The sequence below is a fragment of the Panthera pardus genome, unplaced genomic scaffold, assembly GCF_024362965.1.
Source record: "Panthera pardus isolate Hobbes unplaced genomic scaffold, ASM2436296v1 HiC_scaffold_17, whole genome shotgun sequence".
NCBI lineage: Eukaryota > Metazoa > Chordata > Mammalia > Carnivora > Felidae > Panthera > Panthera pardus.
Window position 1 is genome coordinate 107,861,593 of NW_026526732.1, and position 61,699 is coordinate 107,923,291.

The 61,699-nt window shown below is 49.2% G+C and overlaps 2 protein-coding genes and 3 non-coding genes across 6 annotated transcripts; 2 read left to right on the forward strand and 3 right to left on the reverse strand.

Annotated features, from left to right (window-relative positions):
- Window positions 1-3,336: 3,336 nt before the first annotated feature.
- Window positions 3,337-3,429, reverse strand: TRNAI-UAU (transfer RNA isoleucine (anticodon UAU)). The gene is given in 2 exon segments: window positions 3,337-3,372; window positions 3,392-3,429. It is a non-coding gene; the product is annotated as a tRNA-Ile (tRNA).
- Window positions 3,430-8,908: 5,479 nt separating this feature from the next.
- On the reverse strand, window positions 8,909-18,446 carry GPX5 (glutathione peroxidase 5). The gene is made up of 5 exons (XM_019437127.2): window positions 17,658-18,446; window positions 14,796-14,949; window positions 11,904-12,021; window positions 11,119-11,218; window positions 8,909-9,891 (listed from the first exon to the last, which is right to left on the reverse strand). The coding sequence occupies exons 1-5, from the start codon at window positions 17,745-17,747 to the stop codon at window positions 9,685-9,687; spliced, it is 669 nt and encodes a 222-aa protein (XP_019292672.1). The 5' UTR covers window positions 17,748-18,446; the 3' UTR covers window positions 8,909-9,684.
- A 10,963-nt stretch (window positions 18,447-29,409) lies between these two features.
- Window positions 29,410-46,537, forward strand: GPX6 (glutathione peroxidase 6). Of its 2 annotated transcripts, none has more exons than XM_053904838.1 (5): window positions 29,410-30,244; window positions 38,105-38,258; window positions 43,764-43,881; window positions 44,369-44,468; window positions 45,605-46,537. In XM_053904838.1, exons 1-5 carry the CDS (start codon window positions 30,209-30,211, stop codon window positions 45,800-45,802), a joined length of 606 nt encoding a protein of 201 aa, XP_053760813.1. In that variant the 5' UTR covers window positions 29,410-30,208; the 3' UTR covers window positions 45,803-46,537. The 2 variants fall into 2 exon arrangements, with proteins under 2 accessions (XP_053760813.1, XP_019292665.1); XM_019437120.2 differs by lacking the exon at window positions 29,410-30,244 and adding an exon at window positions 34,468-34,637.
- A 9,814-nt stretch (window positions 46,538-56,351) lies between these two features.
- On the forward strand, window positions 56,352-56,425 carry TRNAT-CGU (transfer RNA threonine (anticodon CGU)). The gene has a single exon. It is a non-coding gene; the product is annotated as a tRNA-Thr (tRNA).
- A 3,587-nt stretch (window positions 56,426-60,012) lies between these two features.
- Window positions 60,013-60,085, reverse strand: TRNAM-CAU (transfer RNA methionine (anticodon CAU)). Its single transcript has one exon. It is a non-coding gene; the product is annotated as a tRNA-Met (tRNA).
- Between the last annotated feature and the right edge of the window lie 1,614 nt (window positions 60,086-61,699).

Consider the following 61,699-nt stretch of genomic DNA (forward strand, 5'->3'; position numbering starts at 1 on the left):
GAAAAAGCTATGAAAATTTAGTGAGAGAGTTTAAGACCCAAATAAATAGAGATACATACCAAGTCTATGGAATGAAATAGCCAGCACTATAGAGATGTCACGTCTCCCAAATTGATCCATAGATTCAAAGCAGTTCCAAAATCCTAACTAATTTATATTTAGAAACTGACGAACTCAGTTCTAAAATTATGTAGAAGTGTAAATGGGCAATTAACTAAGATACGAGTGAGATAAGGAACAAAATGAGAGGATTCATCCATCTGATATTAAGACTCATTCAAAGTTTCAACAGTAATTAGAAGAAGGATGGCATTGGCCGGGATCAGTAAAAAGAGAAATCAAACGTAACAACTTGTGCTCATGTGGACACCGGATAGAGAAAAGTGGATAGTCTACCGATGGGGGGTGGAATGAATTTTAGATAAATAATTCTAGAAAAAATGAACACACATGTATTGACCTGTACTTCATCATATAGAAAAAAAAAAAACCTGTTTAAGACTTACACGTAAAAAACAAATATATACAGGTTTTATAAAATTATAAAAAAGAATATATTTGTAAACTTGGGGTAGGGAAGAATTTCATAAACATGCACAACATGACAACAATGAGGAAAAAGATTGGCAAATTTGTCAACATTAATTTTTTCAAGTTTATTTATTTATTTTTAAAGAGAGAGTTGGGGCGCCTGGGTGGCTCAGTTAGTTAAGCGTCCCACTTCAGCTAAGGTCATGATCTCATGGTCTGTGGGTTCCGAGCCCCGCATCAGGCTCTGTGCTGACAGCTCAGAGCCTGGAGCCTGCTTCGGATTCTGTCTCCCTCTCTCTTTGCCCCTCACTCACACTCTGTCTCTCTCCTTCTCTCAAAAAATAAATAAACATTTAAAAAAGAGTGAGGGGCGTCTGGGTGGCTCAATCAGTTGGGTGTCCGACTTCAGCTCGGGTCATGATCTCGAGGTTTGTGAGTTCGAGCCCTGCATCGGGCTCTGTGCTGACAGCGCAGAGCCTGCTTGGAATTCTCTCCCTCCATCCCTCTCCCACTCATTCTCGCTTTCCCTCTCTCTCAAAGATAAAATAAACATTTTTAAAAAGCTAGCATGAAGGTTAAAAGACAAAAGTAGTAAAAAAAAAATTTTTAACTACAATAATTATTTAAAAAAAAAAGAAAGAGTGTGAAGAAGCGGGGGAGGGGCAGAGAGATAAGAGAGAATCTCAGGCAGGCTCCGCACTGTCAGCTCAGAGCCGGATGCAGGGCTCCATCCCACGAACTGAACCATGAGATTATGACCTGAGCTGATATCAAGAGTCAGATGCTTAACCGACTGAGCCACCCCGGTGCCCCAGATCTTTGTTTTTAATCCAGTATGACAATCTCTGCCATCTGATTGGGTTGTTTAATCCCTTCACAATTAGTGTTATTTTTGATATGGTGGTATTTATATCTGCCCTTTTACTTTTGTTTTCTCTGTGTTGTTCTTGGCAAATACATTACATTTCTCTATGTTATAGAGGTCCAACAATACATTATATATATATATATATATATATATATATATATATATATATATGTATATGTATATATATAATGTTCTTGGTATCCAGAGTTCTTGGTATCTCGGAACTACTTCAATATGCAAATATGTCTCAATGTGGACATCAGCCCCTTGTCTCCTTATCATGGGTGATAAAGCAAACCAGTACACTTATGAGACGGACAGGCAACACTGGCAAGAATACGGCTAGTCTGTTTGCAAAAGCAGGCAAGGAATGTGGACATTGCCTACTCATTCATACGTCTCCTCACTCTTGACGTTCAGAAATTCTGACTTGCAACTCTCAGTTCGGTGCAAGGACCCAAGGAGACAGCTTACTCATGGAATAAACGTAAATAGCCCGGGGTCCCCAACGATTTTGGAGTCTCTCACCTGCGGCAAGAGCAGAGAGGACCCGACGCTTAGGACAATGAGAAGATCCCCCAAAGTAATAATCTAATTTATCTCAGGTTCTTATTCTGTGTTAAATGCTTTTATCGGTCATCTACATCTTTGTAACAAACCTCGCCCAAATGTATTGGCTTAAAACAATAATTGTTTTTGGTTTTGATTTCGCAACTCTGCAGGCCCACGGTCTGGACTTTGCTTGTGGCCATTGCCGTGCCTGCAGTCATCGGACAGCGTGACTAGGACCAGATGGTCCAAAATGTTCCCACCCACATGTCTGGGGAGTCCACTGGACTGGCTGGGATCCAGCGGCCCTCTCTCCATGTGACCGTGCACCCTCTAGGAGGCGAGCTGGAAGTTCTTCACAAGGTGGGCCTCGGGGTCCCGAGAGTGGCAAAACCTGTTGAGGCCTCATCTTGGGGCCCCTGCAAAATCATTCCCACAGCATTGTACTGGTCAGTGTCAATCACAAGATCAGCTCACAACCAGGAGGGAGAGAAACAGACCCCACCTCCTGATGGAAGTAGCTGCAAAATCACATTGCGAAGGGACATGCCTGGAGATGGGAGGAATTTGTGGCCGTTTTTAATGGATAATGTATTATGTCCTTTTAACACTGAAAACAACTCTGTGAACAACCTCTATGCTACGACCGTTGTCCGTGTTGGTAACTAAACTATCTGCTATCCCTTCGTTGCCCAGCGTCCGTCTAAGCTGCTGTGAGCCTGGTTGTGAACCTACACGTGCAGGGAGGGCCGCTCAGTGTGGGCCGCCGCTGTGGACACTCCAAACCGTCGCGGCGCCGGGAGAACTGACGCATGTGCACGGGGACCGTCACACACACCCCAGGAAGCTGGGGACTCTGTGTCCAGGATGCCTCCGGTAAAGTTTCAGACCCGGACGGTGAGGTGGGGCCGCACGCGGGTTTCCCGCGCAGCTCGGAGGCGGTGATGGGTCTGTTGGTTTTCTGGGGCTGAGCACCTGCGTCGTCGGCGCCAGCCGCAGGGCCCGCGGGCCCGCGTGGCGAGCGTCCCACCCAAGCCCAGAGCCGCGGAGAAACTAAGGTCAGGGAACGGGTGCAAAGACAGATTTTCCACGGAAATACTTACTAAAAAAAACAACCTGATTTCCTGCAGTTAACAAATCAGACATAGGAGTACTTTTCAGTGGTTTTATAATTTCTGTGCGCACGTGGAGCCTGGGCCTGAGTCTGGCGACGGTGAGCAGCTGTCCTGGCGACCGCCGGGAGGAGGTGGCTGCAAAAACGCGGGCGCTGGCCCTGCAGGAGGCTGTCGGGGGATGAGGTCACAGCGGCTCGACAGCACCCCCCCCCCAAGGGTCTCCCCACCGCTCCCCAGAATTCGCAGGGGCCGCCGCAGCGGGCGCGGTAAAAGTGCTCCAGGTGAGGCTCGAACTCACAACCTCGGCATCGCCCACCGGCCACTGTCTTATAAGTACCGCGCGCTAACCGATTGCGCCACTGGAGCCGTGCGGGAGTGGGGCCGCGGAGGTGGCGTTAATATATGCTTCCGGCCAAAGGCGGCGCCCGCTGCGGAAGCGGGTCGTGCGAGCGAGGCCTCCAGCCGCGGGCGGAAGCCCGGTCCCGGATCCCCGGGGCCGCCGTCGCCGCGGAAGCTGGAGGCTGAGGGTCGCGGTTCCCCGCTCTCGTCCCCGCGGCTTCCCTACACCCAAGCTGGGACTGGAAAGCACTTGAACGACAGGTCACATCGGTCCAAACGGCCACGTGCGACGCAGACTCCGTACCCTCGGAGGAGTCCCCCCCCTCCCCCCCGCTCCGCCCCCAGGAGCGAATTCCACCTGCGTTTCCAGCTGGGGGTTCCCGCGGGCCTTCCTCCCGCGCCCGGACACCTGTCCTCCCGACCCCTCGCCCCTGTGCTCTAACCCCACGATGTTAAGACACTTTCCTACCCCGAAACCTTCGAGAGCTAATATTTCCTTCAGGAAAAACACTGTTTTGCAAATGCACAGCTGCAACCCGGGCTAAGGAGATGCAGGAAACAATGTGATAATTCCGCGAGAATTTTTCTAAGGTCTCACACACAAACCCATTGTTTCCATGTGTTGTAGCTCATTTCAGACTTTGTTCTCTGAAGGTTTTCCTTGGAGTATTTTTGGAGTGGGCAAGGCTGTAACTACACACACACACACACACACACACACACACACTCATACATACCCACATACATACTATATAATATATGCATTTATGTATTTTTTAATTGGTAAAATTATTTCTGCACTTCTCGTACATAGTATTGTGCAGGAAACAGTCTTGCATACATATCTGCAGTAACTGTCACACACTCTGTTTAGAGGCAAAGCACCATGGGTAAAGCTGACCATCCGTCCAGAGCTCTCTACTTATGGGATCTCGCTTTCCAATTTTACATTAATTTTTAAAAGTCAGAAGTGTTATCTCCAAAAAATGTGAAAAGAACTGTAAAAAAGTAATCACTTTATTCAATATGACAGTTGTAGAAATGAGTATATTTTCTTTAAGAAATGAAAAACAGGAGAACCTGGCTGGCTCAGGTCACGATCTCAGGGTTTGTAAGTTCGAGCCCCAACATCAGCTCTGTGCTGACAGCTCAGAGTCTGCAGCCTGCTTCAGATTCTGTGTCTCCCTCTCTCTGCCCCTCCCCTGCTCCCACTCTGTCTCTCTCTCAAAAATAAATAAATGTTAAAAAAAATTATAAGTGAAAAACTAAAAAGGGGATGCCACTTAACCTGGTTGGGACATCAGTATGGTCCAGCAGGAAGAAGGACTGTGATGAGTTTGGTCTCTCTGACACCAAGAGGACATTCCAGCTCAGGCTTGAACATGCTCCTGTATTCTCAGTGGATGAAGGGTTCACTTCACTGCTGCTTTCCATTCTTTTCCACATTTCACACCAGAAGGTTGGAACAGCCTTTAAAACTTTAACAGGAGCCAATCCAATGTCCACTGATTTCTTCTCAAAAGGCATTTTAACTCATCAGATAGCCCAGCAGTTTCTTTCTCATGAACACTCTAGCCATGACAAAACTCAATAGGACACAGACGAATCCAATGAGTTAGAAGAAGACATCTACTGAGTGTGGGAATGTTTGGTGCCTTTGATCCGTCCAGGATTGTGAAACCTGAGTCCGTCATTCTAAACAGGAATCTGGATGCGAGTCCTTCCACAACATATTGTCCATTAACCCCGTAGGCCAGGAAAGCTACTGGTCTCTGACACCCATGTTCATCTGTCACACAGCCAACACTTGGAGGTTCAGCAATAACACCATAAATTATTCTTCCGGTGATGAGGAAGTAAGACAGAACCACCAGAGCGTACACAGTCATGGCCAACAGCACGTGCACCCAGGGTGGTGTCTTCAGCTTCACCGGTGCAGCGGTGGGGGGCGGGGGGGGGGGGTGGGGAATGCAGATTTGAGCTCTAAGAACAGGACTCAGTACAAAGTCTCCATGTTGGTGGTGGCAGGGGCGGCTCCTGACCTGCTGTATTATTTTATTTTTATTTAGCACTATAACGTAAACTATTTCCAGCGATGGGCAAGCTAAAGGAAGCACTTATATAGCCCTTGCTATTGGGTTGGACCTGTTACTCCACGTTATTACGCACTTGCACAATGTTCAGTCCATCCACTGATATACCACAGTTTAATCAATGCTGCCGGATGTCTTTCCCTGTTTTCTGATGAAGAGAATATTTGGTGCTGAGGTACATTTTACAGTGTAAGGACCAGCGCTCCAGAACAGAGACTGTCTTTCCTTCTGATCCCTTGTCTTCTCTTCCTGGGAGTAGCCCAGCCTGAGCTAAAGAGCTAGCTCAGGACTTGGTCCTGGGGAAGGGCCAAACGTCTGACCAACCCATTGTCCGCCTCTTGTCTCTGACCCCAAAACCATAAACACTGTCTTCTGAGTAGGAATGTGGCCTTCCTAGCTGAAAAGTCAGTCTCTGACCCTTCCCAAAGGATCGATGTCCTTAACTCTAAACAAATGTAGATGTTCTCTGAGCCAGGTTTGGGGATAAGATGATAGTGTTGGGATGTATAGAAAGTGTAATGAGTCAAGGGTAAGATTTTATTATGGTGTTCAGATGATTTTTTTAAACTAATGATTCCAAAAAAGGTCATACTAAATCTCATTTCCACATATTTCTTTAAAGAATCACAGGGTGTAAATTAATGTTTTCTAACAAAGATACCACATTAGGTGCAATGGTTTCAATTAGGGCTATTCCTCGGTGTAGATCGTGGTAGGCAGTCCACTGTCATTTTCCAGACTCTTTCTTTTACTCTTTGTAGGGAACAAACTGGTGCATTAAGTGGAGATACTATAGGGATCCTGAATATATAGTAGGGATCCCCTACTATAGGGATCCATTATGGTCCATCTGTCACGGTCCCTGGGAGGATGGTTTCCATTCACCTGAATGGCTTCATTTCCTGGCCCAGCTGGGAACTGGGGAGTCAGCCTCAGGCCTTCCTCTCGGCTTCTCCTACTGTGATAGTTCCTTAGACCACATGCCAAGAAGTCAATGTAGTGGTTACGCCAACTCCCACAAATACCATTCTAATTGTACATTTGGGGACAGGAGAAATTTCCGCCCCATGGATCCATGGCCTTAGTGGATGAACCAGCCCTGGGCCAGGACTCCATTTGCTGCCTGGACCCTGTAGCCTCCATTCTAACCAGGGGCCATGATGACACAGTGGGCCTTCTAGTATCAATGTCAAGTTGGACCTTATTTAAAACAGTCCTTGAAATGTAAGGGTGTTTCTCTTTCTTGAGTTTATGGCTACTGAGTGAATGGTCACAAGTCCCTTTAGGGAAGGAATGGGGAAATTATATTCTCTATATTCGTGGTGCTGTTGCAGGGTCCTACTTCCTCAGGACTTGGCTTTTCCTCTGGTTCAAGATCAGAGCTGAGCAAGGTATGCTGGTTTTGTTTTTAATTGGGGCTGCTGCCCTCAGTCTACTGGTTATGTATTCTAGGTTCTTCTGATTATGCAGACAATGATACCTTGTTGACTGTTCATCTCCCTTGCTTCTAGGGATGCCGTGTTCTATTAATCATCTCCGACACTCTACAGAGTTGCCTGCCCCCACCCCCACCACCCCCCACACAGATTCTGATGTATGAGTGCCGCCATCTCTGGCCCGAGTCATTTCAGGACCCTATAATCCGCATCGTTAACAGCGAGGACACTTCTGTAGCAGAATCTCTCATCAACCACACTCACCACACACTTCTCTGTGATCCTGCACATTCTTTTTTGTTTTCAAACTCCTGCAATACTTTGTCTTCAGTGACTTTCCAGCATTACTTTTCAGAGCTTTTGATCCCTCCTTTCTGTCATTGGACACAATAGTCCTGGCATTTCTACCACAGTTGATGAGGGCCATTTCTTTGTCCAAACAGGAGAATCCTAACGGTGTGTTGGTTCTTGCCAATGTGTAAAACCTCTGCGCTTGGTGAAAATGCTCCAATATCCATGAACTCTCTTTCAGCTAACTTTGTGTTTCATGCCCCTTGATCAGGAACCCTTGGAATCTAATTCTTTTTGGGCGGATATTGAATGGGTGTTTGGCAGAGCACCAGCCTCTGCATTATCACCAAGCAAGAAGGATGTGCTTACCCTTAGTAAGGAGGGCTAGGAGTCTTGGGAAATCTGGGGATTTAGATGTTCTAATGCATCCAACCAGATGTATCCATCCAATGCCTCAAGGTTCTATTCTTTTCCAATCCAGGCCATGTGACTTGAGCATAGGAGATAATCTGGTTTGAGGATTTAACCTTCTTTGGAGTCCTCCTATTCCTACGATTAAGTCTTGAACCTGAACCTTTGCCTTTTGTGCTCTTGAGTTGCAGGATATGAGAAGTTCTTTATCTCCTCTTGGGGAGGCACTCTGGTTTTCACAGTTAGCCTTTATCTGGTGAGAGGTCACCCTCAGCCTTTAAGCATCTCCCTCCGAAGCATCAATTTCTTCTCAGAACAACCTTAAAATTGCCTTAAAATACTATCACCTCAAAAGTACCACTCTCTCACATTTCTCAAGTGCCTGATCCGTCACATTCACCAGCGCGTGGAGCTACCAGTGTGACCGCCTTGTGCATGTTTGGTGAGAGTTGTAAAAACTGCACCTGCTGGTCTGTATTCTGGCTGTTTGTGCTCCCCCCACCCCCCACACTGCCAGCCAGATAGCAGACAGTTCAGCTTCAAAACTCTCATCTATCATCTATCTATCTATCTATCTATACATATATATATATCTATATATGTATATATATGGGGCACCTAGGTGACTCAGTCTGTTGAGCATCCAACTTCGGCTCAGGTCATGATCTCATGGTTTGTGAGTTTGAGCCCTGCATCGGGCTCAGAGCCTGGAGCCTGCTTCGGCTTCTGTGTCTCCCTCTCTCTGCACCTCCCCTGCTCATGCTCTGTCTTGCTCTGTCTCAAAAGCAAGTAAAGACTAGAAAAAAAATTTATTAACTCTCATTTTAGCATCTTATGTCTCAGATCCCCTTTGGTTACCTGTAGGGACTCAAAGATGGAGATCTGCATTCAGAGTTTACTGGAACACTACTTCAGGGTCAACACAAAGGCATCAGACCCTTGGGGGTCTCCGCAGCTAGGACGGGCCCTTCAGAGCTGTCCCAAGTTGGGAAGTCAGGTCTTGCCTTTTATACCCTCCGCTGACTGTAATTGGATACAAGCTGCCCCTGGAAAGGGGACATGGCTTTGACCTGAGACAACTCCTAATCAGGGGTGACAGTTCAGAGCCACCAGGTGGCAACCTTCCAAGGATCTGGGAGGACAGTTCCTTCTAGGCAAGGGGTTAAGGTAATTTGGGAAACACACCATCTCTGGTAGTTACAGTGAGAAAGAACAGAGAAAGGAGACAAGTTTGAGCACAGGACAAGGTATAAAAACCACCACAGTGATGCCAGGTGCTGCAGAAAACATTTTATTGGGACAGGACAGGGCTGGCTGTGATGCTGAGGAACGTAGGGTGGAGAGAGGAAAGCCCATCCTTCCAAGGGTGCCTGGCCCGGGTGTCGTAGCCTGAGTCACTAGAGGTCAGACCCTAGGAAAGTTTCTGTAGGATCTAAGTGAGAGGGAGGCTCTGGAGATGCCCCTCCCTTCATGCGAGGCAGTCCCCTGCTCCCACTCCACCCCAGGGCTCCTAAACCAGAATGACAGGTCGGTGTGCATGTGGGACGGTGGGTGTCACGGGTGAACGATGATCTGAAAAGACTTGGGAACTGACAATGCGTGTTTGTCCTTAGGGGAGGGAAAACGTTATGAGGTGGAACCCAGACTGTGTGGCTACCACCCCACTGTTCTTTCTACACCTGTCGGGTGGAGAGAGCAGGGGCAACGTGGTGTCTAGGAACGCACTTCTCCAGGATATTGTGGCAGACTGACCCATCCTCACGGAAGGCTGATTTTCCCTTGACGGATAGGAGTGATGCCATCTGTAACAGGCGTCTGAGGATGTAGGGTTTCCAGTGTTTTGTGCTTCTCCCACGTCCGTACTCTTACAAGGAGAAACAGCAGCAGCCTTCTGAGCATCAACCTACTTGGTAGGGAGGGGGAACTTCGGCAGGATAGAGTGATTGAGTCGAGTGGAGGCCATTTAGGAAGACAGCGTAGTGAAACACGGAATTTTCTAAAAACGTCTTCAGGTAAGAAGCAGGATGGCTCCCGCCCCACACACGGGATTCCTATTTCGTTTTTAGCTGCTTCAGGTACTCCAGGATGTCCGATCTGACGGTGCTGATGGGAGCCTGGTGGAACCAGCGCATGACAGGGACCCCGTTGGGCCCCACCAGGAACTTCTCAAAGTTCCAGCGGATGTCGTGGACCTTTACCGGCTCCCAGGATATGTGTCTGGAAGAGCCCAGCACCTCAGAGGGGTGAGGGCAGGAGAGCTGGAGCAGAGAAGGAACAGAGAAACAGCATCATTCCTGCTACTTTCCCCCACGGGGAATCCGCCCCTCCCATGCCTAGATACTCTGATTTCCTGTGATTCTCAACAACTCTGATTGCCACCATGGCAACCATCAAGAGAGCTGTCGGGGGGCGCTTGGGTGGCTCAGTGGGTTAAGCGTCCAACTTCAGCTCAGGTCATGATCTCACAGTCTGTGGGTTCAAGCCCCGCATCAGGCTCTGTGCTGACAGCTCAGAACCTGGAGCCTGTTTCGGATTCTGTGTCTCCCTCTTTCTCTGACCCTCCCCTGTTCATGCTCTCTCTCTCTCTGTCTCAAAAATAAATAAATGTTTAAAAAAAAAATTTTTTTTAAAGATGGCTGTCGGTATTACAGGAACAGTCTGTTCCCTCCTCCTGCCCCCCGGTGACCCTGTGATCACACAGCCATGCTGCTGTGGGTAAGACACGTCACCTCTGTGGCTGTCAGTTTCCTGTTCTGCAAAGTGAATGGCTTAGATTAGAATGTGCTTCTCCAGGTCTCAGGGTTCCTGGACCAGAAGCATCTCACAAATATCTTTGGGACCAACATGGAGTTCCACATTTTGTTTCATCAAATAACAAAACCTTTCAGAAACATCATCACTTCATCATTTAATTTAAAAAAGGTTACCGTAAGAATAAATTCTATATACGTCCTGATCTGAGACTAACGGGAAACGCTGTAAGTCAGTTGAGTTTCCGAAACCATCCTTACACTGTCTTGTTTTCTTCCATTTGCTGAGAGCGTATAAAAATCGCGACGTGAGCCGGCGCTGCCTAAAAGTGGCCTCCAGTTCTCTGTACCTAAAAGTCAGCGTTTTACCAAAGGCACTTATTAACCTGTTGATTTCTACGTCTCCCTCTCCAATACTAACCCATCAAGGAGTAGGGACTGTGTCTTCTTTTTATCCGTATTGTTTAGGAAACTGCCTGAGACTCCGCAAATGTACCTTGAATGAATGAATTCACCACGCAGGCTGGTCCTCGGAAACACTGTCGTTCTACACAGCGCTCTCCGTCACCAAAGCCAGAGCTTCATAAATGGACAAACGAAACCCCGATCCCTCTGCTGAGCTGGAGATCTCTTGCAAACATCTCATCCCGTTTGCGGGCATGAGACCCTTTTCCACCACATCGGTTGTAAGGAAGGGAAGAGGGAAGAAGAGGTTTGGGTCAGTAACTCACTCACCTTCAAGAAGCTGAAGACTTTCTGTTCTGTTTTGCCATTCACATCCCCTTTCTCAAAAAGCTGGAAGTTCGGTACATATCCTCTCCCTGGACGCACATACCTGCAATGACTCACAGTTGCCAGAGAGCTCCAGAGTGTAGGAGAGAAGGCTGTGGGGGGCCCCGGGGCTGGGGGTCATGGGAAGGGCAGGAAGAAGGGCAGATACAGAAAACAGGGCCCGGGGAAATAAGGCCATTCTTTTTTTTTTTATTATTATTATTTTTCAATATATGAAATTTATTGTCAAATTGGTTTCCATACAACACCCAGTACTCATCCCAAAAGGTGCCCTCCTCAATACCTATCACCCACCCTCCCCTCCCTCCCACCCCCCATCAGCCCTCAGTTTGTTCTCAGTTTCTAAGAGTTTCTTATGCTTTGGCTCTCTCCCACTCTAACCTCTTTTTTTTTTTTTTTTTTTTTTTTTTTTTTTTTTTTAATAAGGCCATTCTTTATTTACATCAGGCTCCCTGATTCATGTCACTTGTCTCTGTTCCACAACCTGAGCCTGTGCCCCTGCACTGCTTCCGTTCCGGCTCCTTCTGCGGTCCTGCTCCTCTGCGGTCCGTCCAGACCTCACTCCCAGGGAGAAGGAGAGTGTCCAGATACCGCCAGACCCACGTCAGGGGAGGACAAAGTTGATGTCGGTGTGACCCACCCCCGACCCAGGAAGCCTCGTGTGAACATGCCCCGCAGACTGAAGAAAGGTGGGCAGAGGCCTCCTGGGGGCCCAAGCAGGCACTCACTTCAGCCCCGGAAGGATCTCCGAGTTCTCTCCTGGTTCCTGGTTCCCAAACTGGTTGCAGGGAAAGCCCAGCACGACCAGGCCCCAGGGCTTCAGCTCGTCCTGAAGTGCGTTCAGTTCTGTGGGAAGAGAAGAGACCGTCTGGTGGCCTGGCCGGAGACTCTGCCTTGTGTAGAGAAACATCTATGGAGCCACCCATTTTACAGAGAAGGAGACAGAGGCTCAGGGAAGGAAAAGTCTCTAGCTGGAAAGACCTTTAGTGACAGGGCTGGAGTCACGTGCTGGAGCTCCAGACACGCATTCAAAAGCCCTTTATTGGGCTTTTATTATAGGGTAATATTTTATTATATTATAATAATTTTATTATTTATAATAAATATTTTATTATTTGTAATAATTTTATTATAGGGTAATATTTCCCCAATCTGTGGCACATCAGGATCAGCAGAGGGCCCTTCCTGAAAAGCAGGGATGCCCAGGTCCCATCCCAGAGAATTCTCTGGCCCTCCTTCTGAGTTGGCCCCCAGTCATCTTCACTCTTCAAAACCTCACCAGGCTACTATGGACTGTGACAGGTGTGACTGCTTATGGACAGTGCATGCAGGGGTTACTTAATGGGTTCGGTTTCAGTCTGGCAGGATGAAAAAGTTCTGGAGGTTTGTCTCCAGATCTGTGAGTGTGAACACGCTTAACACTACTGGTCAGTACAACTTGGAAATGGTTACAAGTGTAAATTTTATGTTATATCTTTTGTTAACCACAACTAAAAAAAGTGTTTGCCTTCCCTGGTTGGTTAATTGCAGGACTGAATCTTTCTTTCTTTCTTTCTTTTTTAATTTTAATGTTTATTTTTGAGAGACAGAGAGACATAGAGTATGAGCAGGGGAGGGGCAGAGAGAGAGGGAGACACAGAATCCGAAGCAGGCTCCGGGCTCTGAGCTGGCAGCACAGAGCCCGATGCAGAGCTTGAGCCCACGAGCCAAGAGATCATGACCTGAGCCAAAGTCAAGAGGCTCACCCAGGTGCCCCAATCTTTCCTTCTTTCTCTCTTTCTTTCTTTTTCTTTCTTTTTTTAAGAAAAAGACACAGACGACGATAATGGGCTTCTCTCCTCTGTACAGACTGGGTCCCCTGGGTGGAGCAGGAAATAGACCTGATGGGCAGAGAGAGCCAGAGAAACTCCAAGCCCAGCTTCCCGGTGTTCTTCAACATCCTCAGGATGTTCTACGTCAGTCCTCACCAACATGCCGGAACACACAAGCCTGCACCTGCCTCCTTCCACTGTCTTCCCATCCTTTGCTCAGATTTTTGTCATCAGCTTCTTTGTTAACCCTTTCTGGGCTAGATGGTTTCAGTGCCCTGACAGACACTAGCCGGTCCCACGAAGATTCTCCACAACCAACTGGTCAACAGGAGCCTCCTCTTAGTCCTTTTCTTTCCTCCCTCCCTCCTTCCTTTCTTCTTTCCTTTCCTTTTCTTTTCTTTCTTCTTTCCTTTTTCTTTACGAACTAGAGATTGGCTTCCTGATTCCATACGGTTCCCCAGTACCTCTCCCCGCATCCTTCCTACCTGTCTTCAGTCATCGTACATGATCACTTGCTCTGGGAAAGAGACAATAAATTAGGAATCCCATCTTTCAGTCCTTGGGAAACTATTCCTCAGTTTCCTTGTCTGTTCTGTACAGAGTGGGAACTGAATACATGAATTTTTAAAGTCACCGTAAACTGGTAAAATGAATTATGGTCCAATAGAGTGTCTTTAAAAAGTCTTTAAAAAGAATGAGGAGGTGGTCTGAACTCTGAAGTACTTTAGTGGGATGCCTGGTTGGCTCAGTCAGTAGAGTGGGTGACTCTCAATCTCAGGCTTGTGAGTTCAAGCCCCACATTGGACATGGGGCCTACTTAAAATAAATAAATAAATAAAGTACTTCATTAAAACAAAAAGCAAAGTGACAAGCAGTATTTACATTATGTTACAATGGGGGGGGCAGAAAAAAGAATTTGCGAATTCTGTAAACATAACACCGGTCATCTAGAGAGAGGGGGACAAGGAGCTGGAAAGACTTCTTCTCAGTCTAGACTTGGTTCCTATAATTTGTGAGCCTTGTGAACATGTTACCTATTCAAAACACAACATAATCAAAAACAACAAAAAAATGAAACTCTTATTACTTCAAACATAAGAAGTGCCTCTCCTGTTCATTATTCACCGGCTTCGAAACCACATGGCCGAAGATACGAGAAAGATGAAATCGCTCCCCGAGTAACGCACAGAGACGGGGAAACCACGTCCAGGAGACCCTGAGGTGCAGCCGGACGACTCGCCTCTATCCCCACCTGCTGGGCCAGCTCTCCGGACAGACACAGCTGCAGCCCGTCCCCGCCGCCTCTGCCTTCGCAAGTTACCCTGGAAAAGTCTCAAAAACATCAATGCTGTCTCGTATTTACCAAGACTTCTGGAATCTGCACCGAGGCCCCGAGTCCTCAGATATACGCTATTCTCCCGGAAATCTCAGGAGCAAAGCAGAGGCAGGACGTAGGGAAGGGCTCAGCAAACTTTGTATAAAGACAGTGGACACCTTAGACTCTGCAAGCCGGATGGTCTCCATCCCTATTATCATCAACTACTCAACTCGGCCTTGAGGCGTAAATCAGCCACGGACAGTATGGACGCACATGGGCATGGCTGTGTCCCAATAAAACTTTGTTCACAGAAGCAGGCTGACCACATTTGACCCGTGGGCCATTGCTTGCTGGCTCCTGACATGAGGGAATGAAATCACTGGGTCGTGAGGATTTACTTCAAGGCGTAATTAGAACGTAATTCTACTTATGATTCAGAATATGCTGAGCAGGAAACTGTGATCCCAAGGACAGTGGCTCTGAATTCTTACCAGGATACTGAGCCGTCAGACCGCAGTAGGTGGCCACGTTGACGAAAAGGACGTGCTTGCCCGCGTACTGCTTGAAGTGAACGTGTTCCTTTCCGTTAAGAGTGAGGGCGTCATATTCGTAGATGGTGCCTTTCACATCTTTGTAGCAATCCATCTGGAAGATTTTTAAAAGGATAATATTAGTAACGGTTCCCAACACCTGTGAAATCTGTCAGCGCCCTCAAACGGTAACGGCTGCATTAACCGAAAACAAACCAGCAAACAAACAGGGCTTGTCTGAGGCGTCCACGACACGATGGAAACTTCTGTCTTGTGACTGGACAGCCAATGGTGTTTGAGCAGCAGGCAGTCATGTCCCCTCCCGTCATCCTGGCAGAGGTAGGGCGCCGGGAAACGTGCCAGGATGAGATGAAAAGAGCAGAGATTCACCAAGTAAGGGAGGCCAGAGAGAAAAGCTCACTGCCCTTTGTGCTTCTGTGGAAATGAGGCTTCTTGCTGGTTCTGGACTGAAGGTGTCCCGCCTAGACTCTCCCACAAAGGGCAGGTGTGGGATGGCTTATGTATCTGAGGACGGCCTGGTCACTTCTGTAACTTTCCCGAGGCCTCCCGACTGCTTGCTCCACGCATCAGCGTGGTGTGGAAGGAACTCCGGCCTGGGGATCCAAAGCCAGCTCTGCTCCCCAGTTCCCTGTGAACCTGGGCCGTTCTCATCCTTGACCCTCAGTTCCCCTGCGGGTAAGACGAAGACATTCATCTAGATTCCCACCAGCTCTTCAAGCGGCCTTCCAGGTTTTACCTTCTAGAAGCTAACATCAGCCCTGCTTGGGATACTTCTGTCCCTCACGTCTCTCTTACTCGTGTGATGGTTTCACAAGCCACCACCGTGATGCTCCTTCTGTAGCTCCCAGTAGAGGACAGCGAGAGCCCAAGACCACCCGCTGGTGCCGCGAACATCTGTCCAGCAGCAGCTGCTCTCACATAATCAGCCCCCCACCGCATGGTGCTCTAGGAATCGAATTCTCGCCTTCATCACTGGCTCCGTCTGTCCTGTTCCTCCCCGGATCTTCTGAGCATACTTGAGCAGGATTCTATGTGACACAAATAAGTTCCATATGACAGAAATACTTTGTACATGACATTCTCGCTGCCTGATTTTAGGTTCAATTCCTCTACAAGGCAGATCTCGCCTTATTCTTCCCCCACTCTATTCTTGTAGAGTCCACGAGGGACCCAAAGGGTCTGGACTCCACAGTGCTCATCAGCACAGCCTCACAGAATCCAGGGAGTGTGAAAAGGAAGCTACCAAGCCTCATGGTGAGACAAAGGCAGAGAGGAACCGGTCAGAGAAAGGGGAGAAGGACGAAATGCGATAAGGAAGGTCCAGATTTAAAGTAGGATTAACCCAGACTCCCTGGAAATCCAAGGGACTAGAAAGGATTTTAACCAGCCAGCCAGCCAGCCAGCACCGGTCCTGATGCCACACAAACAAAACCGGACTTTCTCCAACCTTCTTGGCCGGCTGCTGCTCTCGCTAGCACACCGGGCTGCGGGCCTCAGTCCCTGCCCCTGGTCAGAAGGCTGCCTCCTCTAAGCAGGCCTCTGCGCTTTCCCCTAAGTGCACAGAGACACGCAGGCCAGCAAAACTGAGAATGTTGTGTGAAAGCATCGATCTCCATGTCCATGGTGCCGGTGCTTAGCTGAACATTTTTCATGATTTGTCTTCTTCCCCCTTTGCTACCGCAGTGAAAATCAATGACAATCATGTTGGGTACCAGGGTGTGGGGATTGAGAGACTCTGGGCCTGGAGAGCCCTTTGCGGTACTTACTGCTGAAGCTCAGTGCTGCTTCCAACGTATCTAAGTCCACATGACAGGTCTCCTCTACCTCCAGACTCAGCTTTTCATTGAGCAAATTCTACAGCCCGGGGTCCAGGGCCTTCATACCCAACCAGGCAGCACGCAGTGACAGAAAAGCACATCAAGTCTCAAAAGTAGAGCGTTCTCTGGTCAATTTCAGAGCAGTAGGAAGATCTTTCCAGAGCTGCCTTTTACTGAGCACATCGCACGTGTCATAATTACTGTTCACCCACCCACAAGGTAGACACTGTCACCCACGACTTCATAATGAGATGGCAGAGGCTGCCAGAGGTGAAGGGTGACCAAAAGTGATCCCCCCGCTAAGGACGAGAGTTTGCTCGCCTCTCACTTCATGATCCCATTCTGCCTCCAAGTCACCTAGATCCCAGCTATCATCCCTGAGCTGTCCTCCCACTGCCACACACACACACACACACACACACACACACACGTCTCAATAAGGCAACGGAGCCATGAAATGGGACTAGACTGAGGCCAGAATCCAAGACTTGATTCCAAATTCAGTTGCTTCAGTCCTCCAGTTATTTCTGTACGTGACTTATGCTTCTCTGGTAGCTCTGTGACTTTATCCATCTGTAAAACTTCCACACTGATTCTTTCCTCCTCTTCGTGGGCATCCCACTGAGAGGACTTAGCCCACGGTCTCCCCCAAACCCTGCCGCCCACTGTGATGCCCGCGCCAGCCTTGCCTGGGGCCCAGCTGAGGCCTTTCCTGACGTGGCTGGAAGGGTATCCAGGCGACCCTAAAGGGGGATGGAGAGGAGCAAGGACCACAGTAAGGAGCCTCTTCCCTACCTAGATTCGGCTCAAGGAACACCGTTTATAGGACTGAAGAAGAGGCAAGAAGAAAAGAAAGGTTAATGGAAAGCACAAGAAGAAAGCAAGCGGAGGTGGGAGTCTTGCAAGAATGACTGACGCAGGACAGAAGGACAGAAGGGTGACTCTACCTTGGAGCCCCGCCCCACCCCCTCTGGAGTTCACTCACCTTCACCTTCTCTGGGGGCTTGGGATTCATGCACGTGACGCCGACTAGCAGAAGAGGGAAGAGGGAGGAGGCCGGTAACTGTGCCATCATGCCTCGTGTGTGAGGTTCTGGTCTTGGAAGCTGGGATCTCCCGCACTCTGGCAGCCTTTTGACACACTGGCCAAGCCCGTGCAGGCCAGTCGCAAGACGGCAAGGGTTTCTGGAGCATTAAGCGGGGATGTAGAATTTAAACCACATCCTCACCCACACACACCCCCACGTGCACTCAGTGCTCACCAGTGCGATGAGGGTCTGGGACTCATATAAATTCTGGCAGAATTATGAAAAGGTGAGGGCAAGGGCCCATGGTCCTTGAAGATTACTGTCTGCTTTAGCTGAGTGGAGGGTAGTGTCCAGATGCAGAGAGAGCCTCCCCAGCCTTGCAGTAAAGTCACTGGAAACAGGACCACACAGACCCCCACATACCATTCGGGGTATCATGATTTGTGGACCACCGAGGGCCTCTCTAAGAGAGGTGGAAGGAAACCGGCCCTGAGGGAGGAAAAATATTTGCAATAAATGTGAAGGAAGCACATTAATATCTCATGATACACCTGCCTTCAAGCGCTCCCAAATCAGTAAGAAAAAACAAGCAGCCCAACAGACACATGGGCGCCAGGCAGTAAACCAAATGGCGTCTGTGCTGGGATACAACGTTCTCCTTCACCAATAATCAAAGACGTATAAATAAGAACAGATGCATTCTGTGTTTATCAGATTGGCCACAGTTAAAAGGCGCGGAGGCACCCGCCTGGCTGTCGTCGGTCTGGTATGTGGGGGCGGGGGGGGGGGGGTTGCACACCAGACGGGGGAGGGAACCGCCAGCGGCTGCCAGTTTTCTGGAGGAGAACCTACCATTCTGAATGCGCTTCTTTTAAAAGTGCTCTTGGGGCGCCTGGGTGGCGCAGTCGGTTAAACGTCCGACTTCAGCCAGGTCACGATCTCGCGGTCTGTGAGTTCGAGCCCCGCGTCAGGCTCTGGGTTGATGGCTCCGAGCCTGGAGCCTGTTTCCGATTCTGTGTCTCCCTCTCTCTCTGCCCCTCCCCCGTTCATGCTCTGTCTCTCTCTGTCCCAAAAATAAATTAAAAAAAAAAAAAAAAAGTGCTCTTAATCTCCTGGAAGCCCCAGGGCCTGAGAAGGAAAATGGTAATAAGGCACGAATAAAACCGCTTTGCCTCTCAGCCAGCAGCTCTTGGTTTATCGAGTTCCCAACTGCTCAATAGTCTCTGCTAAAATCGGGACTGGGTGAGGGATACAGGCCTGGATATTGCTGGACACCCCGCTTCAGTAACATATTTAACCGCACCCCATTTAACCGCACCCCACCTCCCCGGAGGCCTCCCAGCCTCCTTGTCCCTCTCGTGTACAGTACGGTGCACTTCTGGATCCCAGGTGCTGAGGCCTGAGTGAGTCACACTCCTCAATTCACAGCTGCTTGTCCTTGCAAAGCCCCCTCTTGTTCTGTAGATTATTTACAGCCTCGATTTCCAAACCACATTCTCCAACCCCCCATCCCCATGGCTAAAATAGGTTTCCTATTCCTATGGTTTGTAATCCTGGAAAAAACTTGCACATTCCTCATCAGATTACTAGCCCCTTAAAGCTTAAAAAAACCCACTCACTTCCCCCCACCCCCCCCACCCCCCGCCTTTGGACAGCAGAATCAAGTGGTTGAGTTCATCAAACTCTTACATTCATGGCACTTTATCATCAGGCTGTGCACTGATTGTCTTATTATATTAATTTAAAATGTTTTTTTTCTTGTCTCCAATCCACCCCTATTTTCCGGCTCTCGGGAGGATGGGCAAGGAAAAAATCGATCGTGCAGACTGGCAGGTCGGGGCCCCAGACGACAGGAAGCCAAATGACTGAGACAAGGTGAAGGTTCGTGCAGGTTGGCTTTGAATTCCAAGGGCGAGCGTCTGGGCTGGCCCTCCAGGACTAACAGGGAGACGTCGGGCCCTCCGGATTCTCCCCACACCTCTCTTCCCACAGCCTTCCCCACAGAGGGTCTATGGGCAGCTCTCTCTTCTACCCGCCCCCGCCTCCAGTGGGAAGTCCTCTCTGCCAGCCTGTCACCACCCCCCCTCCAGGTCCACACAAAGGGCAGCCTCCGCCTCCAAGTCTGATGGGGCTCAGTTCTTTGAGTCTGGGCATTCCTGAGCTCTCTTGGAAAACAGACGCTTTTGTTATCCCAGATTCCTCATCTCTCCTCCAAGGCCTCTAATCTGCTGGGGGATGGTGGGGGGGAGCCCAAAACAATGACCTCTGACCCAGCCCCAAAGCTCCCACAGCCCGGTTTCCTGCCGTGTGAACCTCCGGACAGCTGACCTGACACCTGCCCCCCGCGGCCTCTGTCTCAGCTCAAGAACGATGGACATTAAAATATAAAGCCTCAAAAATAACGTTTTTGTTACTTACCAATGTTTTCCATTCCTTTATCCTTCCCAAGCTGTGTGACTTTGGGCAAGTTGCCCTGTGTGCCTCTGCTCTTTGTTTATGAAGTTGGGAGAATAATACAAAGTTTACAGAGCTAATTTGAAAAAAAAAGTAGAGGAGATGATTCATTCAAAGTCTAAACATGACCTGGCCAAGGTAAACATCCAGTGTTGACTCAACTGAGTAAGAAACCGATGCGCAAGTAGAAAATTCAGTTTCCCCAAAGTCATGGGAAATTGTGCACTGCTCCTCCATTGCTGTTATCAATTCCTTGCTCTCTTCACTATTTTCTCCTTGCTCAATGACTCGAGAGCAGAAGACATTTCATCATAAACTCTGACTCAGTGGTGGGACTAAGCGGCCTAAAATCTCCACTGTTTGAGAATTCTGTCCGGGAGAAGAGAAATTTCCAGGGCTTGGGCTCCACGGTGGGAGGGCACTTCCTGTCACCATGGCGTCCCGGTCCACCTGCCCGTTCCAGCACCGCTGCCTCCTCCTCTTCCATCCACTGGAGCCGCTTATCCAGTCCCTGTTGTTGCCTTTCCGGAAGGTGCAAATAACCCCCCTCTTGTCTTCTCTCTTCCAGGTTCTTCACTTCCTGCGGACCCCCGCCTGGCGACCCCCCTCCCCCGATAGGGCCAGTAGGGCCAGTTGAGCACAGCATCAAACCCAGCCTCTCCAGCGTGCACCACGCCTATCTGGACAGGCTCCCAGCCTCCTTCCCAGCACCCCTTCCTGCGATCCCCTGACTTCGCACCAGCCGAATCCATCCAGTCTCTAAAACACACCTCTTTGCACTTATATTCTTGAACTCTAAAACACACCTCTTTGCACTTATATTCTTGAACTTGGAGGTCAATTATTCCGAGTACTTTGGGATTCCACCCCCCCCCCCCAAATTATCTCTGTTTCTTCCCACCTAGAGGACAAGGATGCAATTTTATCAGATTTTACCAAACAAGATTTTAGGTGGAAACGTTTGTAACCTGAGCCATAGAGTTAAGGCTGGAAACCTGTCCAGACCTAAACTGAACCATAAACTCTTCTCACTTTCTGACTTTAAAAATCCTACACCTTGCCCGTAATCCATGATATTTAATACACAATGATGAAGTTTTAAGGTGATGGTGGGGTGGTCCAGAGCCAACGGCCAAGAAAGAATTCTTGAAGACATCTTTGGTGCAAAAAGGTGATTTTATTAAAGCACAGGGACAGGACCTGTGGGCAGGAAGAGCTGTCCTGACAGATAACTGATTATGTACCCTCAGGTTGGGAGGGGGTCAGGGGTAGAGTAAGTCTGCCAGGAATTTTGGAAGCAGGGTTTCCAGGACCTTGAGGGGCTGGTGTTGCTAGGGAAATGCCACTTATCACCGTTTAGTAAAACCTCAGTCATGAGACCCTTCAGATGTAGGGTGGGGTTGCATATGCTTGGAGTATGTTTGCCAGCATGTATCTCAGGGCGGTTAAGACAAAGGAAGTAGACTTGCAGGATCCTGGGGGGGTCAGGGTAATGTTAAGCCAGGGTTCCCTTTGCCCCCAGCGACGTGTCATCATTGAGGCAGCTGACCCCGTAGAGGGAGGTCATTCTATCAGTTTTGAGGATTTGTCGATGGGCTGTAGGCAGTAAGGGAATTTAATTTTTCATTTGCCTTAGTTTCCCACATCATCATGGCAAGCACTTAAACCCCTTTCTTTTGTTCTTGGACAGCCAGGAGTGTTCAAGGAAACACATGTCCCACCTGGGTGGGGGGGGGGGGGGGAGGCTATAACCTGTACTTTGCCCTCAGCTCATCCCACACAGGGTGGCAGAAATCACTATGTCTCAACCACTGCCTACTTTTCCCATTCAGACTCCAACTTTTCCTTGAGCTAGGACTCCTTGGAGGAGAACTTTCTTGCCCAAGGTGACACAGCTAATGAGCGGCAGTTAAATAAAACCTCCAGACTCCCCATCCTCACTTCTGTTACTGACTTGATCCTGCCTGAAAATCGACAGCAAGTTTCTTGTGTTTTAATTAAAAGTAACAGAAGTTTGGTTCCTTTGGTTATAAAGGAAACAGGTTCAGCTTTTGCTGAGATGCTGTCCACCTCTTCATCCCAGATTCAAACCCAGCCTCTGCAACGCAGACCTCACATAGAGATTTTGGTCCCCATTTAGTTTTACTTGAATATTTTCCCTGAATTCGATCATCTCCATTGGCATCTGGGATCCCCGTTCAGACCTCCAGGATTTTCTTTACTCTGGGTGCAAGTGTGAGGCATACGACTTATCCCTAAATCTGCAACTTTAAAATAATATTGCATATGTTTATGTAATATTTGTAGTTCACAAATGTCCTTCACATCAGTGATTCCATTTAGCCCTCCCAGCAAGCCGGTTACGCAGATAGGACACGCATTCCTTGCTCGAATTTGCAATGGAAAAGTGAGGTTCAGACAGGGGACATGACTTGGGCAGTGTCAGAATAGTGTAGACCTAGACCAAAAGTTTGAGTTTTTATTTCAAATCCATTTGTCTCTCCACTCTTAGCTCAATTCCCCATAAAACATGTTTGAGAATGGAGGAAAGTCCCAGAGAGACCACAGGCCTTTTGCATTTAATTTTCATCCACACGTGTTCTTAACCTGCTGACTTCCTTTCCCAAACTTGCTGAGGTCTGGGACTCTCCCCTGGTCTGGGCTGACTGTGGCCCCGAGAATTCCCCAGAGCCAGGCGGCCTGGCACACGGCCGTGTCACTGACCCCAGCTTTCTGCTCCAGGGAGAGCTCTGCTGCTTGGAGGTGAGGGTGGGAGGCAGTGAGAGGAAGGGTGTGTGCTCCCCAAGGCGGTGTTCTTGTCTCTTACTCCAGCTCTAATGGGCTGGGGGAGGGCGTGGGAGAGAGCTCCGTGTCCTGGCACAACTACCGGAACCGAGGAACCTACACGGTTGGAAACCAGGCCCTCCCACCTGCAGATTCTGCAGTCTGTGCCTCAGGCCCTTGCTCCCAGGGAAAGAATAAATATGCTAAATAAAAGATGCCCTTTGTCAACAATCATGCCCTGCGGCCATCACCAATGACGTCCCAGGTCTGTAAGGCTTTGAGAAAATACCTCCCTAGACCTCAGTTTACCCATTTATAAATCAAAAAATCACCTAAATCCTTTCTAAGGCGACATTCTCAGTTTTTTTGTCTCAGCTTTTGAGAGAGATTCTGAGCTCCTCCGAAGCTGAATTGATCAGTTGTTACCCCTAGGCGATTGGGAAGCAAAAGTAAGAATCAAGAAATTCTGTGGATTTTGAGTTCTCCTGTGGCATATAGGTTTTCCAGGCCACAGCTGTATATGTGAGAGCCAGATGCTCAGTAAAGTAGAAAGACTGGCCGGTCCAAGCCACCAGGCCAGGGCCAGACACAGCTACAACCGTACCCCCACAACTGTCTATCCACGTTGCAATCAGATCGGATGCAGAACAGATTCGCTGTTGAGACCACTTGGCTTCTCTATCACCCCTTCGCCTCTGGCACCCTATGAAGGGTCTGAGGGCACCAGAATAACACCAGGACTTGACCTAGAAAACCCCTGCAGTCACCCCAGGACTTGACCTAGAAAACCCCTGCAGTCACACCCAGGGACAAGGTTGGCTCTCTTTCTGCCTAAGATCAAGAGAGGCAGGACGTATTTACATATGCAGTGATATGATGTTTGGAGTTTGCATCAAAATCATTCCGTGTGTCTGTGCAAGGGGGGAGGGCTGGGGGCACATGTGGATGTCGATGAAATTGGCCGGGAAATGTGCTGATCACGGCTGAAGCAAGTAGGAGGTATATGAGATCAATGATACTCTTCGCCCTGCTGCCTGCGTGTGTTTGAGAGTTTCCATAGAAAATATTTAATCAAAGGTAACAAGCTGGGAAGGGGGCTTCTTAAAATTAATGGATAGAAAAGGAATAGCACAGTTAGAGGGTAAATAAAAGAGATGAATGGAGAGGCAAGGGGAAGGAAGAAAGAAGACAGACAAATAGTGGGATTTTTGTGAGTAGTCACTAAGTCCTTACTCTGTGCCAGGCATTTCTAGGTATAAATTCTCACTAACGTTTATTTTAAAAGTCATCGTTATTATGTTCTTTTACAAAGAAGAAACTAATACACATACAAATTAAAATTGCTCAAAATTGCATAGCTAGAAAGAACTCAAAGCCAGTTCTGTTTAAGCCCTAAATCCCAACTTTTGTCCCTGGACACAACAGGCAGGGAGAGAAAGAGACAGCAGCCATAGACAGCGAAGGGTATAGAGTGTAGAAATGGAAACAAATGGGAGACAGAACAAGGCTCAGTGAGTTAGGCATCAGGGACCAGGTTGACAAGAAGCCCTTTCGAAGCCATTCCCAGATCGGTGGGCAGTCGGGGCTGATCCCTCTCCCCCGCCCCAGACTCTGAGGAGGAGGGTTAATCTTGCATCAGGATAAGTTAATAGAAATCTGTGATGCCATCTGGAGCTTGCTGTGAAGGAAACATGAATTCCATAGTTCCATCTCCTACTGGTGCAGGCACCCAGGAGAATCCACGACCTCCCAGACATTTGTGACTAGCCTTGCCACGAACTTCCTGTGTGTGTGTGTGTGTGTGTGTGTGTGTGTGTGTTCAAGCTAAATTATAGCAGAAAGGGAACAGGTGGGGAGGGATGTCTGATTGGCTGTCAGGTTAAGCATCCACTTTGGCTCACCTGGTGATCTCCTGGTCTGGGAGTTCGAGCCCCGTGTTGGGCTCTGTGCTGACAACTCAGAGCCTGGAGCCTGCTTTGCATCCTGTGTCTCCCTGTCTCTGCCCCTCCACCACTCACACTCTATCAAAAATAAATAAGCATTAAAAAATATTTTTTAAAGTTCAATTGCCTGGGTGGGTAAACTAAAATGGGCACCAATCTCAAAATGGCAATTCATATAAACTTAGACTGACTTTTGGTTGACATTAAGGCCAAAGTGAATAATAAAAAATAAAAATGAGTGAACTGATAGTGTTCCAAGGATATTATTAGAGAAAAGAATGCTACCTTGGACTATATTGATTAGTGCACAGTATTCCAAAAAATGTGCTTTATATTGATCGAATCAGACCTGAAATAGCGTTTCTACCTGCGGGCAGACCAAATAAAAATGTAAATTAATACATCAGAGCATGTTCTAAGGAAGAGCGTCAGGATGTAAGCTGGCTTCCAGTAGGTATTTGTTGAATTATGACGCAGGTAGTTAGACGTGCGTGAGGAGGGATAAAGCAGGTGCGGGCCACAACCTCTGAGCCACCTCCAAGGAATAACAGGACAGGAAAGGCCTAACCGCAGAGCCGGCTCAGAAGCCACAGCGGGGGCGGGGCGTGGGGGGGGGGGGGGCGAGCTCCAAGAGCTGAGCATGCGCACAAAAGGTACAACTTGCCCTTCCGGTCACAGCAAAAGCTCGTTAGAAACCCATAAATACGCACTGCGTGAATAAATACAATTAGAACAATGCATCAGGGGCAGGCGCATGCTCCAAGCCAAAGTGTGATGGACCCACCAGCTGCCGGTCAAACAAGTCAATCCAAGCCCAATCTGCTCGTACACAAAGCAAATTTAAGAGGATGCGGCCAGAGCTTCCGGGGCCGGTCCCACTGTCGCTCCGCAGTGGCCCGCTCTCTCTGTTGCGTGAACGGTACGTAGCAGCCCTATGAACTATGCCCCCACTCTGGTGTCGGGTCTCCATCCTTCCACGCGTCTGAGTCAAGAACCGAGCGAGCCGGTAACGCAGAGAAACTAGATGAACTCATGAAGGGAGGCAGAAATGATCTGTCATCTGTCTGCCTCGATTCGGGCCCCCACAGGCCCTTTACGATGCAGCAGGCAGAGTGAACGTTGTAAAAATATTCGGTTAAATCTGACACGGTGTTTTCCCGCTTGCAGGTCCCAAGGCTGCTCAGAGAACGTCCAGAATCCAAATGACCACGAGGCGCCCCGGAGTCGGAGCCCTCGCATCCTCCAGCCGCTCCGGTCTGTTCTGGGTCTTGCCAGCCACCTCCACCCGGCGCTGCCTCTCACTAAGTCTTGCCGTGTCCCAGGTCTCACCTCCCGGGTCCCCTGGATGGAGGGACCCCCTCTGACTCCTCCCGGTTACGCTGTGTGATCTCATCTGTGGTCTTCTTTCCAGGGCTTCTCAAATTCTGCAGCTTTCTTGTTTATTCCATGAAACGAGCATGCATCGATTTATGGTCTACCTACCCATGAGGTGTAAACGGCCTGAGTGCAGCTTACTCTGTCCAGCTTGTCTAAAAGTCACCTGCTTTGATTCATTCGGAGCTTAATAAACACTGGTCGGATGAATAGGCAGACCTCTAGATGTCTTAGAGTAATAGCTCATAGATCTGGTTGGACGCACATAAGCCATTTTACAGATCTGTTGAAAACTATGGACTCCTCACTCTCTAGAAAAATGACGCTGCGCACTACGGTTATAACACCAAGGGGTTCCCGACCCCTCAATACTCTTGCTGTCTATAGCGATGTTAGGTTTGCCTAAAATAGCAGGAACAGAAAATCTTTTCCTCTAAGGACATGAGTTTCATCCAGAAACTGAGAGTGGATGTTCTGGCCAAATATTTTTTCCAGTTCCCAATGTATTCAGAGCCTTTGAAACAAATACAGCTACCCCTAGAAGCTCAGAGTGTCTCTCTGGTCCTGAGCTAGTGGTTCAGGCTACAGCTTGAAAAACTGTAAGTCTGCGGCTGTGCCTGTGGGAGGCCCTACCTGCCCCCACTGAAGGAGACACACACACACATAGGCCTTCTGAGCTCTGAGAGCTAGTGCACAGAAGTAACATTCCGTGCTTGTACGTGTGCTGTGGCATCGAAGTGTGGTGCCCAGGACAGTTCCGTAACTGGTGACTTCGTACAAGCAAAGCTTGTGTAAAAAGCCTCTGTACGCTCCTCTATGCATATGCTAGGGCTTCCTGGGGACCTAGACCAATCAAGGCTCAGCATGCTAAGAACAAGGAGACAATAGTTCGAAAGCATGTCTTTGCTAGAAATCTAAGAAGTAGAATCACACGCACAGCAGATGCGTGGAAATATCTTGTAGGTCAGCAGGAATGCACGAGCAGGCTTTTCTGGTTGATCCTGTTACTCCGCTCTACGAGATCTGTATACTTTCAAATTTCAAATTTCATTTCATTTCAAATTTATAGTTGGTTTATAGCCCAGCATATGGTCAATTTTTGTAAATATTCCATGTGTGCTTTAAAATAATATGTATTCTGCAGTTGTTAGGTGTTCTATATATGTCTGCTAGGTCTAATTTGATAACTGTGCTGATTAAATCTCATATGCCATTATTCATGTTTTTCCTGCTTTTTCTCTTACTAAAAGAAGTATGTTAGAGTTTTCCACTATATGCAGATTTGTATATTTCTCTGTAGAGTTCTGTCAATTTTTAATAACTTTTTTTTTTTCTAGTAGGCTTCACACCCAGCACAGAGCCCAGTTCAGGGCTTGAACTCATAACACTGAGATCAAGACCAGGGCTGAGATTGAGAGTTAGATGCTTAACCAACTGAGCCACGCAGGTGACCCAGTTTCTGTCAATTTTTAATTTATATATTGTTAGTTATGCTATTAGGTGCTTACAAACTTACAGTAATTATATCTTCCTGGTGAATTATATGCTTAATCAGTACGAAAAATTTTTCTAAATCCTTTGTTATCCATTTTGCCTTAAAGTCTACCTTGTCTGTAAACAACATAGCAAATTTTATTTTGGTTTATTTATGCTTAGTAACTTCTACCCTTTACTTTCAAGCATTATTTATCTTTCTGTGTTAGGTGTCTATTTTGTCTCTTCTGTTCTATATCCCATATTCTCTCATTCTAGTTTTCTTTTGAACTATTTGGTATATGTTTATTCCCCCTCCCCCACTCCCATAAGGTTGATGATTATATACACTTTGAACACTCTTTGAGATTACAAAATGCATCCGGGATATATGCATCCAGGATATATATCTGAATATATCATTCAGATTCTATTCATAAATAGTTAATCTGCCTCATTTTACCCTCTTTCTCGGCAATGTAAAGACCTTAGAATTTTATAACACTATATCCAATCTCTTGAATTATATAATTATATGGTATATTACTGTTGTGATTAAACATAGGCATTACCTATCTAAATATATAAAGAAAAAGATGTTGTCCACATTGTCAATCTTCATAATACATTCACCATGATGGTTAATTTTTTGTGTCAACTTGATTGGGCCATGGGGTGCCCATATATTTTGGGTGAACATTATTTCTGAGTGTGTCTGTGAGGGTGTTTCCAGATGAGAGTAACATATATACGTATTTTTTAATTTTTTAAATTTCATTTAAATCCAAGTTAGTTGACATATAGTGTAATAATGGTTCATGAGTAAAATTTAGTGATTCATCACTCAGATGAAAGTAACATTTATTTATTTATTTTGAGAGACAGAGATAGCGTGAGTGGGGGAGGGGCAGAGAGAGGGAGAGAGAGAATCCCAAGCAGGCTCTACACTGTCAGCACAGAGCCCAACGCGGGGCTCGAACCCACAAAACCGTGAGATCATGACCTGAGCCAAAACCAACAGCCAGACGTTCAACCGACTGAGCCACCCAGGTGCTCTGGGAGTAACACTTAAATTGGCAGCATGAGGAAAACAGATTGCTCTCCACAACGTGGGTGGGCCTCATCCTATCTGTTGAAAGTCTAAACATTAAAAAAAAAAAAAAAAAATGGCTGAGTAAGAAAGAATTCTTTCTCTCTGCCTGTCTTCGAGCTGGAGCACCAGTCTTCTGCCTTCAGACTCAGACTAGAACTACATCAGCTGTCCCGGTTCTCAGCCGGCTGATAGCCGATCTTGGGACTTCCCAGCCTCCACAGTCACATGAGCCGATTCCTTATAATAAATCGCCCTCCCTCCCTCTCTGTCTCTCTACCTATACATATATACACAAACATAAATACACCTACATTGATACAGATATCTATATATTTATTTTTTAGATATCTACATATTTAATAGGAGATAAATGTAGATATAAAGAGGGATATATCTATATATTTATCTATATATTTATATTTATTTATATTTATCTCAAAGTGGCTTTGGAATTGGACAATGTGTGGAGACTCGAAGAATCTTGAGGTTCATGATAGAAAAAGCCCAAAATGCCTTACCTCACTGTTGCAGAAACAGAGATATGAAAGGCTGCTTGTGGTAAGGGCTCAGAAGGAGGAACACGTCAAGAGCAACTGGAAGAAGGTTCGTGACCCCTTCCTGGCGCTGCTCCAACCTCTGCTCCCGTTGTCGTATCTGTCCTGTCTTCTTAGCAAAATCTCCCTGCTTCCCTCCCCTAAGAATGTGTGTGATTGTATTTAGTGCCCACTCAGACCATCCGGGGTAATCCCTTTATCCCAAGATCCTTAACTTGATCACATCTGCAAAATCTGCCAGATAAGATAACGTCTGGGTTCCGGGGATTAACACCTGAAATCTTTGGGGGCCATTACTTCAGTTACCACAGGGTCCGGATTTGGGATCAGAACATACTTGAGTGTGAGTCCCAGCTCGACATATTACTCGGCCTGGAACTCGGGGAGCTATTTGTTTTTACTCTGTATTTATATCCTTACTTATAACACGGAGAAAGTATTAACCTTATGGTTATTCTGGTGATGCTTTCATAAGAAAATCTACCTAAATATTCCTGCTACTCAGTAAACAGGGAGTTGATGCAGACTGATGCTCCTCCCTTTCTGTTCCTCGTACTCTGTTCGCTCCTTCCCCTACCCCCCTGATGTCCCCTCTCCCCTCACCACTGCTCTATTTCTTCTATCTTCTCCCCTTCTGGTTCTGCCGCCCCTTCTGAAGCCTGTGTTTCTACTCTGCTCCTGCAGGTCGTGTCCAGAGAGAGGACAAGTTGCCCCAACATAGGCTGGGAGCTGCAGGGACCTCCCAGGCCAGAACTTGGCGTGAACCATTGGTGGAGAGTCCCCTGGAAGAGGTGACACTTCCCAGCTTCCCTTTGTGGCCCCTGACTTGACCTGATGGCACAGGGACAGAGACCAGTGCTTGCTTTTCAGGTAAGGCCACCCGAGGCCAGAGGGGCAATCGCTCCACTTTCTGGGCCTCTGAAAGCCCATATATGAATTCAAGAAGCTAAAATATTCAAGCATTAAAATTTTAGAGGTTTCCGAGTCAATACTTTCTCTTTCCAGTCTTCCCAAGGTGAAATCTGGTCAAATTAAATCACCAAGAGGTCTGGTGGCCTCCTCTTAAAAGATGTGGAAATATGGGGGCACCTGAGTGTCTCAGTCGGCTGAGCATCCTACTCTTGATTTAGGCTCAGGTCATAATCTCACGGTTTGTGGGTTCGAACCACGCGATGGGCTCTGTGCTGACAGCTCAGAGCCTGCTTGGGATTCTCTCTCTCTCTCTCTCTCTCTCTCTCCCTCCCTCTGCCCCTCCCCTGCTTTCTCTCTTCCTCAAAATAAACAAACAAGGAAACAACCCAAAAGATGTGGAGAAATGAAAAGATACAAAGTGTCAAAGGCAGTGAAGATGTTCATCTCATAGTCCCAGATCCCTGCCCAGGTGACAGGCTTTGGCTTGCAGTGTCCCTTCCTTCCCAGGGAGGAGGAAGGCCAGACTCACAGAGGCTCTGGGACATCGCCTTGCTGGGGGGCGGTGGGTCTATGGAGGACGAGTCGGTTAACTCTTGTGGCTGCCACGGGGTCTCCAGCGCCCACAGTTGTGCGTGGACACGGGGGTGCTCCCTGGAACATGAGGGTGGGAATAGTGGACGTCGGCTTCACCTGGGAAAGGGCACGTTCCCCTGCACATGTTGTTTCCTTTGTCTCACTGAACACAAGAATGATCTCTCGGAGCAGATGAGGGTGGGATCTCTGGCAATGGTGGCAGGGCCCCCGAGGACACAGTTTCAGGACCAGCGGCCCTCCTGAAGGCCACAGCCAGCCTGGATCTGAGGCATCCTCAAGGGTAAGGCTGTAGTAGTCATGAACTTGGACAGAAATGTACCAGCAAAATCATCACTCTTCTCAAAATCCAAATACGTGTTGTTAGTGCATTTAAAGAAGTCAAAGAAGTTTTTTTTTTTTTTTTTCTCAACGTTTTTTTTTTTTTATTTATTTTTGGGACAGAGAGAGACAGAGCATGAACGGGGGAGGGGCAGAGAGAGAGGGAGACACAGAATCGGAAACAGGCTCCAGGCTCTGAGCCATCAGCCCAGAGCCTGACGCGGGGCTCGAACTCACGGACCGCGAGATCGTGACCTGGCTGAAGTCGGACGCTTAACCTACTGCGCCACCCAGGCGCCCCTCAAAGAAGTTTTAAAATCAAACAAAAAGTTAGATTTGAAGCCAAGTAACATTTCTTTTTTTTTGAGAGAGAGCAGGAGTGAGTGGGGGAGGGGCAGAGAGAGAGGAAGAGAGAGAGAATCCCAAGCAGGCTCCATGATATCAGCGAGCAGCCCAATGTGGGACTTGATCCCACGAACCGTGCAATCATGACCTGAACCGAAATCAAGAGTCTGACACTTAACCGACTGAGCCACCCAGACGCCCCATGGCCATCCTTTTATAAAAAACGCCAGTCACATTGGATTAGGGGCCCACCTTACTCTAGTATGACCTCAACTTGTTACACTGGCAGCAATCCTATCTTCAAATAAGGCCACATTCTGAGGTCCAGGGGGTTAGGGCTTCAATATATCTTTTGGGGGAACATGATTCAGCCCATAACACCCTATGATCTGGGGCAGATCACTGATCTGCCTTAGGACCCCTCCCTATCATCTGGAGCAGATCATTGCCCCCCACCCCCACCCCAGGACCCCTCCCGATGTCCTGTAAACTGCTCAGTCCTGACTGGGTCACAGAAACAGCGATTGAGACAAACTGATCTGAGTCTCACCCTTTTCTGCCCTAGGCTTTAGCAGACCTGATCTTGGGTCCAGTTCAAGGCCTGGTCAAGCTCTTTAGGACCTGATTAGTATCTCAGGCCTCAGAGAGTTACCTCTGAAGTCTTATTTGATAGAACTGTGTCCCATTATTTTTGATAAAAATATGTAACTAATCTATCAAGAAACCTTTCAGGAACGATCCCAAAGTACTGGCCCAGGTTTTACCTAAGAGGTCAAGAATCAACACCCTGATAGGTGGACTTGGGGTTATGGAGCAAGTTCAATCTGCCAGAAACGTAGTATTTACAGAGTGAAGGATAGGCCCGGAAATTGGGCCGATGTCAAATCTGGAGTGCTCCATAGAATTTCAAATTAAAGGTGTAGGAATTAGGGAGGAACCAAAGCATTTTCAACATAAGAGTGGTGTCAACAAAGTTGATCTCCAGCAGATCATACAACAGAGGCAGAGCGTGGAGGAAGACGGACACAGAAGACTCTGGAAGGAAGGAGACAAGGGATGGACCAAAGCAAAATTCCTGGAAGCAGGTCAGGATGCAGGCTCCGAAGGAGGAGAGAAGGGAAATGGAGCCCTGACATTCATTCCGGTGGACCGGAGACAGGTGCATCCTGGTGTGCGCCCCACACCTTCACTTCTGGTTGCTGGAGGCCCCAACCCAAGGCGCTCGAAAGTTCACGAGGAATGTTGGAACGAGACCTGGGGAGCTGGGGTTTGGGGCCATCGGCCCTACTGATGATCTGTGATGAAGGGTCCTCACCACTCAAGGGAGGGTTACTGTATGATGAGCAAATGTCCCCATGAGAGATGGTGGGGATTTAGTCACAACTGATGAGCCATATGGGAGAAGACCAAGGGGCCTACAACAGGAACCCCGGGTTTGCTCTCATCTCACCATGACCCGCTGGTGACCTCCCTCCAGCCTCAGGTTCCTCGAGCACAAAGAGGAGTGTGTGAATGACTGCTTGCCCGTGTCAGGCGCTGGGCTCAGTCCTGTATCGTTATCAGCACTGCTGAAGCCTAGCAGGTAGACACTATTAATTATGCCCATATTACAGATGAGAAAACTAAGGTTCAGAGACCTGAGCCTTTTCTGCGTCAAGGAGCTGGTCAGTGGTGCACAGGGGTCTTGAACTCAATGGTCTCCGGCACCTCATAGTCACCTCATAGTCTGCGGTTGGGCCATTATTTGGGGGCTGAGAGCGGGGAGAGGCCGGAGAGCCTGGGAGTGCATGTAGGCCTGCGCACCCACCCACCCCCCACCCCCCGGAGGGAGCCTTCTGCTCAGTTGCTGCAAATGTCCTGGGGACCTGCAGGCTGGAACAGGGATCAGCGACCAGGCCAGTTTACAGGCCCCTGAGAAGAGCCGGGAGATCTGAGCCGACGGGAAGCGTGTCTTTCCAGAGAGTTCGCCAGCCTCGGGGTCAGGCGCAGAGGCGCGCGCGGGTGATCCTGGCAGAGGCGGGGCGGAAAGGGCTTATAGCTGAGAAGGAAGGACTTAGCACCTCCGTTCACAGGGGTCTTTAGCCGAGCCGAGCCGAGCCGGCGGGCAAACCGGCGGGAGCAGGTGGGAGAGCGGGTGGGGGCGCCTCTCCACCCAGTCACACGCCTTGCAGCGCCCCCGCCCGGTGTCCGTTAGGGCCTCGCAATGACAGGTGTTTCGGAGGAAGCGGGCAGGTGCTTAACAGAGGGAGACCCCAGCCCAGGGCCGCTCGGGACTCACAGTGTAGGTCGTTCTCTCCCGCGACCGCCCTGCAGGTGTGACCCCACCGACCCCGGCTGCGCCACCTACGCGAACGAGGTCCTCTCCGGGGGACACTCGGGCCCCGCGGCCAGACTGCGTCATTAGGAAACACAGTGTGCCGTGACTACCGATGGAGGTTTGGGACACAGGACCGAGAGGTACCGTCCTCCAGGACTGCGCTTCTCAAACTTTACTCCGCACACGAACCACGTGACGCTCGTTTTTGAAAAAACAGATTCTGATTCAGTGGCGGCAGCTTCACTTCCAGAATGCGGGGAGCACCTAGGGGCGGCCGGTCACTTGGAGAGGGTGGGGACGGCACTTCCCGGTCCCAGAGAGTGGCCTCCGCCGCCACCCGCCCGGACACGTGCGCCAGAACAGGTGCAAGACGTCTCCCGGATGCACCCGGGCTAGCGGAGGGCGGTAGGCGCGAGGGAGGGGCGAGCGGGCAGGGGGAGCGGGGAAGGGGAGGGGAGGAGGATCGTGCAGGGGCAGCGGGGAGGGGACAGGGAGAGTGAGGAGGGGAGGGGGCAGGTGCGTGCGCGTGCGTGCGTGTGTGTGTGTGTGTGTGTGTGTGTGTGTGTGTGCGCGCGCGTGCACGCCGCCCTGCGATTGGAGGGCGCGCCTTCGCCCCGCTCCCGCCGGGCGCTCAAAAGGGGCCGACGCTCCGCGGCAGCGCAGAGCCTCCTGGGCGAGCGCGCACCGGCCATGGCCCCGCAGCTCTGGGCTTCGTGCCTCATCCCCCTGTTCCTGGGAGGCCTCGCTCAGCCGGCCCCGAAACCGCAGACCATGAGGGTGAGTGTCCCGTTGGGGACCCAGCGGACCGCAGCGCCCGACGACTCACCTGGCCTGCGGGGCCTCGTCCGAGGCCGAGGTGTCCGGAGCCCTGCTGAGCGGCCCCCTGCCGGGCGGTGGTGCCACCGCAGGTGGGACCCAGGCTGCCTGGGCGCCGCGCCCCTGGTCTGGAGCTCGTGGGAAAAGAGCTAGCTGATGCCGGGATGCACTCTGGGGCGTCAGGGTCAGGGAACAGGGGCTTCTTTTTCCCGGGGAATAATAAAACACACAAGGCCAGTATTTGTTGGCCCAATGTAATTTTAGGGGACGTGGGCTGGTGAGCAGCGTTTGGGGGTGGGGTGGGGGTCCAAAGCTTGTACCAGAGGAGGAGGATTTGCTCTCAGGTCGCAAAGCTCCTGATGCCCGGAAGTCCCCATACTGGAGGTCACCAGCCACCCTGTAAAACATGTGTGTACGAGCCTTAGGACACAGGGTGGGGACTCCGTAGGTGCCTTGAGGTACCAGCAGATTTGAACTTTAAAACCAGACAAATTCATTCAAAAACAGCCTCACTTGTGGCCTTACACCAGTTACATCCCTTTTTCTTGGCCTCCCCCTCGTCTGTAGAAGGTGGAGAATACCGTGGTAAAGTGCAGAGACCCCCAGAAAACAACCAGAGGGGAGGCCCCCCATGAACAGTCAAGAAAGAAGTCTTGAGACGTTTTCAGTGCAGAAAGGTGGTTTTATTATAGCACAGGGACAGGACCCGGGGACAGGAAGAGCTGCACTGGGGTTGTGAGGAGGGACTGATCACAGGAGGTTGGGGGACAGCATAAGGGTCAGGAATTTGGAAGCAAGGCTTCCAAGACCTTGAGGGGCGAGCTGCTGTTACGATAAGGTTAGTTATTACTGTTTAGTAAGACCTCAGTCCTGAGACCCTCCAGATGTGTATTGATCCGTATGTCTGGTGACGATTGCTAACGTATATGTAGGGGGGTGTTTGTGGTTCGTGAAGTCACACTGACCAGAGCAAAGCTGCAGTGGTAAAACGTGAGAGGAAGTCTCGCAGGAGCTGTAGGAGTGTTACGGTCTACATGCCTCGGGAGCCCTGCCTGGAGACTGCGAGCCACAGCAAAATTCGGCCTTTGTTCGTTCTTCTCCCATCACCTGCAGAGTTTCCGATTCCGCAGGTCTCGGGAGAACCCAGGAACTTCCGTTGCTAATATGTCCCCAGGTGATACTTGTCTAGGTCCGCAAACCACTTTGAGCGCTCTGCCATTGGTCCCTGTGATGTGTAAGATGATGCATATAAAATGCCCAAAGACTGGTAGCTGTTGTAAGACCGTTTCCCCTCTCTGAGAGGACAAGACGCAACCTGTGGGAGGCATCCGGTCTGTGCCAGCCACTACCACCTGGTTGGGTTGGACTCGCAGCGGTAGAAAGCCATCCTCTGAATAAACGGCTGCATTTTAGAGTATCCTGATCCCTTCAGACTGGAGCAGAACTCACCTTGGAGTTGGGAAGGCCCACCCTTCAAGTGTACGGCTTTCTTGGGGTTCTGTATCCCACTTACGGGGTGATATCCACGTGAGAGACAAAAGCCGGGAGTTGTTGAGCCCAGAGGTAAGGTCGCATGAAGGCAAGAGGTGCACGCATCACAGCTCTTAGAATGATTTCAGTGTGTGTGTGTGTGTGTGTGTGTGTGTGTGTGTGTGTGTTACTGTTTATTTTTGAGAGACGGAGAGCATGAGCAGGGGAAGAGCAGAGAGAGAGGGAGACAGATTCCGAAGCAGGCTCCAGGCGCTGAGCTGTCAGCACAGAGCCCGACGTGGGGCTGGAACCCACCAATTGTGAGATCATGACCTGAGCTGAAGTTGGTCACTTAACCCACTGAGCCACCCAGGCACCCCTCCATGTGATGTTTTAAGTTAAGTAGCGAAAAAGGCAACTAGTAGGAAGGGTTTGCGTGGAGCCAAGGCAGAGGCACAGGAACACAGGCGCACGGATGACAGCATCTTAGGGGCTTTCGGAGGCCAGCGTTCCCAGACGTTTGGATCAACGTGTGTGCTCCGGTGTGGACGAACGGGCGGACACCTAGAGAAGGCGCCTGCCCAGGGTCACCTCCTCCTCTAGGACAGTGAGGAAGCAGCTACAGACTCGAGAAGTGGACAGCATGTGGCCTTTCCTTGCGGAAGCTCGTCCATAGGCGGTCCCCTTACTGCTCCAGGCCGTCCTTTATGGACCAGATCCCTGGAGGCTCCCGCTCCATCGTTCTAGAATCCTCTGACTTCTGTGCAGTCTCCGGGGGTCTGACATCTCCTCAGACAAGAGCAGTCCAGCCTGTCACCCGGCCCGGTCTGCCTGGAACACGGCTGCTTGTGGGTGGGCAGCTCCTTCCCCTGTGTCCCATTTCATCCAGGAGCAGTCACGGCTGTCCACAACAGGGGGCAAGAAAGATGAGTTCTGCAGCAGTGGGCACCGCACTGGCAAGGCTCTGGGCACGGCCTCCATGGGACCCAGACGGAGAACACGTTATTGGCCCAGCTCTGGGGGAAGGAAATCACAGTTTAAGAACGTATAGATGAAAAATGGATGTAAAACCGCAGAGGTCTCTTAAGCAAACTCTAGAAGGGCTGGGATGACTGGAGCATGGTGTTGGCGTGCAGTGTCAGAGCACAGGGGACACTCGTACTGATCTTCCAGGGACGGCCAGAGCGTCACACGTGCACACACACACATACACACATGTTCGTGTGCACATACATACATGTGTGCATGCATGCAGACATATACACACGTGCATTCACATGCATGCACACACGTGCACATAAATGCACATGTGTGTGCCTACACATATGTGCATGCGCATATATACACATGCACACACGTACAAACATACACACATGCACATACAGGCACTTTTTTTTTTAAAGATTTTATTTTCAAATAATCTCTACACCTGAGGCACCTGGGTGACTCAGTCGGTTAAGCCTCTAACTTCAGCTCAGGTCCTGATCTCATGGCTCATGAGTTCAAGCCCCATGTCGGGCTCTGTGGTGACAGCTCAGAGCCTGGAGCCTGCTTCAGATTCTATTTCTCCCTCTCTCTCTGCCCCTCCCCCACTCATGCTCTGTCTCTCTTTCTCTCTCTCTCCTTCAAAAGTAAGTAAACATTTTTTAAAAATTAAATAATCTCTACACCAAATGTGGGGCTCAAACTCACACCCCCAAGATCAAGAGTCACGTGCTCTACCGACAAAGCCAGACAGCCCCCCCACACACACACAAAAAGGAATGTCACTTACAAGACACACATTCTACTGGTGGCCTCGCCATAACTAAAAATATTGCTGGAAAAAGTGTCCTCAGTTCTTAGACTTCCACGGTACTACATGAAAGACCATCAAGCACTTTGCAAAAGTCCACGGGTGTTGGGGATCATTGTTTGTGTCAATATCATCTCATTATGGTGTTTTTGTTACATTCCAGATGGATTGCTATACGGGGGTGACAGGCACCATCTACGAGTACGGTGCCCTCACGCTCAGTGACGGGGACTACATCCAGTTCAAGCAGTACGCGGGCAAGGTCGTCCTCTTCGTCAACGTGGCCTCCTACTGTGGCTTGACAGCTCAGTATCCTGGTAAGAACTCGTGTTTCAATTCTTTTGGAACCAGCTTTGTCAGATGGCCACATCCTAATTCCAGAGGTTTTCCCAATTTGCCGTTGGGGGAGGGGGTGGTGATCACATGCGTCCGTCCCCCTCAGTCCTGCCACCACTCTACTCCTTGGGGGCCAACAGAATTATCTCCAGATCTGAGAAATAAGATTCTCCCGAAGATGCAGTCAGAGGCCAGGAACGTACCTGTCACCAAACGAGGTGGTTTGTTCCTCGACGCCCTGAGGTAGAACATTTACTGTGGGGAACCATGGGGCTCCTCAGTAAGAAGGTGCTGGAAAGAACTTATTTGAGAATCTGGGCTTGTGTTAGGTGCTCTGGGGCAGAATTCAAGGGGTGGAAGCTTTGCCCTGAACTGGATGCTGTCAGGAAGTGAAGAAGTGGGGACAGTTCTGTGACAATGATTAAGATACACCTTCATAGGGGCGCCTGAGGGGCTCAGTCGGTTAAGCGTCCAACTTCGGCTCAGGTCATGATCTCGCGGTCCGTGAGTTCAAGCCCCGCATCGGGCTCTGTGCTGACAGCTCAGAGCCTGGAGCCCGTTTCAGATTCTGTGTCTCCCTCTCTCTCTGCCTCTCCCCCACTCATGCTCTGTCTCTCTCTGTCTCAAAAATAAAATAAAACATTTAAAAAAATTTAAAAAAAAGATACGCCTTCATAGGGGCACCTGGGGGGCTCAGTCGGTTAAGTGTCCGACTTCAGCTCAGGTCATGATCTCACTGTTCACGAGTTCGAGCCCTGTGTCGGGCTCTGTACTGACAGCTCAGGGCCTGGAGCCTGCTTCAGATTGTGTGTGTGTGTGTCTCTCTCTCTCTGCCCCTCCCCCACTCATGCTCTGTCCTTCTCTCTCAAAAATATACAAACATTAAAAAAAAAAAAATTGTGGGGCGCCTGGGTGGCTCAGTCGGTTAAGCGTCCGACTTCGGCTCAGGTCATGATCTCACGGTCCGTGAGTTCAAGCCCCGCGTCGGGCTCTGTGCTGACAGCTCAGAGCCTGGAGCCTGTTTCAGATTCTGTGTCTCCCTCTCTCTCTGCCCCTCCCTCGTTCATGCTGTGTCTCTCTCTGTCTCAAAAATAAATAAACATTAAATAAATAAATTAATTAATTAATTAATTAATTTAAAAAAATTGTCTCAGTAGATCCTATCTATGAGGTAGGAGGATAAAATAAGGCTAAAACTGTAGCCAGTGAAGAAGCAGAAGTCCCTTACATTGACAAGAATAGGGAAATTTGGGGCATTTTTGCGATTTGGACAGGGTTCATGTTTTGTCTGTGTGACAATGTGATTATGGAGCGGTCTTGTTTTGTCTTAAGTCCTCGTGGTCCCGTGTTGTGCGACACTGATGTCCTGTGTAACTGTACCAGGGAAACGCCAAGCCGTGGCTGGACTCCCAGGCCAGAGCCTGGCTTTCAGGGGCCGCCTCTGTCTTTCTTGCCCGCTGGTGACAACAGCAGAGAGGACTGATCTCTGATCTTTTGGAAAACACTCGTGTTCCACGGCACTGCCACAGAAGAGGGAGATGTGGTTTTCTAAGCGATGATCTTTGGTGTGGTGGCCGTTTGGGAAGATGCTGTATCTCTCCAAACCTGGCCCGACCTTCTGCCACGCCTGAGGTGGATTCTTTCTTTCCGTGAGCTCCTGGGGAAGACTCTGGGTTCCCTGTTGGTCCAGACGTGGTTATTTAAAGTTTTAGATGGATTGCAGTAGAGATAAATGCAGTTTCTGACACACCAAGAATTTTTCTGCCTTTTTAAAATGCTTGTTTTCAAGGTTAATTCAAAAGGTTAAGTGCACCAAACGCTACAAAGAACGGAATCAAAATAATACACGAACAGCTTTTAAGAAGAATGTCCCACATGTTGACATGTCCACATTGGTATCTATTCAACTGATCAAAAACAAATTTCCTGGGCGCCCAGCCTGGGCGGCTTAGTCGGTTGGTTAAGCGTCCGACTCTTGATTTCGGCTCAGGTCGCAATCCCGTGGTGTGTGAGATCGAGCCCCATGCTGTCAGTGTGGAGCCTGCTTGGGATTCTCTCTCTTTCCCTCTCTCTGCCCCTTCCCTGCTCCCTCTCTCTCTCTCTCTCTCTGTCTCTCAAAATAAATAAATTTTTAAAAATTTTTAAATAGAAAGTCCCATCGATTTGTCCTTTTTTCTTTTTATTCCCATCAATTTGTCTTAATGAAACTTCAATAATAAGAAATCCAAGAACTTTCTCTTTTTTTTTTTTTAAGTTTTAATTTAAGTAATCTCTATACCCCATGTGGGGCTTGAACTCACAACCCCAAGATCAAGAGTCTCACACACTTCTGACTGAGCCAGCCAGGCGCCCCCAGGAATTTTCTCTTTTAACACCACTTAAATTTAAGTACATTTTGCAACCTCATCTCTAAGATACGTGGTTCACTATATTTTGATATTTTATTTTATTTTATTTTATTTTATTTTATTGTTTAATGTTTATTTTGAGAAAGAGAGAGAGAGAGTGCAAGTGGGGAGGGGCAGAGAGAGGGAGACACAGAATCCAAAGCAGGCTCCAGGCTCTGAGCTGTCGGCACAGAGCCCGACTCAGGGCTTGAACTCACAAAGCATGAGATCATGACCTGAGCTGAAGGCAGATTCTTAACTGACTGAGCCACCAGGTGCCCCTAAATTTTGATATTTTAAAATTAATACTTAGCAGGTGCTATGGTCTGAATGTTTGTGTCCCCCCAAAATTATATGTTGAAATCCTAATGCCCAATATGATGCTGATAGGAGATGGGGCCTTCAGGAGGTACTGAGGTCATGAGAGTGGAGCCCCCATGGAGGGATTAGACCCCACAGAACACCCAACCCTTGCACCGTGGGGGGACACAGGGAAAAGGTCACAAGGGTGGGACCCCCATGGAGGGATTAGACCCCACGGAACGCCCAGCCCTTGCACCGTGGGGGGACACAGGGAGAAGGTCACGAGGGTGGGGCCCCCATGGAGGGATTAGACCCCACGGAACGCCCAACTCTTGCACCGTGGGGGACACAGGGAGAAGGTCACGAGGGTGGAGCCCCCATGGAGGGATTAGACCCCACGGAACGCCCAGCCCTTGCACCGTGGGGGGACACAGGGAGAAGGTCATGAGGGTGAGGCCCCCATGGAGGGATTAGACCCCACGGAACACCCAACCCTTGCACCGTGGGGGGACACAGGGAGAAGGTCACGAGGGTGGAGCCCCCATGGAGGGATTAGACCCCACAGAACGCCCAGCCCTTGCACTGTGGGGGGGACACAGGGAGAAGCCGGGCAGTGTGCAGTCTGTAGAGTAGAGAGTCTTTGCCAGAAACCACCACAACGGCACCATGACCTCCGGCTTCCAGTTTTCAGTTCTGTGAGCAATACACCGTTATTGTTCATCAGCTTCTAGGTCTATGGTATTTTGTTACAGCAGCCTACAAGGGCTAACACGGACGGGGCTGCTTGATTTAGGCAAAATTATATGAATTTTATAATTATATCTAATATATATTATAATTATATGTATATAATTATATAATGTACATAATTTAATTAAATATAATATTTAAAATAAATTATATAGTTATATGTAACATAAAAGTATATTATATATATTATAATTAGTTAATTTTCAAAGAACCACAAAAAAAAATGGTTCACATTCACCAAGGGACTCTAAAGACTTTTTAAATTTAGTGGTGAAATTGTGTATAAAAAGATACTCTCAAAAGCACAGATTATGGAAAGATCTTACATTTAAAATAGTTTGGGGGGGGTCACTTTATATTTATTATTTTTTTATGTACAATTGGCCCTAGGAAAAACCCTGAAAAGCTACAGACTAAATTTTTACTTAATTTTTACAACACCTCAGGATCTAATTATAAGAGCCTAAATAACAGTTTAATATCACTTAGCAAGTAGCAATTTTCTCCCTTCAAACAGTTAAATTGGAAACAATATAGTAAGTTTAAAAGTTATGACGTTTAGGGGTGCCTGGCTGGCTCAGTTGGTAGAGCCTGTGACCTTGATCTCAGGGTCATGAGTTCAAGCCCCACACTGGGCATGAAGCCTACTTAAATTAAAAAAGCAAAAACAAAGTTGTGATGTATAAACAGCAATTCCGTGGAATGAGAATCTGCTTTTAAATGTTCAGTTTTAATTTAAATTTGTTCTGAAAAGGGACTGTATTCACAACATTTAAAATGTAAAAGATACAAAAGGCTTTAACAGTGCAAACATCCACATTTCTTTCTTTTTGGGAAACCACTGTTATCCGTTTAGGGTGTAGACTTTCATAAACCTCTAATGTCTATGCAGGCAGATACCTCTCTCCTGTAGAAATACACGAATACGCACGTGCAGTCCCGCACCTTGCTTTTTCACATAATCAAGCATCTTGGATGTTATTGTGTATCAGTGCGTGATGAGTTTCCTCATCTACTCGAAGGCATAGTTTCCACTCTGTTGCTGCGATATAATTTATTAAACTAGCGCATGAGAATCGTAAAGAGCGTCTCATTCACACTTTACTCCAGATGGGGAAATTGAGAGAGTTAAAGGAATCCGCCGAAGCATTAGAGCCAGGATCGGCTAGGTGTTTCTGCCACAGGAAGGGACTGTTCTTGAGGGTTAAAGACAAAGGTGAGTACGGACGGTCGCTGAAGAAACATACACAAACAGGAAGGCACTGTCACTTAAGAAGAGGTTTTGGGGGGAGGCAGCCGCGGCAGAGCCCAGGGCGGAGTCTGCGTGGACTGACTGGCACTGGTAATGCGGACCGAATACGTGGGGACTGAGAGTGGCTGACGATGAGATGCTGGCAGGGTCTGGACACAAGTCAGCAGCTTCTGGCAGCAGGAGAGCACAGGAGTTTGTGGTCTGGAATCCCCGTGAGCGTTCCAAGGCAGCAGAGTAAACAAGAGGGGAGAGAATGCTCTGGAACCAGGCTCTGAATTTCTGCGCCCAGGTGACAGTACCCGAGAGTGCTCCTGGGAGGAGGCCTGGGCATCAGGTGTGTGGTCATGGGGCATCGTGGGGGGTGAGTAGCTTGTCCATTTTGTTTGCCTTTGCCTTGAAAATTTTTGGCCAGTCAGTCAGTCTACCACTAAGGAAGGGGGCAGTGGCATTTAAATCTTACTTCCACTCAGAATCACACAGGCCCCCGCCCCTGCCCCTTTCCTCACCCCTGCCCCACAGGGCTAACCGACCTGTGCTTTCTAACAAGCACCCCCACTGGATGACGCAGCAGAGCCACTTACGGGAACCACCACACAAGAACAATGGCCGCTGTTTGGGTCTGTTTCTGGAAACTTCCGTTCCGGCTTCTTGCTCTGCCTCCTCAGTCTCTGTGACCTTGAACTTCTCGCTCATAGTCCTCAGTTTATTCATATGATCAATGGATCCATCCAGTGGTCTTTCCCTGTGCAGGGTGGCCTGCAGGCCAGTCTGCCCATGCTGCTGTCTTCCCACAGAACTGAACGCACTTCAGGACGAGCTGAAGCACTATGGCGTGGTCGTGCTGGGCTTTCCGTGCAACCAGTTTGGAAAACAAGAACCAGGAAAGAACTCAGAGATCCTTTCTGGGCTCAAGTGAGTGCCTGCTGGGACCCTGCAGAGACCCTGCCAGGATTTCCCTTCCTCCTTCTGCCTGGAGGCCGGCTTCCTCTGGAAACTTCCAGGGTGGGTGGTGGATCGTTGGGTCCAAAAACATCATTGTGAAGCTTTGCGTGCAAACTTGCCTGCTGGCCGTGCTCAAGCATTCGCTCTGCCTTGAGCTCCTTGATAATGACATGAGGGGAATGTCCAATGGAAAAGAAGTACGGGACGACGGCAGGAATGTGGGCAATAAAAATGAATCGGGATCCTGACCTTAAAATATGCCTTCCAGTTTTCTTGGAAGTCTCTACTGGCTCCATAAAGCATGATGTCCTGACTCCCAGAGACCTCTCTTTCCTCACCTTCCCTGTCTTCCGTGTCTCCCTCTTTATCCTAACTTTTGTGGTAGAGTTATGGTGGCCTTCGCCATCCCTCCTTGTCCTAACTTGCGCCCTCTTGGGAACACGCTGGTTCATTGCAGGTATGTGCGTCCAGGTGGCGGCTTCGTCCCCAGCTTTCAGCTCTTTGAGAAAGGGGATGTGAATGGAGAAAACGAACAGAAGGTCTTTACCTTCCTGAAGGTGAGTGCCCACACACCTGGCAGGCGTTGGTCATAGGCAGAGATGCCCCGAAAGCATGGGGCTCGTTTTGGATCGAGGTTGGACTCCTTGGAAAGAAATGCCTAGATAAGTTCAACAATCATGGCAATGTCCACGGTGAGGCTCGAGCTTCAACTACAGGAAACGTAACCTGTGACAGTCCTGATGTGGACCAGCGCCCCTTACTGAAGGGTAGCGATTCACTCTTCGGTGGTCGTTTATGGAATCCCCATAGGTGTGAGGATCTCTGCCCACTGGGAGCCCAAAAGTGCTAATAGGGCCCAGCCCTTCCCTGGAGGCTCCTCTCCAGTCAGGGAGACGGACATGGAATTCATGGAATTCATAACGTAGAGTGCGTATGGCAACTTGTCTTAGCGTCACCGAGTCTTAGAACCACCCAGGTTCTCTTAGGCCACAGGTTCCCACATGCTGGTCTGCCAAACAAGTCTGGTCCCCGTTGAAATTTTCACCCATCCATTGCAAACTGAAGAAAAAAAAAAAGGCAATGTGGGGAGTTTTTCGCAAAGCTCAGCTCCTTGAATCTAAAAAACCATCATTTATTCTGATATTAAATTATTTGTTAAATCCTATAAATTGCCATTTCTGTTGCTCAAAAATGGTGATGCTATTGATATTTCTTCGACCTAATCCTTTCAAAGTCTGCTAATTTTAAATTTTACAGTTAGGTAGACTTTTGATTTTTCTTACTGTCAAAATAAATGTGGGTTATTCTACATTCATCTCCGGAAAATAGTTATTAAACCTTTACCACCCTATGCAGCCCCAAACTCTGGGAACCGCAACTCTAAACCGAACCATTTCTCTTTTCGGGTAAGAAAACCAAAGCTATAGAAATGGTAGGACTTGGCAAAGAAAACAGAAGCTATTATTTTACTGAAGCACCATGATATAACCATGGGAGAGGCAGACTGGGAAGGGAGGAGTATTTTCTGTCATACTGTCTAGCTCTTGGTTGTTGTACTGGTGATGTTGCATTGAAATGTGTGGTTCACTGGGGGCACGTGGATGGTGGGTACTCTGGGGCTCCAGATAAAACTGGACCTTACAGAAGCACGGGGGAAAAAAAAACTTTTCTCTTTTTCATCTCTCTGCTCCAGAACTCCTGCCCTCCGACCTCGGATCTTTTGGGCTCACCAGACCAGCTGTTCTGGGAGCCCATGAAGGTCCACGACATCCGCTGGAACTTTGAGAAGTTCCTGGTGGGGCCCAACGGGGTCCCTGTCATGCGCTGGTTCCACAAGGCTCCCATCAGCACCGTCAGATCGGACATCCTGGAGTACCTGAAGCAGCTATAAACCAAGTAGAAAGGCCCAGAGGCCGTCAGAAAAAGCCACCTGCCTCCCACCTGAAGGACGTGGTTGAACACTGGGTCCATCTTTGCTCCACATGCCTTCCTACCCAGCGTCCCTGTGACCCCGCCATCCTGGATGTGCGTGCGTGTTGGTGTGCGTGTGTTCGTGCGTGTGCTTGAGAACAAGGCAACGAAAACCTATCTCCCCAGCTCTCTGCTCCCCGAATATCAGGTTTTTTCCACTGCATTGCAAAGGAAAAGCAGATTTCCGGGTAGATGGCTCAGACTACCAAATATCCCTGAAAAAGGTGATCCCCAGGAGTTCTGGCATCTGTCCTTCCCCATCCTGGAGGTTTGAAGAAAGCAGGAACTGGCAGTGAGACCCTCAAGACCCCCTTCATAACCTCTCCTGTCCTTGAAGATAGCCCTGGGGTGGAAGCTCTTCCTCTCCCAAGTGAGGCCTTCTGTCCCCCACACCCTGCACACTCCTACAGGGCCTCTGAAGTCCGGGTGAGGGTGGAAACCTGGGGTCCCTGAAGGAAGGCAACTCCCTGATGGGGGCCCCCGGCCCCTCTGGGTTGGACCTACCCAAGCTTCCTTGGCCCCTGTCCCTTAGTGGTTCCAGGGCAGGGATGTCCCTTCATTCTGAAGTTGGGGCTTTGTCCTCACCCTGAGCCTCCCCCGCCACACACATACCTCTTCTCATCACTGACTCAAATAAAGGAAATTCTGCAGCAGAGTTGGTTTCCCGAGGTGTCTCCCCGCTCCCGGATTACATCCCTGCACCCTCAGTATTTTGTATTTCCCACATGCACTCTGGATGCTTCCCTGGCCCATCCAGACACCAGGTGGGGCTGGCGGCTGTAACCGTGGACACTGACCTTGCAGAGGCAGCCGCCCCCTCCCACTGGGGTCTCCTGGGGGCCTACATGTGAGGTAGCCCTGCTTCTCTCCAAAGACACAAACATTCTGTCTGTAAAATTCCTGCTCACAGTTAAAAATCTAAAAACACAGAAAAATGGAAGAAAAGTGAAACAAAATGCCCCCCAATCAGGGGCAAAGAACGTGCTGGGATGCCCCGTCCAGCGGCTGTTTTATCACCGGGGTTCAGCCCTTTCTGTGAGCACAGACTGCAGAACACCAGAAACTAGGAGAGGCTTGTACGAGGAAGTGAAGCGAAATAGCTGTTTTTCTTTTCCCTTTCAGAAATTACTTTCAACAAATTTCAAATTTTTTTTGCACTTTAAATATTTTTTTGCACTTAAAATGTAGAGGGAATTTAAGTGTCAGTGGTGAGACATGATCATCGGCTGTGCGCCGGGACGGAAGCAATCCCTGACTTAACCTCTGTGTAGAACGTGCAAACTGGCAAAGCCAGCGATGGCAGGGGAAGAGATTCAGACCTGGGGACTCCAGCTTCCAGAAGGAACAGGTGCTCTAGGAGCCCAGGAACGCAGGCGTTCACGCGGTCCTCGGGGAAGACCTGGCCTCCTGGAGGAACTGCCGTGGAGACTCTTGGGGTCTGGCCTCCAGGGCTGGGCTGCGTCTGACCTCAGAGGAAAATGTTTTCCCCACATTTGGATGTTTTGTCTTCTTGCACTCAAAATCCAGTCAGGAAAACAAAGCCTGGCCGTCTGTGGCGTCCCCTCGGGATGTGAGACCCCCAGAGGCCTCGCCAAGCAGGGAGGGAGTGAGGAGGGGCTGCAGGGCCTCTCGGGTCACGGTGGGAGATGTGTTCCTTGTGGAGTTTCTCCTGAGAACCCCCAGGGACCGTAGCAAGGCCTCAGAAGCTTCCACACCTGTTACTATTTTCCGATGAGGATCATCAGGGGCCAGGAAGTGGGTGCAGGAGGCGGGGGCCACTCGAGGTGCCAGTTCAGCGTAAAGCAGAGAACTGCTGTGTGAGAGTGAGCGCTCCGGGCAGCAAGTCCCCAGTCCGTGGGAGAGTCCCGAAGCCAAGAAGGAAGAGGGCTCGGCTTCCCCGAGTGGTTACGCTGAGCGTCTGTGACAGGCTCCATCCTGTAGCTGCTGTGAAAAATGCAGGTTCCCTCTGTGATGCCTCCCCCCAGGGCTGACCCTGCAGGGAATCCTTGATGCCCCCCCAAGGCTGACCCTGCAGGGAACAGAAAGGCTGATCTGAGGCCAGAGAAGCGGGGGAACTTCCTGGCGCTGGGAGGTGGGGGAACTGGGGCAGGTGTGGGGGCAGGTGTTGCAGAGGATGGTGGCAATGATGAGGAGAATGTAGAAGTCTTTATAAAGGGGGGATCCGGAGATAAAGTGCCCGCTTCTCCCCTCCTCACCGACCCCTGTGACAGATCTTGGTCCCCCGGGAAAGCCACACACAGAACCTTCTGGGAGCGGGCGGGCTGCGCAGGACTGCTCAGGTCCGTTAAGGAAGTTGGAACCTTACTGTTGCCGTCTTGGTGCTCATCATGACCTCACTGGCTCTATTATTGCTGCGGAGTTTTTTCTTCCAACCAGAAGTTCCCACAAACTATCATGCAAATTAGATACACTTGGTGCGGTGTTTTCACAGGCATCTACCCCACCAGCCACCTAACAGGTGTCTGAAATGACTATTGCTCTCCGGATCACAAAACCTTTGAGGACAGTCCCCAGGCGGGATGGGGGGTGGGTGCGGTTTCCAAAGTCCAGGGAACCAGGACTCAGACCCTCTAACCGCCTACTCCCAGAGTTGAGATGCGGCCACTCCCGGAGGCCAGACCCCAACACACTCTCCCTCCGGCAGTTACCACGTAGAAACCAGGCCTCCCCGAGGACTGCGTGAACGTTGGCGTTCCTGGGCTTTGGGAGCACCTGTTCGTTCTGGAAGCCGGAGTCCCCAAATCTGAGAAAGGGAGGGCCAGGGTCCATGCCAGAGCACATCGGATCTCATCCTGTGACCCCCACAAATACCCCTTGACTTGGCTTCGGTTCCCAGGAAGCAGACTGAGACTGAGATGTGGACACATGTCGCTTACTGAGTGGTCTCAGGAGAAGGGACCAGTGATGCAGGATGGGGCAGAGGAAGAAAGAAGATAACGCGGGATTTCTGCTGGAGATTACCTCGGGATAAAGCCCGCTATCATCATTCCACCTTGAAGGAAGAGGGATGGTCTTTTGTAACTCAGGTCAGTCAACCATTGGCTGTGGGGTCGCCCCCAGCCCCAGGGTGAGACCTCCAGGTGAGGTGACTCCTCTGGCTGGAAGGGGCAGCTGGGAGCCACAGGCGGGGGCAGGGGCACCATCCTGCCAAAGCAGACCTGGGTAAGGCCATGGAGACTGCCCACTACCCTCCACAGTTCCTTACCCAGAGGGACCCCCGAGAGTCTCCACCCACCCACGTGTTCCCCTCCTCACCCTCCATCCATAGGGAGTTCATTCTCTCGGCGATGTGTCCTGACCAGGACCAGCAGCAACAGCATCACCTGAGAACTTGTTAGAAACACAGTTCTGAGGGGCGCCTGGGGGCTCAGTCGGTTGAGCGTCCGACTTCAGCCCAGGTCATGATCTCGCGGTGCCTGAGTTGGAGCCCCGCATTGGGCTCTGTGTTGTCAGCACAGAGCCTGCTTCACATCCTCTGTCCTCCTCTCTCTGCCCCTCCCCCCTCGTCTCAAAAATGAATAAACATTAAAAATATTTGACAAAGAAATGCAGTTTTTAGCTCGCTCCCAGACTTACGGAATCAGAAACTCTGGGGGTGAGAACAGCAGTGTGTGCTTTAAAAGGCCTTCCGCCTGGGTGGCTCAGTAGGTTAAGCCGCCGACTTCGGCTCAGGTCATGATCTCACGGTCTGTGAGTTCAAGCCCCGAGTCGGGCTCTGTACTGACGGCTCAGAGCCTGGAGCCTGTTTCAGATTCTGTGTCTCCCTCTCTCTCTGCCCCTCCCCTGCTCATGCTCTGTCTCTGTCTCAAAAATAAATAAACGTTAAAAAAATTTTTTTTTAAATAAAAATAAAATAAAAAAATAAAAGGCCTTCCGGGCGATCCTAGTATATGCTGCCCTGGGGAGTGGAGGCTGTGCACAAAATGCTGGCGTCTTGACACAGGATGAAAGAATTGCCCCTGCACTTCACGTGGTCGCCCACTGTGCTCAGCCCCAGCCCCACTGCCTCCCCCGTTCAGCCGGTAGGTGTTCCTAAGACCCAGGGTCGACATGGACCGTTCAGCCATCCCCCGGCTGTCAGTGCCCTCAGTGTCTGACCTCTGTGGTCTCCACGTGGGCCCAAATTCAAGGTGTATCATCCCACACACCTCCTTGACCAGACCTTGGTCAGGCTCCTCCGATCCCCCTTCTCAACTAGGACTTGACGTTGGCCAGGCTTTGCCAAGAATCCTGCTACGTCTCAGTAGTGCTTGGCCCACTTCCCCTCACCCTGCGTGTCAGCTGTAAGTGCCCACACGTCCCTGCTGTGTGCAGAGCGGAGTTCAGTCTGGCTCCCCTATTTCCAAACTTTGGGCTCTGTTGCAGATGTCTTAGATAAAGTCTTCTGTCCGTTTGAACAAGTCAGAACAATTTTCCTTTATCCTCCCAAAGACTCAGACTTGCAATGTGATTTGGAGCCCGGGAAAAGTCTCACTTTCTCTTCTGCCGTCACCACCCCGCCTGCCAGCCCACCTCACCCGCTGCTCTGACTACAGAATTTTCTCTTGCTTTCCTCAGGTTTCGGGTCAGAAACATTATTTTCTTTGAATCTGGGAAGTTCCTGATAGAGATTCTGTTCCCCTTCCCCCCCCCCCCGGCCCAAATTTTCCTTGTGAAATCACACAGACTACCCACCCTTTTGTTCTTCTAAAAGGAAAGAGCAACGTACGTTGAATTCTTTCAGACGCCGTTTGGCCTCAGAAATGTAGTGGCCTCGACACGGTGCAAACCATTTCATCACCTCAGAGCGACACTTAGGGCAGACGTACAGCTCATACCAATTCTTAGTTTTAGGGTTTTTTTATTTTTTAAAAAATTCTTATAACATTTATTCATTTTTGAGAGAGACAGAGCACGAGCAGGGGAGTACGGAGAGAGAGGGAGACACAGAATCGGAAGAAGACTCCAGGCTCTGAGCTGTCAGCACAGAGCCCGATGCAGGGCTTGAACCCATGAGCCATGAGATCATAATCTGAAGTCGGATGCCCAACCAACTGAGCCACCCGGGCACCCCGTCAATTTTTAGATTATAATTTCAGAGGGACTAGAGAAAAGATGACTGGGGATCTTTTCTTTTTTCAGATCTTTTCTCTCTTTCCAATTTCTTTGCTTCCGGCAGGCAAATCTGTAGGAATTGAGATTGAGTATCACCCAACAGATTAGTTTTGAAGAACCTGATATGCTGACACCTTGAGCCTCACACGGTAACCCTGCCAGCCTGGGCCTGGAGCTCTGTCTTCACCTCTGGGACCTCAGGACCGTTCGTGGACAGGACACTGTTAGCCTGCCCAGAAATACAGAATGCTCAGTTGGTGGGTCGTGAAATATGAGCTTGCTGTACTATTTGATAATATGTGATATGGAAAGTGGGAAAGCAAATTGGATGGATAAAGCCTATCTAGGGGGTAATTAAGGTAGTCGCTCATGAGATAAAGGCAAAACTTCATAGGATGTGGGAAGCATAGATAATAAGTCGCTGGTGAGACAGGCGGAATTCCTAATTGTGTTAAATATAGATACCAAGGACATTAGTAACTTGGAAGATAAACTAAATGGAATGTAAGGAATACATGGAATGCACAGATTATATGATGGAACAAAGAGGACTGTTACTTAGAAATGGTCATCAAAACTAAGTGATACTCAGCAGGGCAATTTTTCTATTCCCTTAATTAGGGAAAACTGAGTCTCAGACAGTGACTTCCCACCAAAGGAGAGAAAATAATTTACGACTTTAATAGTCTATTTAAAATTCTAATATAAAATTGGGGGTGCCTGGGTGACGGAGTCAGTTGAGTGTCTGACTCTTGATTTCGGCTCAGGTCATGATCTCATGGTTTGTAGGTTTGAGCCCCACGTTGGGCTCTGCTGACAGTGTGGAGCCTGCTTGGATTCTCTCTCTTTCTCTTTCTCTCTCTCTTTCTTTCAAAATAAATAAACAAAAAATTTAAAAATAATAAAATTCTAATATAAAATAAATCGTGATCAATCACTGTGTTCTAAGGGTATCTCCTGGCTTCAACATATATTCCTAATTTGCAAAGTTATGTAGAAGCCATGCCTCTATGTCTGCTATCAAGTTCTCCTGAAATCAGCCACTTTATGCCAGTACATTTTCACGGACCATGTCTAAAAACCCTAGCCAAAATGTGAGCTAACTTTAAACTTTCTACTTGTCTTCTCTCAGTGCAAAGAGGATGAGTAGTTGATGTGAGCCTGGCATTAGCCACATGGAGCATAAGACCTGGGGACGCAAGACTGTGGCAGGCGCTCCATAACTGGATTATTCATCAGGAACCAAAGCCCACACCTGTCCTGCATTTTAAGAGGTACCGTCCATCAGGGGACAGAAGGTAGCAAGAAGGCGAGGACAAAATTCTTGCCTTGAAGTTTTGAGGTGCCACGGGGCTGCGGCTCATTCTGCCCTTCATGGTCCCAGCCAGGAGGTCACCCGATGTCTACAACTCCCTCCATGCCAAGAAGGACAAACTTGGGATGCTACATAGCATCATTTAGGATTGGTTTTCATAATTTGGGGGGCAAATTCAACTATCCCTCATGGGAAACTTGATCCAGAATGTTTTTGTCCAGGCAAAACCTCAGGTTTGTATCTACTTAAACTACAAGGTTCTTTAGAGACAGTATCAGATTAAAACTAGAATTTTATCTTTGGAATAGCTGGTTTATTGATGGGTTACCTGCATTAATAGCAAAAACTCTCAATGACATCAAATTATGATTTCACAGTAGCAGGCGCCACTTGGAACTACTAATGCTGTGATTGCCGTGGTGAGTTCCCAAAGATCCCTATTTGAGCCTCAACAGCCGTGACTGCATATTCCCTTATGAATACATGCGTGAGGAGGGAATGGATGATGGAGCATCATCTCGGGTACTTACCCGGTTTCTGGATTGTGGTGTTGACAAGGAGAAAAGAATAGGAAGGACTGGATGTGCTCAGGTGTCTGTGAGATAATAAGGTGGAAATGTCTCATAGGCAGCTGTCTACAATCCTGTGAAATTCTACAGAGGTCTTTGTGAGAAAGATATTTAGAAGCCATCAGCCTATTTTGGGTAGTTGGGAGATGTGAATGTTTGGAATAGTATGAATATTCTCTCCAGGAAAAGTAGGACAATGAAGGATGCGACCTAGAAAACACCAACATTAAAAGGGTGATTCTCCCACTCGTCCCAGATTTTCAGGTCAGAAACACATTTTATTCAAGTCTCTGGGAAGTTCTTGGCCAGAATGAGAGATTCCATTACCCCTAGAATTTCTCTAAAAGGCACACAGTAGGTCTACTCAAAAATCTCAATTGCAGTTTTTCCCAGCATTTTAAAAGTTCAAAACCATGGATTTAAAAATACTAAAAGTTATAAGTGGAGTTACAAAGATTTTTGCCTTTCAATACTTATGCTCAAAAAAATAAAGCAGCAATTTTCATTCAGCAGAAATTCATCAGAGATACAAGTAGAAAGACACAATTAATAATTGGCTTTAATTTACCATTCTCACTCCAAGAAATATCAATGGACAAAGAAATAAGCAATAAGAAACTTTAAAAATAATCAACAAAACTAACCCGATAAATACAATCAAATTATTTCCTAAAGATGGAGAATACACCATTTTAAAATTACCCATGGAATTTCATAACTTGACTATGTATTGGTCAGTAAGAAACTGTCAAAATATTTTCTTAATTTAGAAAATAATGTACTAGAAAATAAGGATAAAAAAATAAGAATCAAAATATAATTTAAAAATATAAATTTTTTTGCTTAAAAAAATCAAATTCTTCTTAAAATATCTCAAAGAGAAAATCAAAACTAAAACTGAAGGCTATGCACAACAGAATGAGAAGACAACATATATCATTACCAGTAGGATGTAACTAAAGCATGCCAGTGGGAACAATTCATAACTTCAGATGCATTTTTTAAAGAATAAGATGAAAAATGACTGAATTACTGTTTAGTACACCACTTAAAAAGTAAATAAAAGACCACAAAACCTATCAAATGAAAATGGAAGAAAGAAATTTAAAAAGAAAAACCGTTTACATGCTAGGAGAGCTAAAAAAGTCTTCTTGACAAATGAAACCAAAATACAACCCAGTGGAAAGTCTAATCAAAGGAAAATATAAAATCAGAATTCAAAATTAGTAATGAAAGTGTAGAGATATGAATAGATGAGAGATAGTTTAAGCAAAAATCAAATATTATTTACAACTTTATACCTCTGTATCTGATGATAAGAGTAATGAATGACTGAGTTTAGGACAATATAAATGGCCAACATTGATGTGATAATGAGCAACATCGACTGAAGGCTTGCCTGTGTCAGGAGGACAATATACGAGGACAATAGACACAGTGGATCAGTTAGTCTTTTAGTGTCGTTGTCTCTCAACAAATACACCGAGAATCACAGACAGTAGGACATGCCCAAGTTAAACATTCTGCTGGAATGTTAACCAGAGAAGCAAATGAACAGGGCGTCAGGCCTCTTTTCCACTCTGAGAAGCACTCACTCCCTTAGGCAAGTTCCTTCAAATTGCCAAGGATCAGATCACTCCCGTGGTCAGTTGAAAACAGTTCCAGGGCATAAGAAATGGAAAGCTGCCTGACCTGCTGGTCAGGGCCACCAAAACCTGATATAAGTAGCACCCAAAAGAAAACCAAGTGAGAACAATTCATCTCTAACGTCTAAAGATCAACATCTCAAATAAAATATAACTAAGAATCCAGCAAGAATAGTTAATTCAACAGCACCAAACAAAACTCACTCCAGGAGTCCAAGGATTTTTTTTTTTTTTTTTTTAATGGCAAAACTCATTTTACAAATGCAGACTGTGGTCTCATGACTTCTGGCTAAATAGAGCGGCCAGAACCTCTCTCCTACCTCCATGACCACAATAGACAGTTCAGATCCCTCAAGTGTTTGGTGAGTCATGTCTATTTTCCCTCAGTTTGTGAACCTCAAAATAGTTTGCCGAGATTCAAAAAACAAACAAAAACTTCCAAGTAAAGTGAAAAGATAAATGAGTAACTGACCCAAAAGCATTATTCACAGTTCATCGCGCACACGCGCCCCGCGCACACACACGATTCTTTCGGAGCTATTTCCCGTGTGGAGAACACACACCAGGCGGCCACGTGCGCGTCACCCACTCCCTTTGGCACAGGCGTCGGGAGTCCCACGGCCTGCAACCCGCACAGTCCGAGGCGACGCGTGTGCTTAGACCGCCCCTTGAGCCCACCGACCGGACGCCAGGCGCCGAGCCCCCGGATTGGATCGTCCGCCTGAACTCTGCCCCCGGGACACGGGGCTGGGGGTGCGGAGGGGGACCCGGCCGGGGAATAAAATCCGGCCCCGAACCCCCGCGCGGTCCGGGTGGGCCCCCGACTCTACCCCCATTGCCGTTCTGGCCTCCCAGCCGCCGCCCCCAGTCCCGGCCCCTCCAGGTCCCCCCCCACCCCGCAGACCCTCGGGTCCCAGGCCCCGCCCCGCCCTGACGCCGCGCCTCCCGCCCGCGCAGCGCAACAGGGCGCCTTCCGGGTCCAGGGTGCAACCGTGGAGGTGAGGGTCACCGCGGGGCTGCGACCTCGGGAGGGGGGCAGGGATGACCTGGGGGGGGGGGGGGGGGCGAGTCACTGCAGGAGGGCGACCTGGAGGGGGCAGGGGTGACCTGGGAGGGACAGGTCACCTCAGGGGGCGACCTCGGGGGGGAAGGGGTCACCTGAGGGCGCGGCGGGTTCGAGCGGAGCAGGCCTGCCATGCTTGGCGAGCTGATTTTCAGACTGTCGCCGAGAGCAACCGAGGGGACCGGAGATGCGGGAAACCAGCCGACAAACGGCTTTTTCCTCGTGGATGCTTCAAAACTTGACCACGTGGCTCGCACTGCGCACCCCTCCCGAGAGGCGCCCCCTGCAGAGTCGTTCCCGCAGATGTTGGCTGAGCCCTGGAACAGGGCCGGGGGCCCGCTGCCACCTGTCGCTGAGGGCCCCCTGACCTCGGCCTCCTCCGCTCGCCCGGGGACGCGCGGCTCTTCGTGTCCCGGATCTGGAGGCTGCAGGCGCCTCGGGCAGGTACGCGGGTGCCCGGGCCCGGCCGCTCTGTGCAAATCCTGCGGTCATCCTTAAGTTGTAAATAGCCCTTCTTGTCACGGTCTTCGCCACGGATTGCGTGGCCTCGACCCGCTGTGGCACTCTTCCTCCGGGTAATAGAAAAACCCTTGGTCCGCCCCTGCGGCCTCCTGGTGCTTCTGGTGTTCTGCCCCCAGCGCGTCCTGCGGGAGGGAAGCCTCCCTCCGCACCTGCGTGTCTTCCGGAGACGACCGCGATGCGAGCTCGCTTCCACCCTGTCCAAGGGACACGAGGCCTCAGCGCGGTCCCGGCTCCCGGGTGGCTCTATGGCTTAGCTGGTTAAAGCGCCTGTCTCGTAAACAGGAGATCCTGGGTTCGACTCCCAGTAGGGCCTGGCGTTTTCTGAAACCCACTCTTCCTGAGAATCGTTTTACGTTGGCGAGGCCCCTCGAGGCAGTCCTACTCACCCCCCCACACTCTCACCAATCTCCCAGCGGTGGAACCCGAGCTGTTCGGTTGCAGCTTGCTCGAGCTCCTTGCTCCTGAAAAGTGGATTCTTAGGGAGATGACAGTTCAAATGCGACCCACTGCCGAGGAAGGGTGCTTTTCCTAGTAGAAGGGTGTTTGAGCACCTGCGGGGTGTTACAGTTTAAAGCAGGCAGACACGGAGAGATGCGTAATGTCTCTAGATTCTAGCAATCTCCAGCTCTATTTATAATGATTTCATAAAATAAGAGAAATTCATGAACCATGAATCCTCTGTTCACTACAGAGAAAACTTGGGGTGTTTGCGGGGGCGGGGGGTGTGTGGAGAATAAACAGTTAAGATCCCTTGTTAATCCTCTTAAGGAAACTTTAGGAATAATGATCAACTGGAAGTTAAAATGTCCAGCACCCAAGAATTCCCAGGGGAGGACAAAGTTACTGTGGGAAAAGAGCAGGTTGGGGGACACCTAAGGCCGCTTCGTTTGAAACGAAGTTTGTAAGATTGAACCCTGCATGTGGGCTCTGTGCTGACAGCTTGGAGCCTGCTTGGAATTCTCTCTCTCTCTCTCTCTCTCTCTCTCTCTCTCTCTCTCTCTCTCTCCCCCTCTCTCTCCCTGCCCCTCCCCCACTCTCTCTCCCTCCCTCTCAAAATAAATAAATAAACCTTAAAAATAAAAAAGAAGATATCCAGATGGCTAACAGACACATGAAAAGATAACTCCTAAAAAAACCCCAAACAACTCAATTATTTTATTTTTTTAATCATGATAACTGTAGTACTCTTTAATCCCTACTCCCTATCTCCCCCAGCCCCCCACCTACCTCCCCTCCAGTAACCATCAGTTTGTTCTCCATAGTTAGGAGTCTGTTTCTTGGTTTCTCTCTCTCTCTCTCTCTCTCTCTCTCTCTCTTGTTTTCCTTTGCCTATTTTGTGTCTTAAATTCCACATGTGAGTGGTCATATGGTATTTGTCTTTCTCTGACTGACATTTTGCTCAGCATTATACTCTCTAGCTCCATCCATCTTGTTGCAAATGGCAAGATTTCATTCTTTTTAAGGCTGAGTGATGTTCCACTGTATATTCTATGCCACATCTTCTTTATCCATTCATGTATCCATGGACACTTGGGATGTTTCCATAATTTGGCTATTGTAGATAATGCTGCAATAAACATCCAGGTGTGTGTATACCTTAGAATTAGTGTTTTTATATTTTGGGGGGGTAAGTATCTAGTGGTGTGATTCCTGGATCATAGGTTAGTATTATTTTTAATTATTTGAGGAAACTCCATACAGTTTTCCACAGCAGCTGCACCAATTTGCATTCCCACCAACCCTGCAAGAGGGGTCATTTTGTCCACATCCTCACCAACACTAATTATTTCTTATGTTTTTGATGTTAGCCGTTTTGTGTGAGGTGATAGTTCATTATGGTTATTTGTATTTCCCTGATGATGAGTGATGTTGAGCATATTTTCGTGTGTCTGTTAGCCATCTGGAAGTCTTCTTTTTTTATGTTTAAGGTTTATTTATTTATTCTGAGAGGGAGGAAGAGAGAGCGGGGAAGAGGCAGAGAGAAGTTTCCCAGCAGGCTCCAAGCTGTCAGCACAGAGCTCACATGCGGGGTTCAATCTCACAAACTTCGAGATCATTACATGAGCCAAAATTGAGAGTCAGAGGCTTAACTGACTGATCCACCCTGGCACCCCTGGCCATCTGTATGGCTTCTTTGGAGAAATGTCTGTTCATGTCTTCTACCCATTTTTAATTGGGTCATTTGTTTTTTGGGTGTTGAGTTGTATCAGTTCTTTATAGATTTTGGATACTAACCCTTTATCTGATATGTCATTTGCAAATATCTTCTCCCATTCTGTCAGTTGCCTTTCAGTGTTGTTGATTGTTTCCTTTGCTGTGCAGAAGCTTTGTATTTTTTTTTTAACGTTTATTTATTTTTGAGACAGAGAGAGACAGGGCATGAACAGCGGAGGGGCAGAGAGAGAGGGAGACACAGAATCTGAAGCAGGCTCCAGGCTCTGAGCTGTCAGCACAGAGCCCGATGCGGGGCTCGAACTCACGGACCCCGAGATCGTGACCTGAGCCGAAGTCAGCCGCTTAACCGACTGAGCCACCCAGGCGCCCCCAGAAGCTTTGTATTTTGATGTAATCCCAAACCACTCAATTTTTTAGATGTGCAAATATCTGAACAAGCAACGCAACCGAGATAGAGTTGGCAAATAAGCATACGGAAAGGTGTTCAACACCGTCTGCCGTATCAGGGGATTGCAGACTGAAACGGCACTGGGATACCACTAGGTGGCTACTGCTATGGCCAAACTCCAATACACGAACAACACCAACTGTTGGTGACCACGTGGAGCAACAGGAGCTCTGATTCGTTGCCGGTGCGGAAGCAAAATGGGGCAGCCACCGTGGAAGAGACGCTGGCAGTTTCTTACTAAATGAAAGAGTCTCACCGTGTGACGTAGCAGTAACGCCTCTCAGTACTTCACCCTTGTCCACGCTGAATGGATTCCGAGAAAAGCCCATGTAGACCTGGGATTGAAATGGTGATTTCTTTACCGTTTCCTCCTCAAACCGCCTTCCAGGAGGTGCGGGGACTTGACACCAACTGAATGAAGTCTTTTACGGAAAAGGGTGATCTGGAGCCTGGCGACTTCGGGGAGGGAGGGCCTCCTGCCCCAAGCCTGTCATCCGTGGAGCGCACACTCTGCATGGCATCCACAGGACACTCACCCGGGTCTTGAGTGTGAGATGGGCAGACACTCTGCCAACTGGGACAGAAGGCGGACCACCCGGAAGGACGCTTAACTCCCAAGATGTCAGAGTGAGGGAGCCGGCTGAGCGTCCTGCCTGGCCGGGAACCTGCGCTGCCTTCAGGGGGAAGGAAGCCCAACTCCCATGGCGGAAACCCGGCGGGAGGGGATTTTTCCCAGGCCTGGAGAGCCGGCCCAACACGAAAATCCAAAAGGGACTGGGGAACTTCATTTTGAACTTGCCCAGGACTGGTGCCTCCTTCTTCCCTCAAGGGCTTCCCTTTGCAGGGGGAGTCTGTACCATGGTTATCTATGCCTGTCCCACCGCTGCATTTGGGGGAGCAGATAGCCTGTGAATTTCGCACATTTGCAAACGGGGAGGAATTGTGTCCGGAATCGCTCACGCGTAGAGCCACCGCTCACACACCCTTCCTAACTGGGCGATTTAGACGAGTTGAGATCTGGGGAGACTGGGCTGGGGTGCGTGTTTTGTCCTGGGGGACCCGTGGAAGGCTTTGGGGAGCAGGGGGCAGGTTGTTAGGTGCCATAGCGTCTCCCCGCCCCCTCCCCGGGATCTCGGCTTCCCAACCTCCAAACCTGTGAGCACGGTGTCCTGCACGGCAAAAGGGGCGTGGAGGGCGGGAGTGAGTCACGGGTCTTGAGGCGCGGTAGTGGCCTGGCTTCTTGGTCCACAAGGCGTGGGGAGGGGACAAAAGTCGCGTGCCTTCTCTGAGGCTCGAACTCAGGACCTTCAGATTATGAGACTGACGCGCTGCCCGCTGCGCTAAGAAGGCACCTGCCCGGCGGGCCTCTCGGCCTCTCCATCCGGTCCAGCCCCGGCACCCGAGGCACACCCCGGACCCGGGAGGTCCTGCCCGCTGTCGTGCGGCCCTCCGCGGACACTGTGTCCCCGGCAGGTCTCAGTGACCGATCCGAGTCCCCGGGGTTTACCCTCGAGGAAAGAACCCGCCCCGAGCGGCGCCGCCACACGGCTGATTTCACCCCAGCCCCACGTCGGCCCCGCGTGGGGCCAGGGCGCGCACCCTCCCCACCCCCCGACCCCCGCGGGACCTCCGGACCGCGGGCCCCGCGCCTGCCCCGCACACCTGCCCCCTGCCCCCGGGCGGCCGCGACCCCCGTCCCCGACGTCCAGGCAGCAGGTGCGGCGGGACCTCCGAGGACCGGGAAGGAGCCGCCGGGTCGGCCCCGGAAGACCACCGGCCACGCGGACCGCGTCCTGACTCAGTGCAGGCCTCCCACGTGCCATCTGGCAGCCCAGGAAACGATTCGCTTGGTTTTCCTGCGAGTAGAAGTTCCTGATTGGAAGGGCCTCGTGGAAGGGCTTCGTGATGTGCGAAACGGGATGACGTCTAACAGGAGTGTTTACGCCACCGAACCCTGGACACAAGACGGCCGCGGATGCTCGGGAGGGACGCGGGTAGTGACGGTGATTGGTATAGCAAATAAAAAGTCCAAAGGAGGGAGCGGCAAATATATACATTAGAGTATGATAACAGTGGTAACTAAGTAAACAGAGCAGGAGGGATTGCTCAGCGTATGGTGTTGAGTAGTTACTTGGGAAAACAAAGCTTACAGCAATACACCACCTGCAATAATAAAAGTTTCCAAGTAGATACAAGTTTTAGAAGTGGGGGGGGGGGCAGAAATATAATTCTTAGCACTGCCAAGGGAGACATTTTTATGATTTTGGTGTAGAAAACGAGTTTTTGCAAAAAAATTCAGAAACAATGAAAGTGACGTAACTCACTATATTAAAGCCATATTCTGCTTAGATACTCCGTCGTCCCCTCAAGGAAATTGCATAAGCAAAGTGAAAAATCAAATGAACAAGTGGTGGGGAAATGTGTAAGTTGTGTTGTGAAGTTAATTTTCCTAATATAAGTAACTTCTATACCTCAGCAAGTACATTCCAACTCACTGGAAAGACGTGCAAAGGGTATAGACACTGAGTTCATGAAAAGGGAAAAACAAATGGCTGTGAAACATGGAAATATTATTAATCTTTCAATAATTATAAGATGTATGAGATTATAATAAGTAATATTATTCTTAAGAGAAATGCAAAAATGCAGCTACAGAACTGCAGTGAAACCCCACGTTGCACCTGTCAGACTGGCAATCAAAGAAGCTAACAAAAACAATTGTTTGGGCTGGTGTTGCTTAGCATTTACACACACTGATTGAGAGTCCCAGGCTCCTGTGACAGATTACCACCGGCTCAGCAGCTTGAAGCCACAGGTATTTCCTCCCAGCGCTGGAGGCCACAAGTCCCAACGTCAGTGTTACTGGGGGGAAATCAAGGCGCTGACAGGGTCGCAGTGGCTTGTCTCGGCCTCGTATCCATACCCTTTTTCTTTCCCCCTCTCTCTTGGACAGTTGTGAGGCAG

Excerpts from the sequence above, each read along its gene's own strand:
- GPX5 (XM_019437127.2), bottom strand. The coding sequence starts at position 17,747 with ATGATGGCACAGTTACCGGCCTCCTCCCTCTTCCCTCTTCTGCTAGTC. Across the intron at positions 12,022-14,795 it reads TCTGACGGCTCAGTATCCTG|AACTGAACGCACTTCAGGAC; the intron begins GTAAGAATTCAG and ends CTCTTCCCACAG. Across the intron at positions 9,892-11,118 it reads AAGTCTTCAGCTTCTTGAAG|CTCTCCTGCCCTCACCCCTC; the intron begins GTGAGTGAGTTA and ends TCTCTGCTCCAG.
- GPX6 (XM_019437120.2), top strand. The coding sequence starts at position 34,551 with ATGGCCCCGCAGCTCTGGGCTTCGTGCCTCATCCCCCTGTTCCTGGGA. Across the intron at positions 34,638-38,104 it reads CGAAACCGCAGACCATGAGG|ATGGATTGCTATACGGGGGT; the intron begins GTGAGTGTCCCG and ends GTTACATTCCAG. Across the intron at positions 38,259-43,763 it reads CTTGACAGCTCAGTATCCTG|AACTGAACGCACTTCAGGAC; the intron begins GTAAGAACTCGT and ends GTCTTCCCACAG.